The 67,731-nt window shown below is 48.8% G+C and overlaps 1 protein-coding gene and 1 pseudogene across 3 annotated transcripts; one reads left to right on the top strand and one right to left on the bottom strand.

Annotated features, from left to right (window-relative positions):
• ACP7 (acid phosphatase 7, tartrate resistant (putative)) lies at positions 23,673-39,774 on the bottom strand. 3 transcript variants are annotated; one of them, XM_018062379.1, is made up of 13 exons: positions 39,511-39,774; positions 38,518-38,794; positions 34,339-34,539; positions 33,864-34,046; positions 32,626-32,749; positions 32,333-32,395; positions 32,118-32,232; positions 31,914-32,021; positions 31,766-31,823; positions 31,605-31,672; positions 31,411-31,482; positions 26,769-26,909; positions 23,673-25,098 (listed from the first exon to the last, which is right to left on the bottom strand). In XM_018062379.1, exons 2-13 carry the CDS (start codon positions 38,636-38,638, stop codon positions 25,033-25,035), a joined length of 1,320 nt encoding a protein of 439 aa, XP_017917868.1. In that variant the 5' UTR covers positions 38,639-38,794; positions 39,511-39,774; the 3' UTR covers positions 23,673-25,032. The 3 variants fall into 3 exon arrangements, with proteins under 3 accessions (XP_017917868.1, XP_017917870.1, XP_017917869.1); XM_018062381.1 differs by having other exon boundaries at positions 26,769-26,906; positions 39,511-39,772; XM_018062380.1 differs by lacking the exon at positions 39,511-39,774 and adding an exon at positions 39,367-39,427.
• LOC102181420 lies at positions 46,681-47,347 on the top strand (annotated as a pseudogene).

Genomic DNA, 67,731 nt, shown 5'->3' with positions numbered 1-67,731 from the left:
AGGCTTGCTCTCCAAGCCATCAAGACTTATTATCAACTAGTGGGACTTCCCTGGTGGTCCAGTAGCTAGGACTCTGCTCTCCCAATGCAGGGAGCCCAGGTTCGATCCCTGGTCAGGGACCTGGATCCCACACGCTGCAGCTGAAGATCCTGCCGGCTGCTAAAGAGACTGAAGATCTCTTGCGCCACAACTAAGACCTGGCTTGGCCATTTAAATGGAAATATTAAGAAAAAAAGACAACTATATGAATTAGGATAGCGGGGTACTGATACAGGAATAGGCAAACTTGAGCACAAGAAAGCATGAGAGCACCCAGAAACAGACCCACTTACAGAGGCATGACTTTACGGCCCAGGCGGCAGAGGAGAAACCACGGCCTATTGCCATAATGGTGTACAAATGACTGGGGATCCAGGTGGAAAATGTGAAACTGAGTGAATACCTCACATCACACACATGCGTGCGCGCACGCACACAAATTCCAGAACAAAGAGCGACTAAATGTGAAAAGTAGAACTATAAAACTATAAAGGAAGTGGGTGATAAATCTGCCTACAGTAAAATCAAAAGCTTCACCAAAAGACACAATTTAAAGAAACTGAAAAGACAGGCCACCAAATGAGAGAAGATAAGGAGGACCAGCTTAGAAACACAGGTTCTGGTCCAGACTCTTAAGACTTAACTCACAGAAATTCAAAATGAAAATGCAGACAGCCTGGAGGAGAAAGAGGCAAGCGGCTGGAATGGGCCCTTCACAGGGGGCGCTCCAGACGTGCACAGAGCAGGGAAGGCTGCTCTGGCCCGGGAGGAGACGCCACCACGCCAGCTCAGCACCAGTGGGCAGGATGGGCCCAGCACTCACCACTGGCGCTGCCCTCACCTCCCTCATCTCTGAAATGGGTCGAATCCTTCCGGGAGGACTGAGCAGAAGCAGTGTGGGAGTTCTGTACAGGCACTGGGCCTGGCACGTGCAAACCCTCAGTTAGTTCTCCCTATTAATCAGCCTCAGGAATAAGGACTCCCCAGGCTCAAGGTCATTTGAGGCCTTCTCTCGCCTCCGAGATGGAGCTGGGATATGTCAGGGGTGTGGCAAGAAGGCTGAGAGTCCAAGAGACAGGCTCCAACTGGGCAGCAACTGGGTTTGTTTATCAGCACAGTGTTCCTGGAGGCCACAAAGGGCCAGGCACTCCTGAGTATTTGTTGGAAAAAAGATAATAAACCAGTCACATTCCTATTTCTCTGCCAGGCCCGAGGATAAGTGTGTTAGGAGCAGAACCTCCGATATGCCCTGGGACACCCAGAGGAGCCTTGGTTCTAGAGAGGAAGAAACTGGGACACAGAGAGGCCCAAGTGGCTGTCAAGATTCAATTCCAGAGCAGACAGAACCAAATGTCAGTCTTCTTTCAGTTCCTCAAAGGTGCCCTGCGCTCTCCCGCCTCGGACATCAGCTCCCTCAGCCTCGAACCCACGACCCTCCACCTCCCCGAGTTCATCCTTCAAGTGGCAGCTCCTCCTCAGGAAAGCCTGCTCTGGAATCCTCACCTGGGGGAACTACGCCCCTCCCCCCCATCCAACATACACCCTGGCAGAGATACACTCCACTTCTTACACGCTCTCATTCATTCATTCAGCCCACCAGTGCTTAGGGAGCAACTAGTGGAAGTCAAGCCCTGAGGATACAGCAAGGGACACAGTAAGTGGCCCACCTACCCCCGCCCCGAAGCTAAGTTATGGGGGTGGGTGGGCGAGGGGGACACCAAGCAACACACCCGGCCACCCTGGAGCAGTAGTGATGGTGAGTGGACCAGGGAAGCCAAGCAGGCGAAGGTGGGGAGCAAGTGACAAGGACCTGTAGACCTAGGAGGGGCCGCTGAACAAAGAGTCTGAGGCAGACTCGGCCCGGAACGCTCCAGCGACAGGGCTGCAGGAGGTGAGTGAAGGCGAGCAGGGAAACTGGGCCAGAATCTTCCGGGACCTGGAGGGCTGCTCCCCAAAAGAGATGAAGCCAGGGAAGGGGTCCCCCGCAGGACAGCGGCGGGATCTGACCCGGGCTCCCTCTAGCTGGGCGTGTGGACCGACTGTGGGGCAGTGGCTGGGGGGGGCGCGGGGGTGGGCTGCCCCCACGGTGGAGGCTGGAGTTGAGGGTGGCAACAAAGAGTGGGAGGTCCCAGGTTCTCATCTGAAGGTAGAAACGCAGGCTTTCTGGACATCCTGGATGTGGAGGAAGAGGCCAAGAGGAGCCAGGATGACATCAGATTCCCAGCCTGACCAGGAGGGTGGATGGGACGCCCATGAACGAGGCAGGGCCGCTGGGAGAAGATGGGGCCTGGAGTCTGGTCTATTTTCCGTGTCTCCGTGTCACTCTTGGTCCATACAGAGTCCCCTGCCAGACCGAGCCCAGTGAGGGAGCCTGTTGTGTTCACTGGGGTCTCAAGAGCCCAGAGGCAAGCATAAGGAGCGGGATGGGTAAGGAACCCCGGGGAGGAGAAAAGGACAAGAGGACTTATCTTGGCGATAAGCTTCTGCAGGAGATGAGAATATAAAATGCTCCAAGGTCAATTGCAGAATCTGACAGGCCCCGTGTTAGGGAGGGAGGCTGTGCAGCTGCCGACGGGCAAGGACAGCTGCGTGGCGGGGTCTGCTAAAGGTGACGAGACACACCCCCCACCCCACCCCACCCGAGCACTGCACCCTGGACGTGATCCCTGGGGAAGTGTGGGCACAGACATCCTGGCAGACATGTTCAAAGAGCACGTTCACACCCGGGCAGTGGGAGCAGAGAAGTAAGTTATGGTTAGAACACTGCACGGCGAACAGACCACTCGCACCCGCGACCCCAGGGATGCGCCTCCCAGACCAAGGATGAGGGAGACCAGACGGGGCCGTGCTGGAGGTGTCCGTTCGTGTGAAGGGCCCGAGCTGCCAAGGTGGCGGCTAGGACTCGGGATGCAGACCTGGTAAAACCGCCAGACAGGCAGGGAGCTGGTAAGCCCCAAAGTCAGGGAGGTGGCCGCTACTGGGGTTGCGGTCAACAGGGAGGCCCTGGGGTGGGGTGTTCTCAGTCCCCGCCTAGGTGTGGGGAAATGCTGCTCACCTTGGAATTACCGGTTAGACTGATATGCGCACTGATGCACTCTTCCGTAGGTATGTTAAGCTCACAGTTATTGAAGGTTGAAAAAGAGGTGGCATTATCAAGGTGCCTGAAACACACACACACACACAGCGACCTGGGGCCAGGCTTCTGCTGAAGACTAGGAGGAGGGAGAAGGGGGCTGTGGAGGCGCTGGAGGCAGCAGAGGAGGGGGTCCCTAGGGAAAAAGAAAGCACCAGAAAGAGGGAGCGCATGCGCTTAGGGCTTGATGGGGGAGGGGTCCTCACCTGGGGGACGGCGGGAGCCCGGCCCTCTCTCGCTGGCCTACTTCCTCCCCCTTCCCAGCACTGCATGAGGAGGGCCGGGGGAGGGGAGGCGGCCCAGGCCGCTTCCGTAGGGTGGGAGTGGCTGAAACCCGCTGGGGGAAGCCAGCCCGAAACTGCCACACAATGCTGCTTTATCAGGAGTTTCCAGGGCCGGGCTGGGGCTGGCGGAGGGGAGCAGAGGGCGGGGGAGGGAGGCTCTCTCTGTGGGGCCCCTGCCTGGCGCCCCCACCTGCCAAGGTGTGCCCTCTGAGCTCTGAGCTCCGCTGCAGCCGGCCCTGAGTGGGCGCGGGGCGAGAGGGACAGCCTTCTAATCCCTTGGCTCAGTGAGGGGGGTGGCTCAGGGAGTGCCCCCCAGTGGTTAGGAGCCCCGGGCCACACCCCAGCCCTGCTGACTCTGTGACACCAGGCTGGTCTCCTGGGATCTCAATTTCCTCCTCTTAAAAGGAAGAGAAGAACAAGCACGGGGTTTTCCTGATAGCTTAGTTGGTAAAGAATCTGTCTGCAACCTGGGTCGGTAAGATCCGCTGGAGAAGGGATAGGCTACCCACTCCAGTATTCTTGGGCTTCTCTTGTGGCTCATCCGCCTGTAATGCGGGAGACCTGGGTTGGATCCCCGGCTTGGGAAGATCCCCTGAAGGGAAAGGCTACCCACTCCAGTATTCTGGCCTGGAGAATCCCATAGGCTGTATAGTCTATGGGGTCATCAAGAGTCAGACACGACTGAGTGACTTTCACTCACTTCACTCAAGAACATGTACACCTAGGGTTTCCCTGGTGGTCAGCGGTCAAGACTCCGAGCTCTCACTGCAGGGGTGCAAGCTCGGATCCGATCAGGGAACTTAAGATTCCACATGCCACTCAGCGCAGCCGAAACAAACAACAACAACAACAAAAAGCCCTAAATACCTACATCTTGGGGTTGCTAGGAGGATGGGATAAGTTCATTTACTCAAAACACGCAGAACGGTACCTGCTAATACCAATAACACAGAGAACTCCTATGAGGGCTAATACTAGCAGCTAACAGTCTTTGAACATTGACTATGCATTCTGCCTGATGAGCAGGCATCTACATCCTCAGAACAACCCCATAAAGGAGGTATCGTTATCATCCTCATTTTACAGATGAGGACACGGAGGTACAGAGAGGAGAAGTGACTTGTCTGGGATCACACAGCCAAGAGTGGCGAGCTTGGTTCCAGAGTCCGTGCCCTCAATCTCCACTACCATCAGACAGGTTAAGAGCTCCGGATTGGAGAGGGCAGGGCTGCCTGGGTTTGAGTCCCACATTTGCCTCTCACACGCTGTAGGGTGTCTAGCCTCTGCCTCAGTTTCTTCTTTTTAGGGAAAGCAAAATATCACACATAGACAGGAAAGGAATTCCAAATGGCTTTCAACAAAGATGCTCCCCTTTGCTCATGTTAAAATTAGAACCACAGTGAGGACCACTCGGCACCTGTCTGACTGGCCGAGGTCAAAGCATCTGATGACACCCGTCCGCAGGGTGAGCATGGGAGGAGACAGACCCTGGCGCCCCTGGACACTGGGGGTGGGGGTGCGAACCGGCACGGACTCTTGGCAGACCAGGACACTACTGCAGGGCTCCTGGGCACACATCTCAGACCCCAAGCACCTCCAGAGGTGCGCACAGCTCACATGCATGTGCAGGAAGACATCACACCATGGGACCTGCCCCAGCCGTAGAAAGTGCAAGGGAGCCCCTGGCCTCCTGACACAGAACTTAAGAGTGAAAAGTGCAAGGAGCAGGACAGAATACAAACGTGAAAAGTCAGCTCCATGTGAGCAAAACAAAAGTGGGAGAGAACACGGGCAGGAACAAATGTCCAGGAAAGAAGAGAAGGCAGAACAAGGCTGTCTCTGGGAAGGGGCCGACCACCAGGGTGGGAAAGAGACCTACAGCTGCACAGCCTCTGTGCTCTGCATGGCTTCTCAACTGCAAACAGATCATACATGCCGCTGGGGCAAAAATGGGCCTTCTTAAAATTAAAATGCAGGAAAAGAGAAATGAGGTTAATAACACCCCTTCCTCAGGGCTCCGGGCTGAGCTGCTGAGAGATGCTTATAAAGCACACATCTAGCTCTTAGCACTTGGGAGCTGGGGGCTGGCGCAGTGTCCTGAGGGTATGGGAGCAGGTGAAGAGGAGGCTGCAGCCCAGAGGGGGGCACATCCGATGAGCTTACTCTGTGCCCGGCAACATGCCAGCACGTCGACATCAGTCTCCTCAGACCCTCGCAATAGCTCATTTAACAGCTGAGGAGGGCATCCCCGGTGGCTTAGCTGTAAAGAACCCACTTGCGATGCAGGCGATGCAAGAGATGCGGGTTCGATCCCTGGGTTGGGAAGATTCTCCTGGAGAAGGAAATGGCATCCCACTCCAGTGTTCTTGCCTGGAGAATCTCATGGACAGAAGAGCCTGGCGGGCTGCAATCCATGCGACCTCAAAGTGCCGGACACAGCTGAAGCAACAGCATGAGCACCATGTGAGGAAGGAGAGGCCGGGGCGGCCCTGCCTTCCGTCCCCCGCCCCGGGGTCCCCGCTAGGGGGTCGGGCTGCGGGGTGCAGGGAATGCATGGCCCTGGCAGGGAAGCTGCCACTGCTCCCAGGATGGCAGCAGAGCACCTGGCACCCTGGGGAAGGGCAGGGTGGGACCAGGGGCCCTGAGACACCGGCAGCGGTGAGTGGTGGCTTCTGATACATCTGCCGTAGCTGGCTCCCCTGGGACCTGGGAAAGCTCCCCTTCTGACCCTCCTTCCCTCCCCCTCAACCTTCCTGTGGGCCAGAGTAGCTGTGAGACAATAAGCCCCAGCCCCGGATGGGTGGCTGGGCTGGGAAGGGTCCCATTTCCCTGGCCGTGACTTGGAAGGAGACCGCTTCCTGCTGGCAGCATCTGTGGCCGCCTGGCTAGGGTGATGGGAGAAACAGCTGCTGGGGACACCCCAACCGCCGTCTGGCCAGGAAGTCTGGCTCACTGGGAGCCAGCAGGACAAGGAGGGGTGACGCAGTGGACCAGAAGGGGAAGGAGCTGTGGGAGGTCCTGAGGGAGTCGCGGGCCCAGGGCTCAGAAACTACCCAGGCTGCCCCTAAAGAATTTCTGTCCAAACAGGAACCTGGGTTAAGAACAGGAAGTAGCCTGCCCTTATCAAAACCACTTCCAAATCACTGGAGGGCCACTGTGAAAACAAGCAGTGACTCTGGAGCCCAGAGGCCTGGAGTTCAAGTCCTGCCTCTGCCACCTGCCTGCTGTGTGGCCCAGGCAGGTCACACACCTCTCTGGGGCTCATTCTGTCATCTCTAAATGGGTTAATAACCGTACCTATGGGCTTCCCAGGTGGCACAGTGGTAAAGAACCCGCCTGCCAATGCAGGAGATGAAGAGACATGGGTTTGATCCCTGGGTCGGGAAGATCCCCTGGAGGAGGAAATGGCAAACCGCTCCAGTATTCTTGCCTGGGGAATTCCATGGACAGGGGAGCCTGGCGGGCTAGAGTCCATGGGACTGCGAGGAGGCGGGCACGACTGAGCGAATACACCCCCGCAGAGCGGCGCCTGCCTGTAGGCTGCTATGAAGATCCAATGGGTTCATACGAGTGAAGGACTCGAAACCTTAGCCAGCACTCAGGACCCTTCTCCATCTCCACCAGTCTCATGCTGCCCACCCTCCCCGGCATGGACTATCCCTCTCCCGCCCCCGCCTTCCCTGATCTGTTCCCCACATGGAGCGATCTTTATAAAAGGGAAAGCAGATGCTGCTTAAAGCCCTGCGATGATTCCTATCACACACAGAAAGAAATCCACACTCCTTGTCTCAGCCCGTCAACCCCTGCTGTATCCTGTCTGCCAGACCTCCCCATGTCCTTGGCCTCGCTGCTGACTCTGCCACCCTGGCTTCTTTGGTGGGACCCAAACATCCCAAGCTCCTTCGGACCTTGAGGCTTTCACACTTTCTGTACCCACTACCTGCTCTGTTCTTCCCAGTCCTCCCTTCTCCAGAAAGCCCTCACTGGATCCCCAGGTGGAGTGAGGAGCCGCCTCCGGGTTCCTTTAGTCCCTACCTCGTCCCAGCCCTGACCATTCTGCTTGAGCATCCCTACCCAGCCTGACCACTCTGGGCCGTCACTCTGGGGCCAGGTCTGTCTCCTTCACGGTCCTGCGACCCCTGAGGACTGGGCTTTGACTGCGCTGGTCACCACAGGGACCGATGAGCAGTGTAACACACGCACACACAGAGTAACCAGGTTTTCCTCGTCCCCTTCCGAGCGGCACTTCCTTTCTCTTTGCCTCCTTCCTGAGGAGGTTTAAGTCAGTATGTTTCCCTTTCCAAAGGCCAGCCCTGGGAGATGATCCCCTAGGAGAGGTGGGTCAAAATTTCAGCCACTGTCCTGGATGTCCTGGAGGGCAAAGGTCAAAGCCTTTCCCAGCCTACCTTCTCCTCTGGGTGTGGGGGTTCAACAGGTGTCAGACCCCAGCTAAGCTCATTACATGAACCGTACCCCTGTCTGCAACCAGACCGGGGAAGGGGGCAGGTGGCATAAAACCCACCACCTCAGGGCTGAGGAAACTGTTTCGGCAAGGACTGCAAGCTTGCCCGAAGCAGCACGGAGCCCAGGAAACCCTCAGGCACTGCTGGGAAACACGCTGGTACAAATGCTGAACAGAGCAATTTGGGAAGGCCCAGCCTCTCCACTGCGCAGCATATGCCTGAGAGACTGGCTGCAGGACACAGGGAAACACACTCTGATGTTCGTGGCAGCGCTCTGTCCAGTCCCAGTGGAAACCACCTAAACAGCCACCAAGATGGACGACGGGTAACTCTGGTGCAGCACCATCACGAAAGGAAACACACAAGGGGGAAATGAACAACCTGCGCCAGGTCTACACTCGCCCACACGAGAAACAGCCACACTGACGCAGAGGAGCAGCAGCAGGCTGTTTCCCGTGGCGCCATTTGTAACGACCTGTGAAACCGTGGACAACCCTGGCCGGCCATTACCACCACGTGCTGAAGCTAGCCCCACCCCAGACCAAGGGCACCCAGGCCAGAGTCTAGGAGGGGGCAGGGGGCAGGGGGCTGGGGCAGCAGCGTTCTGGAAAGCTCTCCAAGTGACTGCAGCGTGGAGCCAGGGTTGAGAGCTATTACTCTGTCGTTTGCGAATCCCTCCGAGGGTAGTAACAGTAGGAAAACCTGTGAGGGAAGGCTGGAGGCCAAATCCAGCCCAGTGGCTACCATCAGGAAGGCGGGGCAGAGAACAGGGGCCTGTAACTGTATCCACAGTCCCAGGCTGGACGCTGGAAGCCTGGGTGTTTTGCTATATTGAAGCTCTACTCTTTCTACTAGTCTAAAATGTATCAATAAGAACAAAACTGGCACACAAGACATCACTTGCCCAAGGTCCCATGGCTGGTAAGTGACGGGGAGGGAACCTGAATGTCAGTGTCCAGCGCCAAATCCCTATCCAGCACCAAGGCCCACCTTTATCTGTGCGGAGCCCTGAGACGCCGCTGAGCGAGCTGCCACTGCGGGGATTGGTAGTGCTCCCTGGCCACGTGCCCACCCAGTGACCCTGCCAGAGCAAGCCAGGAGGCAGGTGGAGACGGACGGACTTCACCTCTGAGGCCCTCCCCAGGCAGCAGTAGCTGCAATAGCCTGAAGACTAGGGCTGACACAGCCGCTACCGTGTGCCAGGCCTTGGGCCAAGCTCTTTACGCTCCACATCCTCACAGCAGGTCTGAGGTAGCCACTATCATTATGCCCATTTTGCACAGGGGGAAACTGAGGCCCAGAAAAGTTAAGCAACTTGCCCACGATCACACAGCCTGTGAGTGATGGAGCTGGTGTGAGCCAGGCATCCTTGTCCCAGTGTCCCCTCTCTGAACCACTCCCAGGTACTGCCTCAGAGCTCCACACACACGGGGCGGCCACTCATCTGCCTCTGCTCCACTGCCCGCCCCACTCCAAGCCGGGAACCCCAGGGGTCTCACTCAGGCTCCATGCTGCCCACAGCCCCCAGTTCTGCGCCCCTGACCTCCACGTACGCCTTTCCTTCTGCTTGGCACACTCCTTCCCATTCCTCCTACCCATCCTTCAGAGACTGCCCAGGGGACTTTCCAAGTCTGGGGCCCCGGGTCGGGGCTTTTTCCTCGCCCCCGAGCATGTGTTCCCAGGTCACATCACCCTGGGCGAGACGTAGCCATGTCTCACTGGCTAGGGGTCTGCTCCCAGTCTGCTCCCACCAAGGGACACTGAGGGCCCCTGGGGGCCAGGGGCTCCCCGGGGTCCTGTCCACTGCTGCAGACCCAGCACCATGCCCAACATTCAATCGCCACCAACCCTGTGGGGATTCAGGGAAAGAACGCAGGAAAACTCCTGCCTGTGAGGGGCCCACCTTCTAGCGGGAGGCAGATCAACTGCGCTCTGATAAATAAGTTAAGCACAGAGTGAAGCGCTGGCAGGGAACAACAGTGAGATAAAAAGTGTGTGGGGACAGGGTGGTCCCGGTCAAGCTGTGAGCGACTGGTGACTGAGAGGGTACAGAGCAGAGACGGGATTCCAGGCAAGGGAACACGAAGGTCAAAGACCTGGAGACAGGCATGAGCCTGCAGAGCCGAAGAACAGCAAGCAGGCCAGGGTGGCTGGACCTCCCAGAGGGGTGGGGAGAGCAGCAGAACAAGAGGTGGGAGCAACTGACGGCCGTGATGAGAGGTTGCGGTTTTAAGTACAGAGAACACCCAACTTTGTACAGAGTACCACCCAAGGACACCCTCCCTAGCCAGTAGCCTGCCAGACTCACTTGGACTCTGGGCCACCCACAAACACCACATCCCATAGGCCCAGGGGAACCTCTCCTCCCAGATCACACCCTTCCACGGAGGCCAAAGAGACAATCTATTCCTGCCCAAGGAGTGGCCCAGCCTTGCCCAGCTCCCTGCTTCCAGGAACAGACCGCCAGCAGTTTACAGTGTGGTGACTGGAGGCTGGAGCTCTGGAATTATTCAGATCCAGCAGGGAATCTTCCTCCATTACTTAGCAGGAGCTCTCCGTGCCTCACTTCTCCTGGCTGTGAAGTGGGTCTATCCAGATTGTGCTATAGTAAGACTAGGCACACAGGGTGCTGAGAACAGCCTCAGCACTCATTAAGTATTAACCAACAGAATGAGTATTTGAGAGTCAGCAGAGCATAGAACTCTGAGCCCAGGACTCAGAGCTCAAATCTCAGCTGCAAAACTAACTCATTAGGCGGCCCTGCACAAAACACTAAGCCTCTTAGTAATGGCACCAAGCCCATAAGGTTGTGGCCAGGATTAAATACTCGGTAGGCGTTCAGAACAGGGCCTGACACACAGTAAGTGCTTTCTGAGTTTGTTATTCTTTTCATCATCTGGGGGAGGGGAGGTTCCTTCTCCCCCTTCAGAAAGCACCTTTGACCTCTTTCTTGAGTGTCCTCTCCCTCCCCTCCAGCAATATGTCCCATTTGGGTTTTAACTTTTGACCCTTGGGACCATCACCTGTGATCTTTCTACAATTTGGTCACGTTCCACCTTTGGTCCCCCCAAGCCAAATCTCATTCATTTGCTTCACTGGCTGCTGCCTTAAATCCCCAATCCGCCGCCCCCAAGGCTGTGACCTCTGACCCTCATGGGCACATCCTGCCATCAAATTATTAATTTTGACCCCCCCTTTTTGACATTCACCCCGTGCCCCTCCAACGAGCTCCCGCTTCAAACTTTGAATTTTGCGCCCCCTCGCCACGCCCCCTTCGTTAGTTTGACCTCTGACCTCCTCTACAACTCCCTCCCGCTCAGCGTAGACCCGCGACCCCCTGGAAGCGACCCTTCCCTCCACGAGTGAACTTTGACCCCAGCGGCCCCGCCCCCTACTCGCGTAAACGCTCTTCCACCGCATTGCCCAGCGCACACCAACCCCCGGGCCAGACAGCTTATCCTACCGGCTCGGCACCGCAGTCGCTCGCGGCCTGGCCGCTCGGCCTGGAACTCGGCGCCCTCCTGCTGCCCTCAACTCTCTGGCGCCGCCGCCGCCACCGCCACTGCCGCCGCCATGTTGAATCCCCAACGAACATCCGGGGCTTTCCCCCTTCGCCGCCCACCAGTCCCCATAGCAACGGGGCTGATCCGGCAGGGGGCAGGGCCGGCTCAGGGGCGGAGCTGGACGCCTGGCAGCGCCCTCTCCAGCCTCTGATTGGTGCATGTTGTCCAATCGGAGACCTTCGGGCGGAAAATGCCAAGCCGGGATTGGAAAATTTGGAAAGGGTGCGGGTAGGCTGGCTCCAAGCCCACTTGGATTTTTAAAGGGGAAAATGACTATTCTCTTGTAACTGCATCCCACCTTCCACCGAAAGGAATTAGGGAGTGGAAGCCAGTAGTGGGTAATAATGGCCAGAAACGGCTCTGAAGCATGAACTATGTGTCGGACACCCTGCCAAGTGAAATTTCTTGGTGAATACTCAGTGCAACCGTGTTGTATATTAATGCCCATTTACGGATAAATTGAGGTTCAGAGGGGACAAACTAGCTGCTTGGGGACCACAGAAAGTAAATAATGAGTTTTGAACGACGTCTGTCAGTCTGAGCCCGAGAACTTCACCCTGAACCAAGACACTGTTTTTGGTAAGTTTTATGTTTCTTGCAAAGAAATAGAGGAAAACAACAGAATGGGAAAGACCAGAGATCTCTTCAAGAAAATTAGAGATACCAAGGGAACATTTCATGCAAAGATGAGCTGAATAAAGGACAGAAATAGTATGGACCTAACAGAAGCAGAAGATATTAAGAGGTGGCAAGAATACACAGAAGAACTGTACAAAAAAGATCTTCACGACCAAGATAATCACGATGGTGTGATCACTCACCTAGAATGTGAAGTCCAGTGGGCCTTAGAAAGCATCACTACAAGCAAAGCTAGTGGAGGTGATGGAATTCCAGTTGAGTTATTTCAAATCCTGAAAGATGATTCTGTGAAAGTGCTGCACTCAATATGCCCGCAAATTTGGAAAACTCAGCAGTGGCCGCAGGACTGGAAAAGGTCAGTTTTCATTCCAACACCAAAGAAAGGCAATGCCGAAAAATGCTCAAACTACCACACAATTGCACTCATCTCACACACTAGTACAGTAATGCTCAAAATTCTCCAAGCCAGGCTTCGGCAATACGTGAACCGTGAACTTCCAGATGTTCAAGCTGGTTTTAGAAAAGGCAGAGGAACAGAGATCAAATTGCCAACATTCAGTGGATCATTGAAAAAGCAAGAGCATTCCAGAAAAACATCTAATTCTGCTTTATTGACTATGCCAAAGCCTTTGACTGTGTGGATCACAATTAACCGTGGAAAATTCTGAAAGAGATGGGAATACCAGACCACCTGACCTGCCTCTTGAAAAACCTATATGCAGGTCAGGGAGCAACAGTTAGAACTGGGCATGGAACAACAGACTGGTTCCAAATAGGAAAATGAGTACATCAAGGCTGTATATTGTCACCTGCTTATTTAACTTATATGCAGAGTACATCATGAAAAACACTGTACTGGAAGAAGCACAAGCTGGAATCAAGATTGCCAGGAGAAATATCAATCACCTCAGATATGCAGATGACACCACCCTTATGGCAGAAAGTGAAGAGGAACTAAAAAACCTCTTGATGAAAGTGAAAGAGGAGAGTGAAAAAGTTGGCTTACAGCTCAACATTCAGAAAACGAAGATCATGGCATCTGGTCCCATTACTTCATGGGAAATAGATGGGGAAACAGTGGAAACAGTGTCAGACTTTATTTTTGGGGGCTCCAAAATCACTGCAGATGGTGACTGCAGTCATGAAATTAAAAGACGCTTACTCCTTGGAAGGAAAGTTATGACCAACCTAGATAGCAATTGAAAAGCAGAGACATTACTTTGCCAACAAAGGTCCATCTAGTCAAGACTATGGTTTTTCTAGTAGTCATGTATGGATGTGAGAGTTGGACTGTGAAGAAAGCTGAGTGCCGAAGAATTGATGCTTTTGAACAGTGGTGTTGGAGAAGACTCTTAAGAGTCCCTTGGACTGCAAGGAGATCCAACCAGTCCATTCTAAAGGAGATCAGTCCTGAGTGTTCTTTGGAAGGACTGATGCTAAAGCTGAAACTCCAATACTTTGGCTACCTCATGTGAAGAGTTGACTCATTGGAAAAGACTCTGATGCTGGGAGGGACTGGGGGCAGGAGGAGAAGGGGACGACAGAGGATGAGATGGCCGGATGGCATCATTGACTGGATGGACATGAGTCTGAGTGAACTCTGGGAGTTGGTGATGAACAGGGAGGCCTGGTGTGCTGCGATTCATGGGGTCGCACACGACTGAGCGACTGAACTGAACTGATGTTTGTTTTTAGCAGGCATTTGTTAAAAAAAAAAAAAGGGTAAAAAAAAACCCCATAAACTAAACTCGGACATCTTTTTCTGTGATTTCACTCACTGGGTTCTAGCCAATGAGTGTGTGTGTGTGTGTGTGTGTTAGTCTCTCCGTCGTGTCCAACTCTGCAACTCCATTGACTGTAGCTTCTCTGTCGATGGAATTCTCCAGGCAAGGATAATGGAGTACATTGCCAGTCCCTTCTCCAGGGGATCTTCCCAAACCAGTGATCGAACCCAGGTCTCGGGCAGTGCAGGCAGTTTCTTTGTTGTCTGAGCCACCGGGAAAGCCCAGTCAATGGGTTTGCTCTTCCCCATCCCCACAAAAAACTCAGGTGCTCTCCCACTTCAAGAACATTACATTGATTATTCCTTTTTTCTGGAATAGACTTCCCCCAGGTACCCTCATTTCAAAATGGGGAAAATCAGTGTGATAATGCATGCAAAGTGCTTGCTGGTACCTGGAATTTAGTAAGCGGGGCTTCCCAGGTGGCATCAATGGTAAAGAACCTTCCTCCCTGTGCAGAAGACATGAAAAGACATGGGTTCAATCCCTGGGTTGGGAAGATCCCATGTTCATTTGGGATCGCCTGGTGGCTGAGACAGTAAAGAATCTGCCTGCAATGAAGAAGACCTGGGTTTGATACCTGGGTCAGGAAGATCCCCTGGAGGAGGAAATGGCAACCCACTGCAGTATTCTTTCCTGGAGAAGTCCATGGACTAAGGAGCCTGGCAGGCTACAGTTCATGCGGTTGCAAAGAGTTGGAGAGGACTGAGCGACTAACACATTAACACTTAACACAGGTACCCTCATGGCTTCTTCCTCCCTTCTCTCCTTCAAGGTTTACTCATATGTCACCTTAACAGGGCAACTGTTCCAGCCCTCCCTGACTAATGCAACAAACACCCCTCTCTCATGCTACTAAACTCCTTACCTTGTCTGGTTTTATTTTCTGTTGCTCAGGTCACCCTCTAATATACTATCTAATACACAGAATTAGCTAATCTTAGTTACCGGGTTTTGGCCATCTGCCTTGCTGGCATGTCTCTCCGTGAGAGCATGGAGTTTTGTTTTGGTCACTGTGCATGCCCACTAGTTGAACGGATGGTTGGATGAGTTGTGAATCCACCTCTGCAGAAGTACTCTTAAGTGTTTAGCGCATATCTCTTGCCCCAGCACAGTGTCTTACAGAGTAGGCATTTAATTAATATCTGCAAAAGCAGTGAACGGATGATGCATAATTTCTTTTTCTTCTCTGTACTGTCAGTGTGCATGCTCAGTCACGTCCGACTCTTTGCAACCCTACAGACTGTAGCCTGCCAGGCTCCTTTGTCCATGGGATTCTCTAGGCAACAATACTGGAGTGAGTGGGTTGCCATTTCCTTCTCCAGGGGATCTTCCAGACTCAGGGATCAAACCCTTGTCTCCCACATCTCCTGCATTGGCAGGTGGATTCTTTACCACCGAACCACCTGGGAAGCCCTGTACATTCACCTACTTTTTAAAACAGAATCAGAAAAAAAAAAAAAAAGATAAAATAAATAAAACAGAATCAGAAACATTTATAATTTTGTATCTTTTTAAAACAAGACTATAAATACCACTAGTATCTTTCCATGTCATTAAATATTCTTCAAGAGCATTTGTTTTAATGGCTGCATAAGATGCCATTCTGTCCATGAACTCTAATTCATTTGAACCACTCGTTGAACATCTAAACTGTGATAAATATTTTGCTATTATAAATAACCCCCCCCCCCAAATTCAAGTAGCTGAATATTTGTGCACATCTCTAATTATTTCCTTTGAATAGATCGGCACAAATGCAACTGTTGAGTCAAAGGAAATGTACATCTTCAAGATATAATAATAGCTGTTCCCATGCCTCAAACATTTCTATGCACTATGCACGGTGCTAAGCTGTGTAATTTAAACAGCAGGGACTGTGATTATCCCTGCTTTGCAGAGGAGGAAACTGAGGCTTAGAGAAGTAACTTCATTTGCTCAGTCACACATCGGGCTGTCTCCAGCTTTAACTCCCCGGCAGGGCTCTCGCTAACTGCCCTCTGCTGCCTCCGTATGGCCTGGGACTCACATTGCAAGTTGTGCTGTAGGTTGGTTCAGTGCAGTCTCTGAGCCGTGTCGGATTCTTTGTGACCCCATGGACTACAGCATGCCAGGCTTCCCTGTCCTTCGCCATCTCCCAGAGTTTGCTCAGCTTCATGTCCATTGCGTCAGTAATGCCATCCAACCATCTTATCCTCTGTCATCCCCTTCTCCTCCTGCCTTCAATCTTTCCCAGCATCAGGGTCTTTTTCAATGAGTTGGCTCTCCACATCAGGTGGCCAAAGCACTGAAGCTTCAGCTTCAACATCAGTCCTTCCAATGAATATTCAGGACTGATTTCCATTAGGGTTGACTGGTTTGATCTCCTTGCAGTCCAAGGGATTCTCAAGAGTCATCTCCAACACACAACTGGAAAGCATTAAATCTTTGGCCTCTTGATGAAAGTGAAAGAGGAGAGTGAAAAAGTTGGCTTAAAACAATATTCAAAAAACAGATCATGGCATCCAGTCCCATCACTTCATGGAAAATAGATAAGGAAACAATGGAAACAGTGAGAGACTTTATTTTTCTGGGCCCCAGAATCATTGCAGATGGTGATTGCAGCCATGAAATTAAAAAAACACCTGCTCCTTGGGAGAAAAGATATGACCAACCCAGACAGCATATTAAAAAGCAGAGACATTACTTTGCCAAAAAAAGTCCATGTAGTCAAAGCTATGGTTTTTCCAGTAGTCATGTATGGATGTGTTAGACTATAAAGAAAGCTGGGTGCCGAAGAACTGATGCTTCTGAACTGTGGTGTTGCAGAAGACTCTTGAGAATCCCTTGGACTGCAAGGAGATCCAACCAGTCAATCCTAAAGGAAATCAATCCTGAATATTCATTGGAAGGACTGATGCTGAAGCTGAAACTCCAATACTTTGGCCAACTGACTCATTGAAAAAGACCCTGATGCTGGGAAAGATTGAAGGCAGGAAGAGAAGGGACAACAGAAGATGAGATGGTTGGATGCCATCACCTACTCAGTGGACCTGAGTTTGAGAACCTCCTGGAGTTGGTGATGGACAGGGAGGCCTGGCGCACTGCAGTCCATGCGGTCGCAAAGAGTCAGACATGACTGAGTGACTGAGCTGAATTCTTTGGCACTCAGCCTTCTTTATGGTCCAACTCTCACATCTGTACATAACTACTGGAAAAATTATAGCTTTGGCTATGCGAATCTTTGTTAGCAAAGTGATATTTCTACTTTTTCATACACTGTCTAGCTTTGCCATAGCTTTTCTTCCAAGGAGCAAGTGTCTTTTAATTTATGGCTGCAGTCACCATCCACAGTGATTCTGGAGCACAAGAAAATAAAGTCTGTCACTGTTTCCATTGTTTCCTCATCTATTTTTCATGAACTGATGGGACCGGATGCCATGATCCTAGTTTTTTTGAAGGTTGAGTTTTCCATCCAATTCACACTTCCGCCAGCACTCAGAGGGAATACCCTCTTTAAAGTATCCTTGCCAGCATTAACCATTCTTGTTCTTCTGCCCTTTTGAAATCTTTCTGCCTTACTGGGTCTCCATGTTTAAAATACCAAGTATTGGAAATTCCCTAGTGGTTCAATGGTTGGGACTCTGCACTTCTAGTGCACGGGGCCCAAGTTCAATCTAATCCCTGGTTGAGGAACTAAGATCCTGCAAGCAAAACAAAAAAACCAAACACCAAGTCTAGAAACTGAGATGATGGCACTTTATTCAGGTCACAGTGATGGGAGGATGGCCAGGTGCAACCTTTGCCTTTTTAAAAAAATTTTATTTTGCAATGGACTATAGTTGGTTTGGGCTTCCCTGGTGGTTAGATGGTAAAGAATCCACCTGCCATCTGGGAAACCTGGGTTCGATCCCTGGGTTGGGAAGATCCTCTGGAGGAGGGCATAGCAACCCACTCTAGTATTCTTGCCTGGAGAATCCCCATGGACAGACGAGTCTGGCGGGCTATAGTCCATGGGGTTGCAGAGAGTCGGACACAGCTGAACAACTAAGAACAGAAGAGCACAGCACAGTTGGTTTATAATGTTTTGTTGGTTTCAGGTATACAGCAAACTGATTCAGTTACACATATATCTAGCCTTTGCCTCTTTGGGAGAAGGCGATGGCACCCCACTCCAGTACTCATGCCTGGAAAATCCCATGGGTGGAGGAGCCTGGTAAGCTGTAGTCCATGGGGTCGTGAAGAGTCGGACATGACTGAGCGACTTCCCTTTCACTTTTCACTTTCTTGCATTGGAGAAGGAAATGGCAACCCACTCCAGTGTTCTTGCCTGGAGAGTCCCCGGGATGGGGGAGCCTGGTGGGCTGCCATCTATGGGGTCACACAGAGTCGGACACGACTGAAGTGACTTAGCAGCAGCAGCAGCAGCCTTTGCCTCTTTAATATCCTGCTCACACTGAAGACGGTCAGATTCTAGAACCCATATGTGGGGAAGCCCTCTTACAACTTAGTTGGGGATCCCGTTAGCAATCAGAGCCCTGGAACAAGCCCAGTGGCTGATCTACTCCAAGGGTTTCCCCAGGATGGGCAATCAGGTTCCCCTATGGCAGTGCACTCAGAGGGGAAATCAGACCCCAAAGAGCTTCAAGTAGAGGACTTCCTGGAGGGGTTTGTGAGGAGATGACCCTCCAATGAATCAAAATAGATGAGAAGAGTGAAGCAGATTTGGCCTCATGAAAGTTATAAATTTCAGTACATCAAAGACAAAAAGATCAGTGAAAATATATAGATGGCAAACAAAGCGTTCTGCCCTTTATATGTAAAGAGCATTTACAAATCAATAAGAAAGATGAATATACAACAGAAAAGTAAGCAAAGAATGTGAACAAAAATTTGAAAGTACAGACAATAAGGAAAAACGGAACTGGTGAACAAGAAACTAATAAAATGGATATCAGACTCTTAAAAAGATCTTTTTTGGTCTCTCACAAAAATATTTATTTAATATTATAATCAATGCTGATGAGAAGATAACAACCACTCTCATACCCCACATGTGGGACTATGATCCTGGACAGGTTTTGACAATATTCATCCAGAGGCTTAACCAGTGGTAAAGAACCTGCCTGCCAATGCAGGAGACTCAGGTTCAGTCCCTGGGGCAGGAAGATCCCCTGGAGCAAGAAATGGCTACCCACTCCAGTGTTCTTGCCTGGAGAATCCAAGGAATGGCGGAGCCTAGTGGGCTGCCATCTATGGGGTCGCACAGAGTCGGACACGACTGAAGCGACTTAGCAGCAGCAGCAGCATGACCCTATGGACTGAGGCCCACCAGGCTCCTCTGTCCATGGGATTTCCCAGGCAAGAATACTGGAGTGGCTTGCCATTTCCTCCTCCGGGGCATCTTCCTGACCCAGGGATCGAAACTGTGTCTCCTGCATTGCTGGGGGATTCTTTACCACTGAGCCATCTGGGAAACTATATTTAGGCTGCGCTACATCTTAGCTGTGGCATGTGGGAGCTAGTCCCCCAACCAGGGTTTGAACCTGGGCCTCCTGCACTGGGAGACTGGAGTCTTAAGCACTGGACCCACTAGGGTAGTCCCCTGGAATGTATACTTTAAATCATCCCTGGATTACTTGTAGTACCTAATACAATGTAAATACTATGTAAATAGTTGTAAATGCTATGGAAATAGCTGCCAGGATCCAGCAAATTCAAGGTTTGCTTTTTGGAACTTTCTGGAATTTTTTTTCTGGGTATTTTCCATCCACGGTTGGTTGAATTGAAGGATGCAGGACTGTAGCCAACTGTGTACAGTTCCACTCAGAGCATTCCAGGAAAAGCAAATCTAATCTACAGTGACAAAGAGCAGATGAGTTGTTGCCTGAAGCTGAGAGAGAGAGGGGAGCACTAGCTGCAGGTATGGGGGATGCTTTGGGGTGCAGAAATGTTCTGATTCTTGATTTTGATGGTGGTTTCATGGGAATACACATCTGTCAAAACTCATCATGATGGGAGGAGACCTATGGCTGATTCATGTTGATGTTCGGCAGAAACTAACACAATATTGTAGGACAATTATCCTCCAATTAAAAATAAATAAATTTAATTATTAAAAAACTCGTGGCTGTTTCTCAAACACACAGGTTCAGTCCTGCCTCGGCCTTTGCACCTGTTGGTCCCTCTGCCTGGATCACTCTTCCAGGTCTTTACTTTGACCGACTCCCTGTCCTCTGGCTCAAATGTCACCTCTTCAGAGAGGCCTTCCCTGGACACCACATCGAAAGCACTCTTTCCATTCCCACACTTTAATTTCAGTGTATTTTCTTCACAGTGCTGATCACCATCTGGAGCTACCCTGTGATGGCATTTTGGTTTTCATGATTTCTTCGCTACACCCCTCCCCCCAGTAGAAGTCAGCCTTCACAGGGGCCACCACCGTGTCTCCAGCACGTGATCATAGTAGGTGCATAGTTGTTTTTTGTTTTTGTTCTTGTTTTTGTTTTTTTGGCTATGCCATGTGGCATGTGGAACTTCCCTGCCCAGGGACTGAACTCTGCCCTCTGCATTGGAAGTCTGGAGTCCTTGCTATTGGACCACCAGAGAAGTCTCGCGTGGTTCTTGCAATCCACAGAAACCATGTCTGGCTGATTTAAGCAATGCAGGACTTTATTAATTAAAATATTTGTCAATAATGAATCTAGAGACCTGCAGCTTCCTCCTTCTAATCTCTCCATAGTGCCCCCGCACCCCACAACCAGACATCCCAGGAGCTTTCCAGGCCCTGATGCCCTTTTTTGGGAGCACTCACAGCCCTCTTCCCATTCCACCTCCCTACACCTCCCTCCCTGCCCCCACCTGCCAGGCAGGCATCTGTGTAACTTGACCCTTGCTCATGCTTTGCCTCCTAGAAGCCTCAGGGTCTCCGGCTTGCAACCTGTCACTTCCTGTGACACACTTCCTGTGTGTGTCAAATGTCACAGGTGTTGCAATGAGCCATGCATGCCTTGTCTCCTACGTACCCAGCCATGGCAGCCCCTAGGGCTGAGCCACTTTATCTGATTCACCGAAATAACTTTTCTGTCATTCACCTGCTCCCCCAGCATCAGGTGCCCTGCCTGCCTTCCTTCCTTCAACCAATGTTTGTTGAGCAACTACTGTGAATCAGGTGCTGGGGCTGCAGGGGTAAACAGAACCAGCAGAAAACCCTGCACCCTGGAAGCTCACATTCTGAAGGAGGAGGTAAAGAATAAATGGTTACGGACTTCCTTGGTGATCTGGCTAAGACTGCTCCCCCAGTGCAGGAGGCCTGGGTTTGATTCCTGGTCAGGGAACTAGATACACACACCACAACTAAGACCCAGAACAGAAAAATAGGTTAACAGATATGTTAAAAAAAAAAAAAGAAGAAGAAATGGTTAAACATCTATCCATATAGTAGGTCACAGTGTCCAAGCGCGCTGAAGGGAAATAAAGCACGGAGAGTTCTCTGATGGCTTAGGACTAGTGCTTAGGACTCCAGGTTTTCACTGCTGTGGCCTGGGTTCAGTTCCTAGTTAGGGAACTGAGATCTCGAAGGTTGCATGGTGTGGCCAAAATAGAAAAGAGAGCAGGGAAAGGAGATGGGAGGAGGGGCTGAGGATGCTGGTTTTGACAAGGTGGTCTAAGAGGGACAAAAAGGGTGAGATTAGAGCAGAGCCCTGAAGGAGGGCAGGGATGGAGCCAAGCAGATCCCTGGGGGCAGCCTCCCAGGCAGAGGCACAAGCCGTGCAAATGTGAGAGGGTGACCTGATGTATTTGAGGCCAGCCTCCCAGGCGGCGCTAGTGGTAAAGAACTCGCCTGCCAGTTCAGGAGACAGAAGAGATACGGGTTTGATCCCTGGGTCAGGAAGATCCCCTGGAGGAGGGCATGGCAACCCACTCCAGTGTTCTTGCCAGAGAATCCCATGGACAGAGGAGCCTGGCGGGCTATGGCCCATAGGGTCGCAGAGCGTCAGACACGATGGAAGGGACTTAGCATGCGTGCACGCACGGGGCTGGAGCAGAGTGCCAAGGGGCGGGTGGTGGGAGATGAGCACAGGGAGGGGATGGCAGTAGGCTGATCGGGGTGGGCTATGGGGAGAGCTCTGGCTCCCCAACTCCAGTGACCACAGGAATGTCTCTAGGGAACAGACTATGGAATGGGGATGGTGCGGGTGGGGAAGCAGAGGAGACCAGGCGGGAGGTGGGGGCAAGGTGACAGGACAAGTGTGGGAGTCTTGTAGGTGGGAGGAAAAAACGAATTCTAGATAGATTTTAAAAGTCAAAGCCAGGGCATTTCCCTGGTGGTCCAATGGTGAAGACGCCATGCTTCCAACGTGGGGGTGCGTGGGTTCAATCCCTGGTGGGGGAACTAAGACCCCACATGTTGATCGGTCAGAAAAAAAAGCCAACAGCGTTTACTACATAATTAAACCTGGGATGAGAGAAAAAGAGGAGTCAGGGACAATACCAAGGCTTTCAACCTCATTTAATCCCAAGGACACCGCACAAAGTACGATCACCCTTCTGTAACAGGTGAAGAAATAGAGGTTCAGAGAGGGGTGGTGATTCCACACCCCACAGGACATGGCAGAATGGAGATTTGAACCCGGTTGCTGCCTGGTGGTCAGTGCCAGGCCAACAGAACGTGCCAGACCCACACGGACATCAGCTTAGTCTTCGGCCGCAGCGTGCAATGAATGACCACCCCCCCCCCCCCACTGGTCACTTGACGGGCTTGGTGCCTCCCTCTGTGGCGTTCTCTTGCTGCTTCTCATCCGTATTGTGTAACCATATTTCCCTGCCGGCCTTTGGGCTCCCGAAGGATTTTACCGGGCTGATTCATCTCTGTCCCTGGCATTGCCTGGCTGGAGCCTGACACATGGCAGCCTTCATTAAGGCACAAGTATTTATTACCCTCAAGAATTTATCTAGTGCTGGGCTGTGCTGGAGTGAGCCCTGAACATTGCCCTCGTGGGGTTGACAGTCCAGTGGGGGAGACAGACCCACCCCTAGACAGTGACAGTCCAGACTGGGCAGGGCCCCCACTCAGCCTGAGAAGGGGTCTGGGAGGAATTGGCGGAGGTGAGTGTGGAGGTAGGGACCCATGAATGAACAAGATGGCCTTGGTCTCCACCCTCACAGACGGCCCCCAGCTCAGTGAGGCAAACTGCCAGTGAACGAGGTAACCAATCAGTCAATGAGCGAATAGCAGAATGCCAAGAGCTGGACATGAAGTAAGACAGGATGAGACAGTGTGACCGCGACCCCTTTAGCTGGGGTTGTCGGGGAAGGCCGACCCCTGGGGCTGAGCAGATGCAGCCCCGAATGAGCGGAGGGAGGGCACTCACAGGGTGAAGAGCCAGTGCACAGGGCCGGGGGCCGACAGTGAGAGAGAGCTTGGTGCTCAAGAAAGTGCAAGGAGGGAATTCCCTGGCCATCCAGGGGTTGAGACTCCATACTTCTACTGCCCAGGGTGTGGGTTCTATCCCTGGTCAGGGAACTAAGGCCTTCCCTGGTGGCTCAACAGTAAATAATCCACCTGCCAATACAGGAGATAGGGGTTCGATCCCTGGGTGGGGAAGATCCCCTGGAAAGAAAATGGCAACCCACTCCAGTATTCTTGCCTGGGAAATCCCATGGAGAGAGGAGCCTGGTGGACTAGTCCATGGGGTTGCAAAAGAGTCAGACACGACTTAGCGATTAAACAACAGGGAACTAAGATACCACATGCTGTGCAGCCAACAAGTAAAAGCTAAAATAAAGATAAATAAATAAATAGAGCCAAGATAAAAAAAAAAAACACCACTGCAAACAGCCTTGGGCAGAGTGGGTGCTGGGTGGGGAAAAGATCTGAGGAGGCTGAAACCGCACAACACAATGGACGAAGCGATGTGTCGTCAGCCTGCAGAGCTAGGAACTCACCGGCTTCACTCAGGAGAGCCCTCATCCTTGAGGCCGGAACCCAGCATTTGCCTAGGACCTCTGGAGTCAGGTCCTGCCCATCAGCAGCTCAGAACCCTCCTGTGGCTCCATGTCACTCAGGATAAAGGACAGAGACCGCCTCGTGACCCACAGTGTCCCATGGGATCTGCCGTTCTCACTTCTCTATTTTCATCCCTACTCTTCCTCTTACTCTGGCTCCATCACACTGGCCTCCCCAACTGATGCTCTGCTGTGTTTCTGCCCCAGGGCCTTTGCACTGGCTCTTCCTCTGCCTGGACCGCTCTGCCCATGTGACTCCTCCGTCCCCTTCCTGCCTTTGCGTGTGCTTGATCACCATTTGCCCTGTCATGTGTTTTTCTTATCTATTGTGCTTGCTGTCTGACACCCTGGATAGAATTTCACCTCCATGAGGGCAGACATCTCTGTGCTGTTCACAGCATGGAGAACAGGTCCCGGCACATAATAGGCGCTCAATAAATAACGATTGATTACACAAAAGGAAGAGGCAAAACAGAGGGAGGGGGAAAATTTTTAAAGGGAGGAAAACCGCAGGTCTGTGAGCTCCTAAGCTTGTCAGCTGTCCCAGCTGGCAGTTTGGAGTGTTAACACTTGCCCGCTTCCAGGATAACTTGGTGGCAGACTGGGAGACTGCGGCCCGGACCACACTGGCTAGCTTCCCTTGGGCTGTTGGAGCCAGGCCCCTGATTGGAACGGAGGGCCGGCCTGGAGGAGAAGGTCGCTGGCGCCACCTGCTGGACAGTGGTGTCATGACAGCTGCCCACCCTGCTGACTTTAGTTAAGGGCCTTTGCTAGGCGGGCAGAAGAGACAGCCCAGAGGGGCCATCACCAGCAGAAGTTCAGAGTCCAGGGAGGCACAGCCATAAGCCTCTTTATTCCCGAGGCCCTGTGGACACTCCACCCAGTTAGTGCTATGCAGGAAGGCAGGGTGGTGCCACCCACAACCTGTCTTGCTTCACTCTGCCTGTACATACAACTGCTCTCCCAACCCAGCAGGCTGGGACCCCCAGCTCTCTGGGAGGTGAGAGCTGCTCCACCTCTCTCGGGGCTGCATCCACCCTACATGGTGCCAAGGATGGCAGAGGAGTCGAGCCCCCCACCCCCGACTCCCCTCTAGGGCCTGGCAGCAAGGCCCTGGGTTCCTGATGAGAGCTGTCTTCATTCCTACAGGTACATCGTCCGGCCAAGCAGGGGTCTCACCACCCAGACGTCGTCCACAATCTTCCCATCCTGCAAGGGACCAAAAAAAAAAAAAGGAGGAGGAAATCAGGGCTGAAAGCCCAGATTCTGGGGCCAAGTGGCCGGGGTTCAAATCCGAGCTCTGTCGCTGATAAGCTGTGTGACTTTGAGCAAGTGGCTAGACCTCTTTGAGCCTCAGTTTTCCTCATCTGGAAAGAGAGGATGATAGAACTAGTACGCACATCATAGATACCGTGAGAATTAAGTGAGCTATTTGGAAAAGGCTTAAAAGGGAGCCTGGCCTATGGCAAGGACTGGGTAAATGTAGGCTGTTACTATTAGAGTACAAACCCCAGAGTGAGACAAAACTCACTTTATATGCCAGGAAAGCCACCCTCTGTGGCTTCCAGCACATGGTCCAACTCAGCCTGACTTCCATATTCTTTTGGGTTTGGGTTGGCCGGAAAGTTTGTTTGTGGTTTTCATTAAGACGTTTAGAAAAAGCCCAAATGAACTTTTTGGCCAACCCAATACAAAGTGGGGAGAACTGAATAGATAATACACACAAGTGCCTGACCCTGTATGGGCCACACAATAAATGGTAGCTATTTATCGTAAAAAGAATATGGTCTTTGTGGTCGTATCTCAGCTCCGCAACCTCTGGCTGTGCAACCCTGGGAAAGTTACTTGCCCTCTCTGAGTCTCTGTTCGCTTAGCTGTAAAATGGAAAGAAAATGTGCCCCATAGTATTATTGTAGTGATTAAAGGGACTAAATATAAGGCATTGAGCTCAGGGTTTTGTGCACAATAGGTGTTCAATCAATCATAGTTATTAGTGCTATTTTAAAACTACAATGGCAAAAATACAGAAAGGTGAGCCATGATTATATGGGTCCATCTAAGCTTAAGCCACTGTTTCCCCATCTATTTCCCATGAAGTGATGGGACCGGATGCCATGATCTTTGTTTTCTGAATGTAACAGAGGATGAGATGGCTGGATGGCATCACTGACTCGATGGACGTGAGTCTGAGTGAACTCCGGGAGTTGGTGATGGACAGGGAGGCCTGGCGTGCTGCGACTCATGGGGTCACCAAGAGTCGGACACGACTGAGCGACTGAACTGAACTGAACTGAACTGAACTGAAGCTTAAGCCATGGGGCTTCCTAGATGGCACAAGTGGTAGAGTTTTCACTTGCTAATGCAGTTTTCACTTGCTAATGCAGAAGGCACAAGAAACTCGGGTTTGATCCCTGGGTCGGGAAGGTTCCCTGAGATAGGAAATGGCAACCCACTCCAGTATCCTTGCCTGGGAAACCCCATGGGAAGAGGAGCCTGGCGGGCTACAGTCCGTGGGGCTGCACACACATCATATTGGTTTCCCTCTGCCTGCCTCCCACCACCTACTTTTTCCTTCCCCTGCTTCATATTGATAAATCCCTTTAGAACTGACCATGTTTTAGAAACCATTCTGAGCACTTTCTATATAATAAGTCATTCAACCCTCATTCAATCCTCTGGGGCAGAAACGATTAACATCCCCATTTTGCAGATGGGAAAACTGTGGCTCAGAGTTGCTTGAGGTTATCCAGCTGGTAAGCAGCAGAGGCAAGATTTGAATGCAGGATCTCCAGCTCTCAAGCCCACTTTTTAAACCACTTGACTCCAGAACACACCGGGCCTGCTTTTACAGGCAGGTGATCGGGCCACTGCTCACTGACCTGGTCATCAGACACCTGCTGGATGTGGACATGGGTCCCATTGAGAATATGCAGCCGTGTGTACCCGTACTCTTTCACACGCAGGGCGCTCCAGGGCCGCGGGAAGAGGGTGAAGGGGGTGAGCAGCTCCTCACAGCCCTGCTGGAAAGAGTCTTTTAGCCCCAGGGCTGGGGCAGGTGAAGTACCCACCAGGGAGCAGAAAAGACCTGCCAGGTGGGATCCTGCCACCCCCAGGGAAGACAAAGCTGGTTAAGACTTGACCTTGGTAACACACACAACTGAGGGTTTTGACCCAGCCAGGCTTTCTGTGCCCCGAGTCTTGGACTTAGACAACAGTGTGTGGTTGAACAAGACTGTCCACTGAAGCATTTTCTGTAAAAGCTCTGAGCTGGAAGTCAGCCAAATGCCCATCAGTAAGGGTCAGTTAAATAAATTAGAGCGTAGCCATCACAGAGAGGGCCAGTATAGAAAGATGGCCAAGATGTATTGTTAAGGGGAAAATGCAATTCACAGAATAGAAGAAATCGGTGGCTTTCAACCCTCGCTGCAGAGTAGACCCTCCAAGAAAGCTTTTAAAATCATCATTGCCTGGGAGAGAGGAAGTGTTTATCCTTGCAGTAGAAAACTAGGTGATGTGAGCAGGAAGGATGAGGGAGCTTAAAAAAAGAAAAAAGAAAAATCCCCATGTTGCAGCCATCTCTGTAATAACTGCTGGAAGCAAGAACCATCAATGGACGGTCACAGTAGCGGGGAAAGTATGAGGAATAGCAGGATATCTGCATAGTCTCCAAGTAGGCACTCCAGGAGACACTTGTTAACTTTAAAGGGGAAAATCATAAGCATGGTGCAAGAGATGCATAAACTGAGCCTTAAAGAGATACCATGCACTTCCTCATAGGATACACTGAAAAGAACACAGTACTGGAGACTTCCCTGCTGGTCCAGTGGTTAAGAATTTGCCTGGCAACGCAGGGGATGCACGTTCAATCCCTGGTCAGGGAACTAAGACCACCCCCCCCCCATGCAGCAAAGCAACTGAGCCCACACATCACAACTAAAGACTCAATATGTAACAAAAGGTCCTGCAGGAGGCAATGAAGATCTGACTGTGGCAACTAAGATCTGACGAGGCCAAATAAGTAAATATTAAAACACACACACACACAGGCAAAACCAGTATCACTTTTGTGTGTTCTTATAAGAAATGCGTAACTTCAATCTAATCAAACCCACACTGAGAATCTACCAAACAACGTTGCTGTGCTCGTCAAAATTTTCAAAGTCTTGAAGAATGCCGAAAGAAGGGAAAATGTTTCTGATTAAAGGAGGGGAGAGAAACAAGACACAAAAATAGAATGTATGATCTTAAACTAGATCCTGGATCAGAAAAAAAAAAAATCCTTAAAGAACATGAATCAGACAATTGGATAAATTTGAATGAGACTGGATGATGGTATATTATCAATTGTTAACTACTTGACTCTTATATTGTACTGATGTAAGAGAATGTCCTCATTTTTTTAGGAAACACAGATGGAAGGTTAAAGGGGCATCATTTCTGCAACTGAACTCTTCATTGGATCTGCAAATGATAGTCAAACTGTGCACACAGATACACACACACGCACACACACACATATCAAGAGACAGACAGACAGAAATAGAGACTGAATCAAGAATGGTTAAATGTTCACAGGCCAAGGCCAAGCCCTCAGCTTCTGGTGTTTGTCCTGGGGTTAGGCCAGGGCATCAGAGATTTAAAACCTCCCTAGGTAATTCTAACATGCATCAAGGCTGAGAACTGCTAGGGTATGAAGGATGATCTGAAATGTGTTTTAAAAGTGGGTGATGGGACTTCCCTGGTGGTCCAATGGTTAAGAATTTGCCTCCGATTGGAGGGGATGTGGGTTCGATCCCTGGTCAGGGAACTAAGATCCCACGTACTGTGGGGCAACTAAGCCCACATGACACAACTCGGGAAGCCTGAAAGTGAAAGTGAAGTCGCTCAGTCGTGTCCGACTCTTTGCGACCCCATGGACTGTAGCCTACCAGGCTCCTCGGTCCATGGGATTTTCCAGGCAAGAGTATTGGAGTGGGTTGCCATTTCCTTCTCCAGGGGATCTTCCCCACCCAGGGATCAAACCCAGGTCTCCTGCATTATAGGCAGACACTTTACCATCTGAGCCACCAGGGAAGTTAGGCACTGCAACTAGAGAAAGCTTTCATGCTGCAATGTTGAGCAACACCGCCCCCGCCCCCCGCCACCCCACCATGCACTGCAAGAAAAATCCAGTGTAGCCAAAAAAAATGAAAAGAGGGTGATGCAGTAATACGTCTCTGTTGAGACACTGACTAATTTGCATACACAGAAAATATTCTCAAACGCCACCCAAGAGGCGTAACCATTGAGAGCGGGACTCAGTGGTAAAGAACTTGCCTGCCACTACAGGAGACATAAGAGACGTGACTTCAGTCCTTGGGTCTGGAAGATCCCCTGGAGGCGGGCATAGCAACCCACTCCAGTATTCTTGCCTGGAGAATCCCTGTGGACAGAGGAGCCTGGCAGGCTACAGTCCATGGGGTTGCAAAGAGTCAGACACGACTACAGTGACTTAGCAAGAGGGATGTGGATGGCTTCATCTCGTGTCCTCTGTACTGTCTGAATTTTTATCACAAGAAGTTCTTCCTTGGATCTCACTAATTTGTTGTTGCTTAGTCACCCAGTCGTGTCCGACTCTTTACAACCCCATGAACTGCAGCACACCAGGCCTCCCTGTCCTTCACCATCTCCTGAAGTTTGCCCAAGTTCATGTCCGTTGCATCGCTGATGCCATCCAGCCATCTCATCCTCTGATGCCCTCTTCACCTTCTGCCCTCAATCTTTCCCAGTATCAGAGACTTTTCCAATGAGTTGGCTGTTGGCACCAGATAACCAAAACATTGGAGCTTCAGCTTCAGCATCAGTCCTTCCAACGAGTATTCAGGGCTGATTTCCCTTAAGATTGACAGGTCTGATCTCCTTGCTGTCCAAGGGACTCCCAAGGGTCTTCTCCAGGACCACAGTTCAGAGGCATCAATTCTTTGGTGCTCCACCTTCTTTATGGTCCAACTCTCACAGCCATATGTGACCACTGGGAAGACCACTAGTTTGTAAAATCAGCTTAAAAAATAAGCTCTCACTTCTTGCGGAAGTGATTGATTCCAAGGCTGCTGGTGGTGGGAGTGGAGGGGACACAAGATGGTCCTGGAGCAACTTGTGGAGCCAAAAAGTAAGAAAGAGCCCACAAAACGACAGGGACACTTTGAAAGGATGCGGGACCTGATCTGAAGAGCTCCCAGTGGCCAGAGTGAGAGCTTGTACACAGCAGCATCAGTAGCAGGAAAATTGGATTATAACCCACAGGAGGAAATAATTCCCCATGAGGCCACACTGGTGCAAACCCATAACTAACCAACCAACTAAATGGAGCAGAAGGGACAACCCTTCCTCACAGGAGGTTGCTAATTAATAAATCAGGGAGAAATGAGGGAAATCGACGATTCCCAGCCGAATGCCCCAGTGATCACTGTTGCAGGCAAGACCCACTGATGGATTCAAATATTAGTAAGTGGAGACCTCCCTGGTGGCCCAGTGGCTAAGACTCTGAGCTCCTGATGCAGGGATCCTGAGTTTGATCCCTGGTCGGGGAACTAGATTCACATGCTGCAACCAAGAGCTCAAATGCCGCAACTAAAAATTCCAAGAGCTGCAACTGAAAAAAAAAGAAAAAGAAAAAGAAAAGAAAGAGTCTATGTGCCACGATTGAGACCTGGCACAGGCAAACAAATTTAAAAAAGAAAACAGTGGGTGAAAGTCGGAGGAGAAACAACTTTCGCAGGGTCTAAAAGCATCTCCCCCAAGATGTTTATCTGCCAAAAAGGGATACACAGCAAGTTGATGGTGGAAGAACATCCTTACACAGGTGATTCAGAGAAACTCCTCCAGGAATGAGACACTGTGAGGGCCTGGACCCCTCGGTCCTGAGGACACAACCATCACTTGTGATTGTCTGGCCCCAAATGCGTAACCTGCATCTTGGCATGAGAAAGTATCAGACAAACCCAGATCCAGGGGCATTCAGGAAAAAGACCAAAAACAAACAACTGGCCAGAATGATGGAGGAATCGTCACAGATGGGAGGAGACTAAGGAGACACATGGAGGAGGAGATGGCAACCCATTCCAGTATCCTTGCCTGGAAAATTCCATTGACAGAGGAGCCCGGTGGGCTACCGTCCACGGGGTCACAAAGAGTTGGCTGCAACTGAGCACAAGGAGACACAATAACCAAATACAGTGGAGAATGAGCTGGTGCAATGTGGATAGAGGCTGGAGTCCAGTTACAAGGATAATAATAAGTCCTCTGTCCTCAATCCGACCAGCAGACCTGGGCAAGCACTCCCTGCCCCTGCCACTTACTGAACCTGTGACTTCGAAGGAGTATTTTACCCTTAGCTTCTGTTTCTGGGCATACTACTAGGTACATCGAACCCTCTAAGAGATGCCAGCCGTATAAAGCAGGAGGCACCCAAGCTGGCACAGGTGCCACCCTCAATAGATCAGAGGTCAAAGGCAACATCCCACCCCACCCCGCCCTGCTCACAGCGGATCCTGTGATGATGTGGACAGGGCCTCGAGGGTGGGTGTAGGGCATCTCTTGGCTGCCATTAAGTACCTGGAGAAGTGACAAGGTGGAGAGGGTGTGTCACACCAGCCAGGCCCCCGGGGATCTGACTGAGGGGTCCACTGACACCACCAGCTCCATGGGTCTCAGCCCTTCTAGGGGGCCTCCCTCACCTGGTAGTTGTAAATCGGCCACAGGCGTTCATATGAGTGCTCATGGGCCCACAGCTCCAGGTCGACCCCTGAGACAGAGCAAGAGGGGTTCAGGACTCCGAATTCAGGAGAGAAGGGAGGCGGGGCCTGGCAAGTCCTGGGGTGGAGGGGGGGTTACTCACCATATTTGTAAAAAAGATCCTCCAACCCATAGAATTTGCCACGGAGGCCTTTGCGAACCTAAGCAAGATAAGCAAGGAGGGGAGGCGTGACTCGGGCTCACCCCCGACCTGGATTTCGGCACCTTGTTCCCAGGGAGGGGGTGCTCACCTTGCTTTCATGCCAGGTACAGTCATCCAGGTCAGCATTGGAGCAGTACATGGGCCGGTGGCCCATGGTGATGATCCACGGCCGGACTGCCCGGTTCTTATTGGCTTTCTGCAGAGAAGGGTTCAGAGTGAGGGGCAGGGGGTGGAGGGCGGTGATGGAGGAGGGGGTGGGGGGGCACATCCCGGGGGGACATCCACAGGTTACCTGGAGGTCGCTCTCCAGCCAGTGAAACTGTCTCTCTACCAGGTGGCGGCCATAATGGAGGAAGAAATATACCTCGGTGGAGAAGGAGATGATGTGTGCGGGTCCCAGATCCCAGCTGGAAGGGTCAAAGGGCAGGGGTCAGAGGTTAGGGTCTCCTCTGCATCCCCTATCCTTCAGGGGAGGGAGGCCGGTGTTCCTGCTCTCCCCCAGATTACCTGTACCACAGGCCTTCGGTGTTCCCCGGCATGCTGAAGCGCGCTTTGTAGTTGGAGAAGTTGCTGGATAAAAGGAAGTAAAAGGGTAGGAGGGAGGGTCTGGGTGCCCACCCCCACCCCCCACCCCCCACTTCCCACCGTCAGGCCAAGCCTGGCTCCCAGCCCAGCCCTCATCTCCTCTCCTCTCATGTCCGTCAACAAGCTGCTGCAGTGTGAGAAACTAAGGTGAGACACTAGGAAGGACTGGTTTTGTCGGCCAGGCCCTCGCCCACCCCAAAGCCCTCGAGCCTCACTAGCGTTCCTCGTGATTCCCAGGGCAGGTCATGTAGGGCAGGCTGGCAGCCACGGGTTCGATGAGTTTCATGAACCTGTCCCCGACACGCGCATTGTCCTGATCCATGTTATAGGCGAAGTCTCCTGGGTGGGGGTGGGGAGGTGGGGGGTGGAGGAGAGGATGAAGACCCAGACCCAGCTCTGCTGTTGCCAGAACTGAGACCTGGTTGGTCAAGTCCTGGCTCCCCCTTCCACTCAGGCATCTTCAATCCCTACCTCACATCCAAGTGCATGAGCACTTGGAACCGTCTCCTTAGCCTCTGGTCTCTGTCATGCCTGCAGGACCCAGGATCTCGCTGGTCTCCTGTGCCCCAGCACCCCAGCCCCATCTCATCCCTTCCCAGAGTAATGACAACATTGAGACGGACATGGTCTGCTTTGGCACTGGTCTTGTACCCGGCAGTGTTCCAGATGCTTTGCTTGATCACCCAGATCTTCAAAACACCCTCTGAGGTGGATGTTATTATCATCCCCATTTTAGATGGGGAAACCGAGGTCCAGGGAGGTGGAGAGCTGACTCAAGGTCACAGAGCTGAGCTTAAGGATCCAGAAATCAAACCTCAGGAGTCTGATTCCAGCGTCTACTACAGCTTTGAATCATATCAGCCCGTTTCTATCTCCCATTTGGTTCCTGGCTCTCAGATCACAGCAGAAATGATCATGACAACCAACACTTATGTAGCACCTACAGCGTGCCAGGCAATGTCGACTTATTTCATCATGGCGCCTGTGTGCTAAGTCGCTTCAGTCGTGTCCGACCCTTTGTGACCCCGTGGACTGTAGCCCGCCAGGCTCCTCTGTCCATGGGATTCTCCAGGCGAGAACACTGGAATGGATTGCCATGCCCTCCTCCAGGGGAATCTTCCTGACCCAGGGATCGACCCCGCGTCTCTTACATCTCCTGCATTGGCAGGCAGGTTCTTTACCAGTAGCGCCCCCTGGGAAGCCCGTATCGTCATTACAACAGTCGGACGACTCTAACCTAGTCCCAGCTCTTACAACACTAATACAGAGGAGAAAACCAATGTACGTAGCTCTAAGAGCCAGACTGATTTTAAGCCGGGAGCCCGGTTAACCGCGACAGCATCTCCATGGCCAGTCTCCTCCCCCGTCCCTTTGGAACCACGCTGGCCCCGGCTCCCAGCCCCTCGCAGTCCTGGCGTCACCCCCACCCCATACCTAGCCGATGCCTCCTCACCCACATGAAGAACAGCGTCGTACATGCCCTGCTGGGTGTCCCGGCGCAGTCGGGGGAGGGCCCTCGGGTTGTCGGCCCCCAGATCCCCAAACACAGCTAGGCGCGGGCTCCAGTGGGGTCCGTTCTTCAAGGCCCGGAAGCGGAAGCGACGGCTCCAGCCCTGAGCACTGCCACAGCGGTAAACTGAGGGGAGAGGAAAAGGTCACAGTCTGCCGGGGCTGGGGGGGGGGGCAGGAGCACCTCAGGGTGTCTCCTTCACCCCCATCCATCCTCAACTGTGGGGGGACTGAATGGGTCTAAACCACGCCCCTTCTGACCACCTCACCCCAAGTCTCCAGCCTTCTGTTTTCATCCCAGGGTCTCATACAATAGGCTTGCAGGAAAGCAGAGAGGGTACCAGCCCGCCTGAGCCACCCGCCAGTAGTAGCTGTTAGCCCACATTCCACTCCTCCCATTCGCCCTGGGCGCCTCTCACCATACTGGACCCCTGGCAGCAGCCCCTGCAGGGAGACTCGGTGTATGTAGAGCTTCCGCCGGAGAATGCCCCCATCCACAAAGGGGCTGAAGGTGCCCCGAGCCTGGAAGGGCAGGGGCTCAGAAGGCTGCAGCCCATACTGCACTTCAGAGGGCACTGGGACCCATGTGGTCCAGGTTACAGTCATGGAGCCTGGCTCACCTGGAGAGAGAGGCAAAGGAGGTTCGGCAGTGAGGCCTGGGCAGAGGTGGGGAGGGATGTGCAGAGAGTGAGAGGCTGTTGAACATTCAGGAGTTAAGGACACAGGTTCTGGAGCTTCCCAAGTTCAATCCCTACTTCACCATTTCCAAGCTGTGATTTCCTTGGGCAAGTCACTGCAGCTCTCTGAGCCTCAGTTTCCTTGTCGGTAAAATGGAATGATAATAGTATCTTGCCTATAGGGTTCTTTGAGGCTTAGATGAATAAACAAGAGGAAAGCACTTGAAGCAGTGCCTGGTACAGTCAGGGTTACATGAGTGGATAGATATTATTATAAATGGTGTTACTGTGTGCAGGCTTGTGCCACATACTTTACACATGACACTGTTTAGGGGTTGTAAACTCAGATGTCTGGAGGCCAGTTAGGTCATATATATGGGAACAAGGGCCAGCTGTAAGGAGGAAGGCAGCAGGGAGGGGTGGAGTCTGTGGCCGAGCGTAGAGCCTGCCCTGTCTCAGAGCGGAAGCCACTGTTCAGCTCTAGGGATGGCCGCCGTGCAGGAAGCAGGCTTGGTACCAGCCAGTCTGTCAACTTATAGAGCAGATCTTTATACTGCTAAGTGCTACTGCTGCTAAGTCACTTCAGTCATGTCTGACTGTGAAACCCCATTGACGGCAGCCCACCAGGCTCCTCCGTCCTGGGATTCACCGGGCAAGAACCCTGAAGTGGGTTGCCATTTCCTTCAATGCATGAAAGTGAAAAGTGAAAGTGAAATCGCTCAGTCGTGTCTAACTCTTAGCGACCCCATGGACTGCAACCTACCAGGCTCCTCCATCCATGGGATTTTCCAGGCAAGAGTACTGGAGTGGGTTGCCATTGCCTTCTCCAAAATCTTTATACAGTGGTTTACGTATCCCAAGAGCACATACAAACTTTTAAGTAATAGCTTCTAATTCTTGAATGTCAGCAACCAGGGACTTCCCTCAAGGTCCAGTGGTTAAAACTCCCGCTTCCAATGCAGGGGGCCTGGGTTCGAGGGTTCAATCTCTGGTGAGGGAACTAAGATTTCTCATGCCACAAGGCATGACCAGAAAAGTCAATTTGCACACAAACAAACCCCATTAGCAACAAAATCAAGGTTTTAAAAATACCATGTGGTGTGTGTGCACGTGTGCTAAGTCGCTTCAGTCGTGTCTGACTCATTAAAACCCTACAGACTGTAGCCCACTGGGCTCCTCTGCCCATGGGGTTCTCCAGGCAAGAATGCTGGAGTGGGTTGCCATGCCCTCCTCCAGGGGATTTTCCCGACCCGGGGATTGAAATGGAGTCTCTCATGTCTCCTGCGATGGCAGGCGGGTTCTTTACCATTAGGGCCACCTGGGAAGCCCACCAGGTGATTCTTTTTCCTGCAACTTGTGTACAAAAGGCACGAGCACAGGTTATTCATGGCAGCACTGTTTGTAACTGCAAAATATCAGAAACCACAGACATGCCCCTACATAGGAGCGTGACCTAAGGAACTAGGTAACATCCGTACCAGGGAGCACTTCACAGCTGTCGGAAAGGAAGATGATGAACTCTAGGAACCAGTACAGAATGACGTCCAGGACACAACGTTAAAAGAAGCAATGTACGCGAGAGTGTCTGTAGTCAGCTACTCTTCATGGAAGAGGGTGTAAGAGAATACACAGGTGTCTGCTCATTTATTTGTACAAGAAAGGTACACCAGAAACTGAACAGCTGGATTACTTACATGGGCTGGAATGGGGAAGGGGTAGAAAAAAGAGGGAAGGGAATGGAGTAGTTAGTCGAGATGCAGGGGGTAGGATGCTTCTCGAATCTGTCTTTTTCTTAAAACCCTGAGTCCTAGAGCTATAGTCCTGTTTCATCTTTCCTTCACACACCCCAAGAAATGAACAATTAAAGCCTTCCTAGGTTGTAGGGGGGCTAGTGTTCCCTGCCAGTGCAGGAAACATAAGAGGTAAGGGTTCGATCCCTGGGTCAGGAAGATCCCCCTGGAGGAGGGCATGGCAACCCACCCCAGTATTCTTGTCTGAAAACTCCCATGGACAGAGGAGCCTGGCTGGCTACAGTCCATAGGGTTGCAGTGAGTCAGACACAATTGGAGTGACTTAGAACACACGTAGGTTGTAGGGGGAAGTCAATACGGAATAGAAACACTAACAAAGGGCTGTAAGTATATAAAAAAACAGGGACCTCCCTGGCGGTCCAGTGGTTGAGAATCTGCCTTGCAATGCAGGGAACTCAGGTTTCATCTCTGGTCAGGGGACTAAGACCCCACAGGCCACAGAGCAACCCCTTTATCCTGACTTTAGCACTGAACAAATAAGTAAGTCTACTGTAGATAGAGGGAGCTTGGTTTCTCAATGTTGGAAAAAGAAGTTGCAAATGAGGAAAGAAAGCTAAAGTACACCCTTGTTGGTGGACTGAAATACTGTTGGTATTAGTAAGATCTCATGGTATCTAAAATTAATACAAAATTTACAGTTTGAAGACCAAATATGGCAGACTCTTAAGCCAGCCTGCCTGGGTTCAAATCCCAGAGTGTGTGACCTGAGGTGAGACTCTTCATTGCTTTGGGCCTCAGTTTATCCTTTTGTAAAATGGAACTAACAATAGTACCTACAGCTTAAGGTCAATAAGAGGTTAAATGAGTTTTCCATCTGAATCACTTCTAAGAGTATATTTGTTATTATTATCATTCTTGTGTAGGCCAAACAAAGGACAGCTATGATCTCACTGGGTTTTCACAGCAGCCCTGTGAGATGAGTTTTATTTTTGTTCCCTTTAACAGAGGCCTCCAGGCAAAGTGCCTTGTCCGAGGTTACTTATCCAGCAAATGCCAAAGCCATTTCATTCACGAGGTTTCAGATTCTCAATGCAACTAATCTTTAAGAAACTACCTTAGGACTTCCTGGTGATCCAGGAGTTAAGAATCATCTGCCAACCAATGCAAGGGATGCAGGTTCGATCCCTGGTCCAGGAAGATTCCACATGCCACGGGGCAACTGACTGAGAGCCACAGCTTCTGAGCCCACGCCTGCCCTACAGCCCATGTTCTGAAATAAGAGAGTAGCCTCCTTGCTGCAACTGGAGAAAAGCCTGAGCAGCGGGGGAGACCTAGCACAGCCAAATAAATAAATAATGAAATAAATGAAACTACCCCAAAAGTGTCAAGGATCCAAAAACAGAAGAAAAGTCTGAGAAACTGTCACAGGCAGGAGAGGACATTAAAGAGACCACTGATTTCATAAGTCAATGCCAATTTCCTCACAATATTGCTTTTCTTTTTTAAAGTGTAGTTACTTTTCATGAAAAATGTCATTTACCTTACTACTGAATAGGTTTACTATTGTTCATTTTTAATGATTGAATCAATATTTTTAAATACCTCCATTTTAGTTTCTGATATGGCAACTATTATGGATATAACTCACATAAGCTAAAGCTCTCTGAGGTTCTCATACTGTTTTCAGCTGTGCCAAAGCGTCCTGAGACAGAAACACGTGAGAACCACTGCCACATTCCAAGTTCCCGTTTGCCACTTCACAGGTTAATATTTCACTTACTCTTCACTGAGAGGTCTCACTAATATTACCCCGCTGTCCAGATGAGGAGGCTGAGGCCAGAGAGGTTAAGTCACTCGCCCAAGGTCACACAGCAGATAAGCAACAAAGCTGGGGTTAGAACCCGGAAGTCTGGGTGCAGAGGGTCCAGAGTCCAGGGTTTTATTACCCCCTTGCACCTCCACCCCAAGATCAAGGACCAGGAGGTAGTTTTGTGACAACACGATGAGCAGTTACACAATGAATAAGGACAACTCCAATCCTCCAAGGAGAATGCTCACTATAGGCTGAGAACCAGAATCATTTCCCACACAGCCACATGCCCTACTGCTTACAATCCCCATTTAACAGTCCTCACTGGGAAATGCCCAGGGAGAGGCCACAGACACTTACCTGAGTAGGACAAGTGCACTTGCTCGGGGGCAGCGCTGGGAGGCTTTGGGGACCCCTGGACTTCCAGGGAGAAGAGGAGGAGCAGACAGCAGCAGGCCCAGCAGCGAGGAAAGGAACACATGGTAGAGGGGAGGTGGGGAGCAGGGGAAGGGGAAGGGTCCTGCAGGCATCAGCAGGAGGGGCTGAGAGGATGGGGGAAGGAGGAGGATCCCGGCAGAGAGGGAGCGAGGCAGCGGGGATGGCAGGGAGGGCTTCGCAGGGAGTGCTTATCCAGACGCTGGGGAGAAAACAAAAGCAAGCGTCGTCACTCACGACTGAGAGACAAATACCCTCTGAGCCTCACTGAGTGCTAAGCACTTTGCATAGATGAACTCGTGGGAGCCCGACAACATTCCTGCGTGTGGTGGCCTCTGTGATCATCAGCCCCGTATCACGGGTGAGGAAGTTGAGCAATGGAGTGATTCAGTGGCATGGCTCAAGTGTGAGGGAGCAGAGACTGGAACCCAGGGGTCCTGGCTGCAGAACCCTTGCTCTTATCCACCGTTCACTCCCAGTGCAAGAGGTTTGGGAATGGGATTGGGGGTGGGGCTCTCAGTGTAGGAGGTTGCCTTTGGCAACCCCAACGCCAGCATTCCACCCCCCCTCAGAGACCTCATGGTCCTCTCCTCCATCCTGCAACCTTCCATTTCCATCTTTGTGACCCCAATACCTCCACTCCATCCCCAGACCACCCAAGCATTTCATCCCACCTGGAGCAGCCCCATCCTCCCTGCCCCCATCTCAGCATCCGATCCTGCTGTTAGTGACCCCAGTTTCTCCCTATTTCCTGGCCTGCACTTGCAAACCCACCATCCTTCTCCCCAGCCCTTCCCCTCCCGCTTCACTTCGGATCTCCTGCTCCTGGAGGACCTGCCTGCCAGGGCAGAGGCAGGTGGGGACTGTCAATCCGGAACCGGGAGCTGGGGCTGGGGACTCCCTCCGGTCCCGGCTCACCCTCTGGGATGCCAGCTCCCAGCATGCGCGCGTCTCGGGCACCAATGCGACGGTGGTATTTATGGGCCATCCCACCGCCCACAGCTGTCCCAGTCCCGGAAGAGCCTGCCTTCTCCAGGTGGCAGCCTCCCCAGACAGCTGGGGCCCTGCGTCCCACTGGTCTGGCCGGTCCCAGGCGCCCCACGCCCACACGCCCCCCGCCAAGGGCGGAGCGAAGGAAGGGGGACCCAGGAAGGTTTGGTAAACCACCGCCGCCACCTCCAAGCTGACCACCATGTGAGCGCCCGGACCCGGAAGTCTGTGCTTGTCTCCAGGAGCCTCACCCTGCAGCTGCGGAGCCCCCAGGGCACTGACACTGGTCCCTATCTCTGGCCTTTCGGGATCCCGAGGTGCTCAGGTGTGCAGGCACCTTCCTCCGCGACCTGGGTTGGCGTGGGGAGTTTCCCCATCCCTTTCCCTCCTCGCAGGCTTTGTATTCTTGGCAGTTCCTTCCTCCTCTCCAAGCCTAGTTCACGTCCTTCGCAGCTGCCGCCCCGCCCCCCCGCATGCTGGAAACAAAATCGAGGTCCACCGAATGACAGTGCTGCTTCTGAGCTGTGCGAGCTCGGCTGGTTATTCAGCCTCACTGGGACTCGGTTTCTTCGCCTGTGAAATGAGGGTGATAACAGTTTGAACGCTGTGGGCTATCCTGAGGTTTAAACCAGTTGACACATGAAATTGCATGCTGAGAACAGGGCTTGGCCCAGAGTAAGGGCTGGATAAGAATCAGCTGTTATTTTTATCATTATTAACGTGTGAGTTCCAGAAACTGCCTTGGGATGTAGGTGGGACCCTGCTTCCCTAGTGGCTCAGACGTTAAAGAATCTACCTGCAGTGCAGGAGACCTGGGTTTGATCCCTGGGTGGAGAAGATCCCCTGGAGCAGGGCATGGCAACCCACTCCAGTATTCTTACCTGGCGAATCCCATGGGCAGAGGAGCCTGGTGGGCTACAGTCCAGGGGGGCGGACTAAGCACTAACTAACTAGGTGAGAGCCAGTGAGACTTCTGTCTGTAAAAGGTTTGTGACCTGTTTGAAGGTTGTAAGTGGTTTGCCATGATAGCCTTGGGTATTTTCCCAGAGCCTGGCTCGGACGGTAAAGAAGACCTGAGTACAATCCCAGGAGAAGGGCATGGCTACCCACTCCAGTATTCCTGCCTGGAGAATTCCATGGACAGAGGAGCTTGGCAGGCTACGGTCCATGCGGTCGCAAAGAGTCAGACACGACTGAGCGACTTTCATTCACTCATTTTGGCAGAGCAGCAGGAAAAGTCAGAGGGTCCAGGTTTTCTTTGCTTCTTCTTGTCTGACAAAATGACTCCACAATTTGGCTTTGTAAATTCAAGCAGAGCTGTGTCTGCTGACTGTGGACACCAGCTTCCGAGAACACTGGGGGCGTGGTTCAAGGTGGGCTTTTGCACTTCTTGGATTTTTCTCCATCTCCTGGAGTCTCCATTGCAGCTTAAAATGTTAAAAAAAAAAAAAAAAGCAGCCCTTTTAGTCAAACTCAAATAACCTCAAGACCCTGCTCACCCTCAGCAATTGTTTTTGCTTTTAATTTTTTGGCCGCTCAGCAGGGCCTGTGGGCCAACAGTTCCCCTATCCGGGGATTGAACCCTCTGCCTCTTCATTCGACGTGTGGAGTCCCACCCAGTAGACCACCAGGGAAATCCTACCCTCAGCAAGTTTAGCTTCCTCTTGTGTGTGTGCTGAGTCTTGTCTGACTGTTTGTGACTCCATGGACTGTAGCCCATCAGGCTTCTCAGTCTGTGGGATTTCCCAGGTGGAGAATACGGAAGCAGGTTGCAATTTCCTCCTCCACCAGATCTTCCCAACCCAGGGATCAAACCTGCGTCTCTTTCGTCTCCTGCATTGGTGGTTGGGTTCTTTGCTACCGGTGTTACCTGAGGTTTTTTTGCTAAAGTCACCTGCGGTAGGTTGGGGAAGGCCTTCCTCGAATCATGTTTTTACATGCATTAAGAAAAAAAAAAATAGCTTGCCTTTCACTTTCCTGAAAGTAAGCTTCTAAGAGAGGAGAAGAGAGAGAGAGAAGAAAAAACAGATCAACATTCACACACACAATAAAACCTGAAAACAGAAAAAAAGAAATACACAGGATACAAAGGAAATGGATGCTATTACACAGATGCAGGAAATTTTTTGTATATGTGATACCGTAATATATGTACTTCTTTATTAGTGCATTAAAAATAATAGTAATTTAGAAGCTTTGTTGAGTGTATTGATGGTGTTTGAGTCTTGTGATGACTACAATAGGGACGACTATAATAGGGTGTAAAAACATCTGTAATTTCTTCTCATGACAAAGCCAGAAATCTGCTGTGTCCTGGGGTTGGTCCTTCCAATCCCCCACCATGTTAGAAGCACCTGGTAAATTTCAATTACAGCAGCAGTTCGTAAACTACCCTCTTAAAAATTATTGAGGACCCCAAAGAGTTTTGTTGTATGTGGGGTTATTTCTATCAATATTTACCATGGAAGAAACCCTGAATATTTATTGGAAGGACTGATGCTGAAGCTCCAATACTTTGGCCACCTGATGGGAAGAGCTGACTCACGAGAAAAGACCCTGATGCTGGGAAAGATTGAAGGCAGGAGAAGAAGGGGACAACAGAGGATGAGATGGTTGGATGGCATCACTGACTCAGTGGACAGGAACATGATCAAACTCTGGGAGATGGTAAAGAAAAGGGAAGCCTGGCGTGCCGCAGTCCATGAAGTTGAAAAGAGTTGGAAATGACTGAGGGACTGAAGAAGAACAATGTAAGAAAATAAAATTGAGAATTTTTTTTTCTTTTCTTTCCTTTTTCTTTCTTTGGGCCATGTCTCAAGGATGGTGAGATCTTAGTTTCCCAAGCTGGGCTCTCTGTAGTGAAAGCACCGACTCCTAACCATTGGACCTCCAGGGATTCCCAGAACGAGGAAGTTTTTGAAACTCAAGAACACACATGCATACGTTTCATTAGCCATCACAGTGACGACGTCATCGCAGGTCAGGTAGCTTCTAAAGAGTGAAAATGACAAACACATCTTATGAAAATCGCTTTCTTCCCAAACCACATGCTGAGGATCATTGAGTTGAAGGGCTGTCAAAGCAAAGTTGTTTTTCCAGTCCAAGTGCACACGGCCCCTGAATTCTATCGCTGAGTCAGGTTAAAAAGCCCCGCTGGGGGTCTCTCTGGTGGCTCAGTGGTGAAGAGTCTGCTCAACCCATGCTCTGGGAAGATCCCACAGGCCACGGAGCCACTAAGCCCGTGAGCCCGTGCTCTGGAGCCCATGAACCACGACTCCTGAGCCTACTCGCTGCAACTGCTAAAGCCTGCGTACCCTCAGAGCCTGCGCTGCACAACAAGAGAAGCCACAATGAGAAACCCGCACACCACAACCAAGAGTAGCCCCTGCTCATCACAACCAAGACCCCAGCCAAAAAAGAAAGGAAAAAAAAGGAAAACCCACGGGGGACTTCCTTGGTAGTCCAAAGGTTAGGACTCTGCACTTTGACCACTGGGGGCCTCAGGTTCCATCCCTGGTCGGGGAAATGAGATCCCACAAGCTGAGCAGCCAGAAAAGAAAAAAGCCCTACTGGAATTGTACTTTTTGGTCCCTGATGTGGCTGATAAAGGGGTCATAGCTCACTTATGAACCCCTCTCCTCTGTCCTGATCATACGCAGGCCTCTTGCCCACTCAGGACAGCCATAGAATTATTTCTAGTTTCTCTTTTTAGATACTTTTGTGCTTTTGAGCAATAGACTCCAGTTTCCCTATTTCTTATTCTCTCCTTAGAATAATCTTGTGGTGGCGAACAGAACATCTACTCTGGTGTGAGTTGGCCTGTGTTTAGGTCTAGCATTGACCAGCTTAGGGAGATGATTGAACCGCACTGTGCCTCAATTTCTCCATCTGTTAAACAATGATACTAATTAGTGGCCATCTTAGAGGGTTATGTGACAATTAAATCAGGTAATAGATATAAACTACTTAGAACAATGCCCAGCACAGAGCCAGCGCCACACACAGTGCCTCCCAGTTATTTACCCTAGACTTCCAGTCCGCCCAGTTGGTAAGGTAAGGCTATGATGAACCTATTTTTCAAAGTCATTTTAAATTATTTATCCTTCACCCCCACCACCCAGGCTGCTGGGTGTGCCTGTGCTTGCTCAGTAGGAATGATGGACTTGGCTCTCGAGAGAATAGTCTGGATCTTTTCAGAGCAATCTGCAGGCTGGTACCCTCGGTGCCTGTTATAGGATGACTGTGGTGCTCCTCCCCGGGCCAGAGATCAGGGGAACAGCGAAACCCTCCACCTGTAGAGTCCTGCCATCCTAGATGTCAGTTCAGTGGCCCTGACCACAGGGTAGCCCGTCTCTGTCACTCACAGCCCCGCAGAAGTAGGTGAAGGGAAATGTTTACCTCCATCTCCTCCCCCGGCAGACAGCAGAAGTCGCTCAGTTAAAAAACCGCGTAAGTCTTCCGCACTGCAGCAGTGTGATCCGCAATCAAGTGAACAAATTTTAAAAATATATTTTGCAATCTTTTATTGCAAAATATGACATACATATAGAAAAGTACATGAAATATAAATGTTCTACTGAATGAATTATGACAAACACGCTTGTGTAACCACCGCCCAGGTGAGGAAACAGATCTTCCCAGGTTTCTACAAATTCCCTCCAGCCTCCTCCCAGGCACGGCTTCCTCCCTCCCCATGAAGGTAGCCACTTCACTGACCTCTACCCAATTTAGGTTACCGCACCTAAGTATGTCTCTTCATGCCTCCTTCATTTTGCCTGCACCCCACATGGCATAAACAGAACTATACACTGTGAGCTCCTGTGTCTCTCTTCTTTCTCTCAACGTTCAATTCAGTCGCTCAGTCGTGTCCGACTCTTTGTGACCCCATGACTGCAGTGCATCAAGCTTCCCTGTCCACCACCAACTCCCAAAGCTTGCTCAAATTCATGTCCATCGAGTCAGTGATGTCATCCAACCATCTCATCCTCTGTCGTCCCCTTCTCCTCCTGCCTTCAGTCTTTCCCAACATCCAGGTCTTTTACACTGAGTCAATTCTTCACATCAGGTGACCAAAGTATGGGAGTTTCAGCTTCACCATCAGTCCTTCCAACGAATATTCAGGACTGATCTCCTTTAGGATGGACTGGTTGGATCTCCTTGCAGGCCAAGGGACTCTAAAGAGTCTCCTCCAACACCACAGTTCAAAAGCATCAATTCTTCAGTGCTCAGTTTTCTTTATGGTCCAACACTCACATCCACACATGACTATTAGAAAAATCATTGCTTTGACTAGATGGACCTTTGTTGGCCAAAGTAATGTCTCTGCTTTTTAATATGCTCTCTAGGTTGGTCATAGCTTTTCTTCCAAGGAGCAAGTGTCTTTTAATCTCATGGCTGCAGTCACCATCTGCAGTGATTTTGGAGCTTAAGAAAATAAAGTCTCTCACTGTTTCCATTGTTTCCCTGTCTATTTGCCATGAAGTGATGGGACTGGATGCCACGATCTTAGTTTTCTGAATGTTGAGTTTTAAGCCAGCTCTCAACATTACAACTGCAGAATTTAGCCAGGTTGGGTCTATACATACAGTCCATTCCTTCTTGTGGTCAAGTAGCATTCCATCCTGTGAATACTCTACAGTTTATTTATTTACTGACTATAGATGGAAATTTGAGTTCTGTCCATTTTTTGTCTCTTACAAATGGTATTTGTTCTTAACATTCTAGTACATATTTTCTCTAGTACATTTACAGTATATTGTGAACATATGTACACATTTCTCTTGCGTATGAATCCAGGAGTAGACTAGCTGGCTCATGGGAGATAGAGATAGACAGACAGACAGACAGATACATAGATAATAGATAGATACTACCAAAGAGTTTTCCAAAGTGATTGTAATAATTTATTCTCCTCCCTCCAGCCATGTTGGAGCATTTCCATTGTTCCACATCCTCACCAACACTTGGCCATGTCAGGTGTTCTATTTTTAGCCATTCTGGTTGATCTGTAGTGGTAGCTCATAATAGTTTTAATTTGCATTTCCCTGATGAGCAATTAAAATTAACCATCTCTTCATTTGCATACTGGTCTTGTGGATATCCTTTATCTTGATGTGTTTGTTCATGTGTCTTGCACAATTTTCTATGGGTTGTTTATTTTTAAAATGAATTCGCTCTTTATATATTCTGAACACCAGCCATTTGTTAGTTATATGAACTATGAACATTCTCTACTTTGGCTTGTCTTTTTACACACAATCTCTCTCTCTCTTTTTTTTAATACATTTTCTTAATTAGGTTTTTTCTTTGCTGTTCTGGGTCTTAGTTGCGGCATGTGGGATCTAGCTCCTTGACCAGGGACTAAACCTGAGCCCACTGCATTTGGAACATGAAGTCTTAACCACTGGACCACCTGGGAAATCACATCTTTTTACTCTCTTAATGACATTTTTTAGATGCTTTTGAACTGTGGTGTTGGAGAAGACTCTTGAGAGTCCCTTGGACTGCAAGGAGATCCAACCAGTCCATCCTAAAGGAGATCAGTCCTGGGTATTCTTTGGAAGGAATGATGCTAAAGCTGAAACTCCAGTACTTTGGCCACCTCATGTGAAGAGTTGACTCATTGGAAAAGACTTTGATGCTGGGAGGGATTGGGGACAGGAGGAGAAGGGGATGACAGAGGATGAGATGGCTGGATGGCATCACTGACTCAACAGATGGCATCACTCAATTCAATGGGATTTGGTGATGGACAGGGAGGCCTGGCATGCTGCAATTCATGGGGTCGCAAAGAGTCACACACGACTGAGGGACTGAACTGAACTGAACTGAATGGACAGAAAGTCTTAACTTTAGCACCACTCAATTTCTCAACTTTTTCTTTATGGATTTTTTTTTTTATCCTATTAAAGCTATATCCCTGAAGTGTGCTCAGCAGCCCCGCGGATCTGTCTCTTGCTTCAACAGTGCTTGGATGGAACAGACCCAGGGAAGCCCCTTGCTCCAGCCTCCGACCACCCTCCAACCTTTTTTCCAGTTGCAACCTCCGAAGTCAGCCACTCAGCTGTCTGCCATCACCGGGACCAGCCACCATTTTTTAACTCATTATTACTTACCAATCATGAGCTCCCAGATTCGTCAGAATTATTCTACCGAGGTGGAGGCCACCGTCAACTGCCTGGTTAACATGTAACTGCTGGCCTCCTACACCTACCTCTCTCTGGGCTTCTATTTCGACCGCGACGATGTGGCCTTGGAGGGTGTGGGTCACTTTTTTCGCGAATTGGCCAAAGAGAAGCGCAAGGGCGTGGAGCGTCTCTTGAAACTGCAAAACCAGCGTGGCGGCCGCGCCCTCTTCCTGGACGTGCAGAAGCCATCTCAAGATGAGTGGGGTAAAACCCAGGACGCTATGGAAGCCGCCCTTCTCGTAGAGAAGAACCTGAATCAAGCCCTGTTGGATCTGCATGGCCTGGCTTCTGCCCGCGGAGACCCCCACATCTGTGACTTCCTGGAGAACCACTTCCTAGATGAGGAAGTGAAATTCATCAAGAAGATGGGTGACCACCTGACCAACCTCCTCAGGCTGGCTGGTCCCCAGGCTGGGTTGGGCGAGTATTTCTTCGAAAGGCTCACCCTTCAGACGACTAGGAACTTCTGGAGACCAGTGGCCATTGAAGAACCCACCTAACATCAGGGCTGCCTGAAGCCCCTCTCTGCAGCCACTAGGCAGCTTGTTAACACCCTGAAGCCCTCTCTCAAGCCTTGGACCAAATGGAAACAATAAAGCTTTTTGCAACATAAAAATAAATAAATAAATAAAGCTATATCCCCATGTCTCTGAATCATATTGATATTCTCTTGTTATTTTCCAAAAGTTTTATCATTTGCATTACATTTAGGTTGGCAATCTATCTGGAACTGATTTCTGTGTATGGTGTGAGGTGGGGTTGTTAATATTTTAAAACTAATACACATGGCTAATAAAATAAAGATAAATGAGTCTGCTTTCTTAAGGGGACTTCTTTCTAAAATATTCTTTCCTTTCGAAAGTAAATCATCTTATTACTGAAAAATAAGAAAGTAGAAAGAGCCAGAAAAGGATAACCAGCTCAAATTCAGCTGACAAACCTGGATTTGAATGCTGGTTTTGCCATTTCTTGGCTGGGTTAACCTTGGACTAGTTCCACTCTTCTCTTAGTCTCAGCATCCTAATCTCTAAAATGGGTTCAGCAATGGCTACTTCCTTTTTTTAAAAATTTTTTTTAATGCGGACCAGTTTTTAAATTTTTAATTTATTTTTAGTTGGAAGATAATTGCTTTACAATATTGTGTTGGTTTCTGCCATACATCAACATGAACCAGCCATAGGTATATACATGTCCTCTCCCCCTTGAGTTTCCTTCCCACCTTCCACCCCACCCGGCCCCCTATGTTGTCACAGAGCACCGGGTTTGAGCTCCCTGTGTCATACAGCAAATCCCCTCTGGCTGTCTATTTTACCTATGGCAATGGTTATGCTTCAGCACTGCTCTCCCAGTTCGTCCCATCTTCTCCTTCTCCCACTGTGTCCAAAGCCTGTTCACTGTGTCTGCGTTTCCATTGCTGCCCTGCGTATAGGCTCATTAGTACCATTTTTCTGGACTGCATGTTGTTGTTGTTCATTCCCTGAGTTCATTCCCTGAGTGACCAATTCTTTGCACCCCCATAGACTGCAGTATGCCAGGCCTCCCTGTCCCTTACCATCTCCCAAAGTTTGCCCAAGTTCGTGTCCATTGCATCGGTGATGCCATTCAGCCATCTCATCCTCTGACACCCTCTTCTCCTTCTGCCCTCAATCTTTCCCAGCATCAGTGACTTTTCCAATGAGCTGGCCGTTTGCATCAGACGGCCAAAATACTGGAGATTCAGCTTTAGCATCAGTCCTTCCAATGGGTATTCAGGACTGATTTCCCTAAAAATTGACTGGTTTGATCTTCTTGCTGTCCACGGGACTGTCAGCAGTCTAGATTCCATATATATGTATTAATATATGATAGTTGGTTTTCTCTTTCTGACTTACTTCACTTTGTGTAATAGACTCCAGGTGCATGATGTGGACCATTTTTAAAGTCTTTATTGAATGTGTTAGAACATTGCTTCTGTTTCATGGTGGTTGGGTTTTTTTTTTTTTTTTTTGGCCTTGAGCCACGTGGGGTCTTAGCTCCCCAAACAGGGATGGAACCACACCCCCGACATTGGAAGGCAAACTTTTAAGCACTGGACCATGAGAGAAGTGGTGCTTGGTGGTGCTTCATAAGTGCTTGGAAAGATACAGCATCTAAAGCCTATAATGAGCCTGAGTGAGGCACAAAGAAAAAACTCAATTAATAGTAGCTGTGATGATTAAAAAAGCATTTCATTTAATCACACAGTGTTCATTTACCCTTAAGCTACTGCTGGTAACAGCGGGTGTCCCTCGTTGGAGCCTTTTTTCTTAGACACTGGATCTGAGTTGAATCACGATCATCTGACATACCAATGTTATTTTACTGGACTCTTCTAAACATTCTTTTATAATGACTGTGTGATATTTCATTGTGTGGTGAAATTCACCTGTTCTTCAGAGAAAAGAAATGGCATTAATGGATGAAAAACCGGGTGTTTGGAGCCAGGTGGCCAGGGTTCAAATCCAACTTCCACATCCAGTAGCTCTAAGCCCTTTGGCTCTCTGTGCCTCAGTGTCCTCATCTGCAAAATGGGGATAACATACTGCATACTTGACATGCTTTTAGAGAATTGCTGAGAATTAGACCAGTGAGTGGCTGTAGTGAACTAAGTACAGTATCAAAAGTAGTGTTTGGTGTAAGCAGAGTCCTCAGAAATCCTAATAGAAATATTTTAGGATTTTGCAACTCATTATAAAAGATAAAGTAGACTGATGGAGATAGTTTGATGAATCAATAGATGTGCAATAAAGCAAGAGTAGTAAAATGTTAATGGTAGAATCTAGGTGATGAATATGTGGGTTTCTTATAAAATTCTTTTACATTTTTTGTATGTTTGAAATTTTTCATAATAAATTTTGGGAAAGTACTTGAGGGAGATCCATGTAGCTATTGCTATTGATGATCTTGGTGAAAACAGAGCAGCAATTGCTAGGAACACTGCTATGTGCCAGGTGCCCTGCTTAGGAAATAGCTCATGTGATGATCTGTAATGATTTGATCCTCTGTAATGCAGACTCTAGGAGGCCCATTTTATAGATAGGAAAACTGAGGTTTGGCAAAGCTCGGCAACTCACTGCGTGGCCTTCAGGTCACTGACTTGGTGGGAAGCAGAGGAGGCCTATGGGATCCAGAGGAGGTGATTGATGGAGGGACAGCTCCCTTCTAGGAGGGTGGCATACTCTTCAGGGACAGGGACCTGAGAAGACAGGTCTTGGGGTCCCACCTGGGGAAGGATCCTTATTATCACAGCTGCCATATATAAACGGAGCACTCCCCATGTGCAGGCATCACACTGAGTGCTTTGCATAAACAATCTCATTGATACTGAACCCTGGCTATTAACCTCATTTTAAAATTTTTAATTTTCACTTTGGCTGTGCTGGGTCTTCGGCTTAGTTGCTCTATGGCGTGTGGGATCTTAGTTCCCCAACCAAGGATCAAACCCGTATCCTCTGCATTGGAGGTGGATTCTTAACCATTGGACCACCAGGGAAGTCCTCTAGCCCCATTTTATAGGTGGAGAAACTGAGGCTAAGAGAGATTGAACAATTTACCCCACATCATACAGCCTGTATATAGTCAAGCTCGGACTAAAACCCTGATGCGTCTAATGTGAAAGCCTGGGATGTGAACGCTTTTAGGAGAGACTCTTCCCCAGTTAGGATATCCTCTATGGAGAAATACTGTCAATGCCACCCTCAGTTTTATCCAGGGTCTGCCCACTTCCCTCCCTTCCCCAGCAGCTCAGCTACCCATCAGCTCCTTCCTGGGCTGTCCTAGCAGCCCCATCTCTTGTCTCCATGCTTCCGTCCTGTCTCCACTGTCTTCCCCACATGCAACCACAGGGACCTTGTTAACCCCTGAGCCAGGCCACTGTCCTCCCCTGCCCAGAGTCCTCCCCGTGGCCGATCCCACACCATCTGCCCCAGTCACCATTCTGTCCTCATCTCCTGCTACTCAGCCCTGGCTCAGTCTCCTCCAGATACAGAGGCTTCTGTCCTGTTCCTTGAGCACAACAGACACATTCTTAGCTCAGGGCCTTTGCACCAGCTATTCTCTCTGCCTTGAACATTTTTTCCTGATGCCCACCTGCTGGAAAAGACTGTTGCGAGTCCCTTGGACAGCAAGGAGATCAAACCAGTCAATCCTAAAGGAAATCAACCCTGAATATTCATTGGAAGGACTGATGCTGAGGCTGAAGCTCCAATACTTTGGCCACCTGATGTGAAGAACTGACTCATTTGAAAAGACCCTGATGCTAGGAAAGATTGAAGGCAGCAGAAAAAGGGGATGACAGAGGATGAGATGGTTGGATGGCATCATTGACTCTATGGGCATGAGTCTGAGCCAACTCTGGGAGACAGTGAAGGACAGGCAAGCCTGGCGTGTTGCAGTCCCCGGGTCGCAAAGAGTCGGACAGGACTGAGAGACTGAACAACAACGTAACTCCCTCCCTCCCACCTCCAGACTTGACCCAAATGTCACCTTATCAGTGAGGTTCTCCTTGAGTTTCTGATGGAAAAAAACAGTCCACCTCCACACATCGTTCTGGATCCCCTAAGTCAGGAGTCTGAAGAATTTCGGTAAAGGTGGTTGTGGTTGTTGTTTAGTCGCTCACTCGTGTCCAACTCTATGGTGACCCCGTGCACTGTGACCCACCAGGCTCCTCTCTCCAGGGGGTTTCCCAGACAAGAATCCTGGAGTGGGCTGCCATTCCCTTCTCCAGGGGGTCTTCCTGACCCGGGGACAGAACCCGTGCCTCCTGCTTGGCAGGCAGATTCTTCACCAGTGGGCCACCTGGGAAGATGCTAGTTCAGGCTTCAGTAGAAATATGCTCTGCATCATAGCTTCTCAACTCTGGTTATAACACAAAAGCAATCACAGACGATATGTAACTGAATGATCATGGCCATGTTGCAATAGAATTTTATTCATGGACATTGAAATGTGAATTTCATGCAAATATTATATATCACAGGGACTTCCCTGGCGGGCCTGTGGTTAAGATTCCAGGCTTCCAATGCAGGGGGCGCAAGTTCAAACTCTGATTGGGGAACTAAGATTAAGATCCCACAAGCCGTGAGACACAACCAAAAAGAAAAACATTCTCTTTAAAAAAAAAAAAGGAGTGGATTATATTTGATTTAAGTGTTGTGACAAAATATTCTCTTGATTTCATTTTCCCAAACATTAGTAGTTGTATCGTTAGTCGTTCAGTCATTGCCATTTCCTTCTCCAGGGGATCTTCCCGACACAGGGATCAAACCCAGGTGTCCTGCATTGCAGGCAGATTCTTTACCTTTTGAGCCACATTAAAAAATATAAAAACCACCCTTAGCTTGGGAACTGTACAAAAGCAAATGACAGGCTAGATTGTACTTGGGTGCTACAGTTTGCTGACCCCTGTCCTAAGCCCACCCTGCCCAATGTTTTCACACGGCTTTCATCACCTTCTAACAGTCTGTAATATTTACTTATGTGTTATGTTTATTATCTAACTTCCTTGCTAGTCTGTCAGCTTCAAAAAGGCAGGGACTGGGGACTTTCCTGGTGTTCCAGTGGTTAAGAATCTGCCTTGCAATGCCGGGAATGCAATTTCCATCCAAGGTTGAGGAATTAAGGTCCCATGTGCCGCAGGCGCACTGCAACAAAGATTCAACACAGCTGAATAAATAAATATATCTATTTTTAAAAGACAGGAACTTTGTCTGGCTGGCACACGGTAGGTGCACAATAAAGATTGTTAAATGATTGACTCCTTGAATGAATCCTATTGATTACCAAAAGCATGAACTGAAGCTTTATTTCCACCACCTTCCTCACCTGGGGTCACCATGGCCAGTGACCGTCCAGGAGGAACCTGGCAAATGATGAGTCCGAGAATTAGAGACTGGAAGCAAGAGATGAGCAGGGAACCACTCCTCTCTCCCTGACCTTTGGCCGTCATGGTTTCATCCTGCCTGTGATGTCATGGGTCAGGCGACCTGAGAGCCATCAGAGGTGAAGGGCATGCCGAGGGCACAGCTCAGCTACTCGGAGATGCCACCCTGCCTCAGATTATCACAGGAAGGAAGAGTGACTCACCTCCTCAGATGTGGAAGCTTCTTGGGACAGAGCCAGGGCAACTCCCTGCCCTTCCCCGCCCGTCTTCTCTGTTAACCTTCCGTCTCCCGCCCACCTGGGGCTTCATCCTGGTAATTATGGCGACAGCCAGCTAGGAGCTCACTATGTGTCAGTTACCATGAGTGTGATTATGTGAATTTCACAGATCTCCTCATATCCCCATTTTCTTTTTTTTAATTAACTTTTAAATTTTATTTAGTGTTGACTGCCCTGAGTCTTCGTTTCTTTGGTGGGCTTTCTCTAGTTGCAGCGATTGGGGGGCTACCCTTCTCTGCAGTATGTGAGTGTCTCATTGCGGTGGCCTCTGCTGTTGCAGAGCGTGGGCTCTCGGCAAATGAGTTTCAGTACAGTTGTGGCTCTCGGGTTTAGTTGCCCCGTGGCATGTGAGATCTTCCCAGACCAGGGATCAAACCTGTGTCCCCTGCATTGGCAGGTGGGTTCCTATCATCAGGGAAGTAAGTCCCTATCCTCATTTTCTAGAAAAGTAAACTGAGGCTCAGAGAAGTAAGCTAACAACTTACTTAGAAAGGAGAAGAGCTGGGATTCATTCCCAGGGCCTTCTGCCTCCAGGGCCTTGACCACTGAACTCCACGGTCTCAAATTCATCCCTCTGCCTAAGACATGAGCTGTCATATCCTGGATTTCAGGTTTCAACTCTAGGCCAGTGGCACCTCCTCATACTGTCCCATCATGGGATGGGATCAATGGTGCCACAAGATCCAGAATTGAGGCCTGGGACGGAGAAAACTCTCCACAAATGTGAGCTCTCGCTAGTATTTGCCCAACAATTTATCCTCCTGTTGTTTGGCTATATTTTCCATTAGAGTCATTTTGAGGGAAAGGGAGGATTTTAAAGTCACTATATAAGAGCTGAAAGCATATGTTATTTAAAACTGGCTTTAAAAAAAACTCTCATATGTCTTATAAAAAACAAAACATTTCTGGAGCACTCGGCGGGTGTCAGGACAACATTCTAAGCACTTTACACATCCTTATAAAAAAGGGCTGTGAAATTTAGGACCTTGGGATTAACATGCACACATTACTATATATAAAATAGATAACCAACAAGGACCTACTGTATAGCACAGGAAACTCTACTTGATATTTTGTAATAACCTACATGGGAAAAGAATCTGAAAAAGAATGAATATATGTATATTATAACTGAATCACTTTGCTATCCACCTGAAACTAACACAACATTTTAAATCAGCTATGCTTCAGTAAATTTTTTTTTAAAGGCTGTTGAGGTAGGGATTTTATTATACCCATTTCAGCAATGGGGAGAGCCAAGCATAAATTTCCTGTCTCTGGGTAAGCCACCATAAAGACATTTTGTTTTTTTTGCAAACTTTGGAGTTGATCACTGAACAGTGATTTGAATAAAGCTCACCTTGAGGTTAAAACCTCTGACTAATGGGCTTCCCTGGTGGTCTAGTGGTTAAGAATCTGCCTTGCAATGCGAGGGACACCGGTTCGATCCCTGGCCCGGGAAGATTCCACGTGCCACAGAGCGACTAAGCTCGTGTTCCACATCTACTGAGTCCACACACTAGAGCCTGTGCTCCGCAACAAGAGAAGCCACTGCAATGAGAAGCCTGTGCACCGCAATGAAGAACAGCCTCCACTTGCCCCAACTAGAGAAAGCCTGGGTGTAGCAAAGACCCAGTGTAGCTAAAAATAAAATAAATACATCTTGAAAAAAAAAAAAGAAAAAAGAAAAAAACTCTGAATAATGACCGAAGGCCATCGAACAGAGTTAGCTTGAATTGAGGATTCACAGTATCTTACAAATCCTTATTATTATATATGAGGGTCATACTATGAGAAAGATGGTCATACTATGAGAAGGAGCAACAAACTTGTGAAACTCATGCTTATTGAGTGGAATAGCCTTTCGGGATTTGGCTCTGTTTTGGAAGGAAGGGTTTCTCCTGAGAACACAGAATTGAATGCCTGTGATGTGTGGGTTCCCCCTGACTAGGAGCGTTACGGGTGATAGTAGATTGCAGTCAGGTATTGTATTCTGTTGTGTTTCATAAAACATGCTGTGCTGTGCTCAGCTGCTTCAGTCGTGTCCGACACTCTGCGACCCCATGGACTGTAGCCCACCAGGCTCTTCTGTCCATGAGATTCTCCAGGCAAGAATACTGGAGTGGGTTGCCATTTCCTACTCCGTGGGATCTTCCCAACCCAGGGATCGAACCCTCATCTCCATCATCTCCTGCATTGGCAGGCAGATTCTCTACCACTAAGCCACCAAGGAAGCCCTTTATCACTTTCGATTTACAGAAAAGCTGCAAATAGGGTACAACAGTTCCCATATTCCGCTTTCCCAGTTTCCCCTCAATTAAATAAGGTTAGCATCTTATAAAACCATGGTACATTTGTCAAAAGTAAGACATTTCTTTTGGTGTAATATTATTAACGAGACTACAGACTTTAGTTGGATTTTACGCAATTTTCCCCACTGTATGTCTAATCTAAATTTTACACTGTATAGTTGAGTTTTTTAAAAAAACATTGAGAGAGCAAGGACCATTTGTCTATGTAAGGAAAGGGCAGACCGGCCCTTATAAGTGAAGAAGATGAGCGGAACTGTGTCCAGGTTGTAATCTGGTGTCAGCTTTCTGAGAGTCTATGAAAACCCATTCTGGAGAATTCAGTGGGTGAGGACATGGGTAAATCTTAGAAGGCACACAACTAACCATCAGTATGTGTAGCTGTTAGGGCTGACATGTGGTCAGCTCTGTGTCTTTGCCTTCCGAGAATGCCCCAGCCCTTCCACAAGCTCTCAGGTGTGGGAGCCTTGCAGTACATTTATCGGGGGAGGAATGAGAATTCTCAGTGGACCCAACATCCCATCACGGAGCGAGAGTAAGATAGCCATCATGATGGAACCAAGTCAAGTACAGACGAGCATGTGGTTTGCCTTCACCCAGCCATTCTCTCTTCAGGTTAAAAATCAGAGCAAACTACAGTGGCAATTGGCATACTGGTGGTGACAGTTCATCAGCACAAGTGTCCCTTGAGTCACATGGTTCTGTTCGGACTGGTAGATGTCTAACCGCGATACTCAGCTGCCATGTGGGGATTTCTGTCATCCTGGGAATTCTCCTCCCTGTGCCCTATATCAGGCTCCTTGTGTCTTGGATCCTGATTCTTCCTCCTTCCTGGTGATGTTCTCATTTTGGTGGAGCTCATCCTGAAGCTTCATGAGGAGTGTAAATTTTTGAGAGCTTGCACATGAGAAAATGTCTTCAACTTCCCATTTTAATTGACTGATATCGCCATCATCTCCATCACCATTTTCTGTCACCTTCCCACCCTTCCAAATCTTATTAAATCTTTCTGTCCTGAGTTCTGAAGTTTTGCTGTGACATATCCTGTCTTTCCCTAGTGCCTCGGTGGTAAAGAATCAGCCTGCTAATGCAGGAGATGCAGGTTCCTTCCCTGCTTCAGGAAGATCCCCTGGAGAAGGAAATGGCAATCTACTCCAGTATTCTTGCCTGGAGGATCCCATGGACAGAGGAGCCTGGTAAGCTACACAGCCCACGGGGTCATAAAGAGTGGGACATGATTGAAGTGACTTAGCATGCATGCATCCTGGGAAGGGCCTATTTATATTAACTCTGGTGGACACAAGGAGGGAGCAAGTAGAAGCAAGAAGACCCAGTGGGGAGGCTGTTGAGATGGTCCAGACAGAAGACAGGGGTGAATAAGACCAGGTTTCGGGGGCAGTGAAGGTGGAGAGATGTGCTCATATTTTGGATAGATTTTGAGAATAGAGCTGAGAGAATTTGATGTCAGATTGGATAGAGGATGAGACAGAAACCGAAGAATCAAGGACAACTCACTCCGAGGCTTTGGGGCTTGAGCAACTGCAAAGACAAGTTGCCTTTCACTGAGATAAGGAAGAGACAAAAGAACTGGGCAAGAAAATCAGGAAATGGTTTTTTAATGCGTTAATCTGGAGATGCCTCTTATTCCATTGGAGATGTTAAACAGGCAATTGGATAGAGACTTTGGAGTTCATGGGGAGAAAAATTTGGGAGCCAACAGCTCATCAATGATGCTTAAGGCCGTGAGACTGGCTGTGAACATCAACGGGAAGAGGTGAGAACCAGGACTGAGACTCGAGAGCCTGAGAGCCCACAGACACAGTGTCCTGGAAGCCAGAGGTAAAAGGAAGGATGAAGTGCTCAACCATGTCAAATGCTGCTGGCGGACCAAGGACTGAACTTTGGGTTTAGCAACATGAACATCATTGGTGGCCACGGCGAGCTACTGATAGATCCCTTTTTCATGCTTGCATGTCAATGCTGTTAGGAGTACGGTGACTTATTTAACCAATCCCCTACTGAGGGATATTTAGACTGTTCCTTACTCTTGCCTGGAAAATCCCATGGACGGAGGAGCCTGATAGGCTACAGTCCATGGGGTCGCAAAGAATCGGACACGACGGAGCGACTTCACTTTCACTTTATCTTTTGCCAGTCTTCCCTGGTGCCTCAGTGGTAAAGAATCCACCTGCCAATGCAGGAATGCGAGTTCGATCCCTGGGTCAAGAAGATTCCCTGGAGAAGGAAATGGCAATCCACTCCAGTATTCTTGCCAGGGAAATCGAATGAACAGAGGAGCCTGGCAGGCTATAGTCCATGGGGTCACAAAAAGGCAAGAGAGTTGGAACACGATTTAGCGACTAAACAACAGCTGCTTTTCTATTTCAAATGCATTGCAGTGGAGAAGCTAGTTATACATCTTTTTGTACCCTATACATGTGCCATTCTCCTGCACATGAATTTCTAGGGGAAAAATAGATGAGTTTCTAATTCTGACAGATGTTGAAAACTGTCCATCAAGAGATTATACCAATCAGCACTCCCACCGACAGCACATGCCCTTTCCCCTAGGGTCTCGTCAGTATTAGGTTTTGCCAATCTTTTTGTCCTTTACCAAGTTGCTTTATTTAAAAAGGATCTCAGTGTTGGGTTTTTTTTTTTTTAATTTTAAAAATTGAAGTATAGTTGATTTACAATGTTGCGCCAATCTCTGTTGTATAGCAAAGTGACAGTTACACACGTATAGACATTCTTTTTAAAAAATACTCTTTTCCATTACGGTTTATCACAGGATGTTGAACATAGTTCCCTGTGCTATGCAGTAGAACCTTGCTGTTTGCACATGCTACATATAATAGTTTACATCTGTTAATGCCACGCGCCCTGTCCTTCCCTCCCCTACCCCCTCCCCCTTGGCAACTACAAGTCTGTTCTCTGTGTCTGGGGGTCTGTTTCTGTTTTATGGATAAGCCCATTTGTGTTACATATTAGGCTCCGCATATAAGTGACGTCGTGAGGCATTGTCTCTCGGTCTTCACTTAGTGTGATGATCTGTAATCGCACTGTCTGTCGTTTCAGTCGGCATTAATTTTACTTCAAGTCATGTCTCATATGTCTACATATATTTTCTATTTTTTCTTCATCTTTTTAAAAATTGAAGTATAGTTGGTTTACAGTGCTGTGCCGATCTCTGCTGTACAGCAAAGTGGCTCAGTTATACATATATAAACATTTTTTAATATTCTTTTCCATTATGGTTTATCCTAGGAGATTGGATATAGTTCCCTGTGCTATACCATGGGATCTTGTTTATCCATTCTAAATGCAATATTGATAATTCGCATCTACCAACCCCAAACTACCAGCCCATCTCCTTTCCTCCCCCTCTCTCCTGGCAACCCCAAGTCTGATCTCTATGTCTGTGATTCTGTTTCTGTTTTGTGGACAGGTTTATTTGTGCCTTATTTTAGATTTCACATCGAAGTGATATCATACGGATTTGTCTTTCTGTGTCTGACTTAGTTTGATCGTCTCTAGTTGCGTCCAATTTGCTGTAATTGTCTCATATTTTTAAGAGCCATTTTTATTTCCTTTCCTAGATGCTATTTGTTCATATTCTCTGTGCATTTTCCCCACTATGGGACTACTCCTTTCCTGATTCATTTATGAGAAATCTAGATCTTCTGTGACTTATGATGGGGTTACATCCCAATAAACCCATCATAAACTGAAAATATCGTAAGTCAAAATTGCATTTAATATACCTAACCTAATAAACATCATAGCTTAAACTAGCCTACCTTAAAAGTGCTCAGAATACTTGCATTCGCCTATAGTTGAGCAGAATTATCTAACACAAAGCCTTTTTTTTTGGTTGCACTGCACAGCCTGCAGGATCTTAGTTCCCTGACCAAGGATCAAACCCGTGCCTCCTGCGGGGAAAGCTTAGAGTCCTAACCGCTGGAACACCAGGGAATTCCCACAAAGCCTATTTCATAATAAAGTGTTGAGTTTGTTGTTGTAGTTGTCTAGTCGCTAAGTCATGTCCGACTCTTTTGTGACCGCATGGACTGCAGCCTGTCAGGCTCTTCTTTTCCTAAGATTTCCCAGGCAAGAATACTGGAGTGGTTGCTGTTTCCTTCTCCAGGGCATCTTCCTGACTCAGAGACTGGACCTGCATTTCCTGCGTTGGCAGGCAGATTCTTAACTGCGGGGCCACCAGGGAAGCCCTAAGCGTTGAATATCTCATGTAATTTGTTGAATACTGTACGGAGAGTAGAAAACAGACTGGTTGTCTGGGGGCAGAATGGTTGTACCAGTCGTTTACCTTCAAGATCATGGGGACTGTGGCCACTGCCCCACCCAGCATCACCAGAAAGGGTCAAACTCCATATTACTAGCCTGGGAAACAAGCAAAATTCAAAATACAATTTCTACTTAATGAATGCACATCGCTTTCACATCATCTTAAAGCCAAGAAAATTGTAAGTTGGACCATGGTAAGTCAGGAATATTTGCACAATATTAGGAAAGTTTAGCCCTTCGTGTGTCATACAATATGTATTTTTCCTATTTTATTGGTGTGAATTCTGGATTGGTCAAATTTAGACATTAACTATTAACTCCTAGTTATGAAAGATAAAATTTTATATTTCTAACCTCATTGCCCGTTTCCCAACTTCCTTGTAATTTCCATGGTTAGAACTCACACTGCCACATTTAAGACTCTTGCAAACACCAGCTCCTGACCAGCGAGTTTCTTGGGTAACACCAGAATGATCTAATCACATGTGGTAAGGCTGCTGAAAACGAATCAGAAATGATCAAGAAAACGATGTGAAATGCAGATTTTCCTCCACCACCATCAGTGAAACCTTTGCCCTGAGTAGGTACTGTGCTGAAAGAAAGGCCATCCTTTTGAAAGTCCAGCTCCTGTTTTAGGGTGTGTTTTTCACACTTTTGTAATTACAATTCAGAATAAGCAATGTATTCACGTTTCATTGCAGGGCGTCCAGGTTTTAAATGCCTTTTTAAATGTCTTTTTAAAATGCCTGTCCAAATCCACTTGATGAATTTTGAGGCTTTAGCAGATCCAATGCCTCCCTTCTACAACAAATATATATTTATAATGTTTTCTGTACAAGGACTTCCCTGGTGGTTCAGTGGCTAAGACTTCATGCTCCTCATTGCAGGGGGTCCAGGTTCGATCCCTGATCAGGGAACTAGCTCCCACAAGCTGCAACTGAAAAAAGATCCCACATGCTGAGAGGAAGATCAAAGATCTTGCATACCAAAACTAAGACTTGGTGCAGCCAAATAAATAAATAAATATTTTTTTTAATGGAGAAAAAATTCTGTACAATGTCTAAATTTATGTTTTATCCAACTTGAGTGAGGTATAATTTACATAGCAATTGCAATGAAATGCGCCCACTTGAAGTGCATGGTTTGATGAGTTTTGACAATTGCATACCAGCCCAATTAAGGCAGAGAACATTTCCTTCACTCTAGAAAGTTCTTTCTTTCTCTTTACAGTTCTTTCTCTCACCATCCACCACCTACCTGCCCCACCCACTTTGGGTAAATGCTTTTCTGATCTTTTTATTATCATAGATTTGTGTTCTATTTTGGGATATTTTTTGGGTGGGGAGAAGCCGTGTGGATTTTAATTCCCCAACCAGAGATTGAATCCAGGTCCTCAGCAGTGAAAGCCAGGGAATTCCCTAAATTAGTGTTAAAAGAAATATTTTTATATGCTCCCTTTACTATCCTGAAGTGAAATTTTTGGATAATATAACCTACCCACGCAAAAAACTTTTTTAGAATAAAGATATCCTTATTGTAACATAAAGGCAGATTAAGAGGAAAGTGATCTGTAGTGCGATGCTGAAAGAGTCAGGCCTGATTAAGCTTCTAAAGATAACTATGCGGTTGTGTGTGTGCTTAGTTGCTCGGGCATGTCCAACTCTTTGCGACCCCATGGACTGTAGCCCACGAGGCTCCTTGGCCCATGGGGATTCTCCAGGTAAGAACACTGGAGTGACTTGCCATGCCCTCCTCCAGGGGATCTTCGTAACCCAGGGATTGAACTGGGGTCTCCCACACTGGAGGTGGATTCTTTACCATCTGAGCCACTAAGGAAGCCCAAGAATACTGGAGTGGGTAACCTATCCCTTCTCCAGGGGATCTTCTTGACCCAGGAATTGAGCTGGGATCTCCTGCATTGCAGGCAGATTCTTTACCAGCTGAGCTACCAGGGAAGCCCAATGATGCAGTTAGGGATCAGCATTAGGGGCAGAATTCTCAGGAATGCTGTCGGAATGAAGACAGACACAGGTGCACTCTATTTGCCATTTAAAGAACTCAACAGTACATCCACATTGCTGCAAATGGCATTATTTCACTCTGTTTTTTATGACTAAGTTGTAATCCATTGTATAAAACCATAATGGAAAAGAATATGAAAAAGACTGAAAAAAAATATGTGTAGGTGTAACTGAATCACTTTGCTATATAGCAGCAATTAACACAACATAGTAAATCAACTATACTTCAGTTTTAAAAGAGAGGGGAAAATGAAATTAAAACAAACAAGCAAACAAAAGCAACAACAATAAACAAGACAGTGAAGCAAGAACAAACTTCTGCTGTTTCGCTCGATCGTTGCATTCTTGGGAAATTTTTACCTTTGTTTATGAGTGAAACGGCGCTCAGAGCTGGACTTGGGTGTTTGTAACAGGTTCTTTACCTCCATGAATATCTCATGGAATGTAGCATGGGACACCTCCTGGGACACTTGGCATCCTGATCCCCTCCCAGGAAGTGCTTGTGGCACCCCCTAATCCCTATAACACAAACCTGCCTCCAGTTTCCTAAATACCTTTGGGAGAGCAATGGCCACTTGAGGGATGAGTTTCTATTGCCATTCCAAAAGCATTGCTTTAGAGAATGATCTGTCCCTCTCTCATACTTGGGGGCGGGGTGGCGGTGTCCTGGGTTCAAGTGTTGGGCTGCCTGTGCCTTATGGTTGGGGGAGGAGCAGGTGGAGGGTGTAAGCAGCTGGCTAACGTACCTGACACCCCTGATGTCTCTCCTTCCCATCCACCATCTGGCCCTGCCTTGCTTCTCCATTAGGCTCTGCCTGCAGGTTTGGGGCCAGGGACCCCCTCACCGTCCCTGGGTCAACAGCTTCCCATACAAATTCTGTCTTTGGGAAATTTTTGATATTTCTATCCATTTGTACGATTTTCTTTTCCGTTCCTTTGCTTTCCCGCTGCAGGGGGATTTCTCACCATTTTATTCCTTTACAGGCACTTCCAGAAGGAGAATCTTTAGATGTCCCAAGGATGCGGGATGCAGAGCCTTTGAGCCGAATCCAGCCCACCACTGTGTTTTCTCTGATCCAGAGAGTGGGCCCCTGTGGTGTGGCCAACTTGAAAGGGGACATTTGAAACAGTCGCACCAAGGACTTAAGAGCGCCATTCGTTATTAGCTGGGCTGCTTTAGGTACCTTTTTTTATTAGTAACCCCTCTGGACCTCCATTTACTCAAAGGAAAGACTGAGGATGGTGATCATACTTGCTCAGAAAAGAGTTTACTCAGCAGGCCCGAGTTGCTTAAATCCTGCACATTCCTGAAAAGGATCTGTTGTTGCGAATGAGCCTTGGTTGACACCAGGGAACTGAGCTCCTCGAAGGTTCTAGTAAGTGTTTTGTACTCTTTAGAGTCTTTTCTTTTTTTTTAAGAATCTTGAACGACACTGTACAGTTTATCTAGTTTGTTCAAATGATGGAATTTGTGGTTTAACAGCTGCTTTCCTTCTAGGGCTTCAATAACTATGGCCAGTCATTAAAGCATGTGTGTCTACATGCCTCCCACTCCCCCAGTAAAAACCCTGGAGTCCCAGGCTCAAGTGAGCATCCCAGGTACACAGCACTGCACACGCGTTGCCACATATCACAGGTGGGATTCCATGCATCCTGTGTGACCTCACTGGGAGAGGACGCTTGGAATCTTGCACCCAGGTTCCTCTGGATTTCTTCTCATGCACCTTGGCTTCACATCCTTTCACTGTAATGAACTATAACCCTGAGTACTACACGGCATAAGGACTATGGTCAATAATGTGGAAAAACTTTGTAGGGGGACAGATGGTTCTAGACTTACTGTGATCATTATTTCAGAATGTATTCAAATGTCAAAGCACCATAGAGTATATGCCTGCTGCTGTTGCTAAGTTGCTTCAGTCGTGTCCGCTCTGTGCAACCCCATAGACGGCAGCCCACCAGGCTCCCCCGTCCCTGGGATTCTCCAGGCAAGAACACTGGAGTGGGTTGCCATTTCCTTCTCCAATGCATGAAAGTGAAAAGTGAAAGTGAAGTTGCTAAGTTGTGTCTGACTCTTCATGACCCCATGGACTGCAGCCTACCAGGCTCCTCTGTCCGTGGGATTTTCCAGGCAAGAGTACTGGAGTGGGGTGCCATTGCCTTCTCCAAGAGTATTCCTGAAACTAATGTAATATTGTATGTCTACTGCATTTCAAGAAAAATAAAGAAATTAAAATAGGATGAAAAACTCTAAATATTATCACTTCTGAGTCCTATGAGTCCTTCCAGTGAATCACCAAACTCAAGGATGGTCTGAGCGACCCCCAACACAATACCTGAGATGCTTTGGGATATAGAAAAGAAAATGATTCCAAGAGACATTTTTGGTAGTCATTTGTTCTAGAATTCAAAAAAAAATTATTGCAGTATAATTGATTCACAATGTTGTGTTGGTTTCAGGTACACAGCAGAGTGAACCAGCCGTATACACACACACATACACTCTTTCTCAGATTCCCCTCTCATAGAGACCATCACTGAGTACCAAGCAGAGTTCCCTGTGCTATAACAGCAGGTCCCCATTGGCTATCTACTCTACGTACAGTAGTGTGTACACGTCAATCCCAGTCTTCCAATGTGTTCTTCCAGCCCCTACTCCCTGATTTCAAGAGACTTTGAAGATAAGGACATTTACTCTCCCTTATAACCACAGGGGTGGAGGCAGGGCCACACCTGAGTTAGTGCAGTTTCAGCAATGGCATCAGGAAGCCTCTCAGACCCTTTATCTCTTCTCTTCTTCAGTATGTTGGCATCCACCTCTGAGCCAGATGTCTTGTTGTCTTAAGACAGCCTCCAGGGCTTCCTGTAGGTTTGTGCCTTCATTCAAGCTCTACAGCAAAAGGAAAAGAAACATGTATATCAACACAAATACACACACACAACCACAGCATGCATACAATTAAATACAAAAATATACAACATAAATGAATTATTATAATGCAAATATCAACCATGTCAAGAAACAGAATATTGCCTCACCCTCAAGACCTCCTCTTCATGACCCTCCCAATCACAGCTCTCCCCAGTCCTACTGGAGTGGGTTCCCATTTCTTTCTCCAGGGGATCCTCCTAACCCAGGGATCAAACCCAGGTCTCCTGCATTGCAGGCAGACGCTTTACCCTCTGAGCCACCAGGGAATACTATACCTCCCCAATCCTAAGGGGTATGTAAAGAAAAGTGGAGAGAATAGTACAATAAACTAATATCTATTACCTCTGTCCAGATTTAACGATTGCTAATACTTTTCCATATTTGCTTTGCCAGGATTTTCTTTTCTGAACCATTTAAGAGTGAGTTGCAGACATAATGACTATTCATCCTAGTTTTAAATAGGAAGTAACAGGCCTCAAATGGAGTCACTTGTGCTAAGCCCCACGTCAACAAACCAAGACTTAATCACTAACTTAATTGCAGTTTTCATCTCCTCCAGAAATGCAGTCGTAACTGGTCAATCTGGAATCTCCTGGTCAGCACTGGTGAGGTAATCCACCTGATAGCCCCTTCCATACCTCAAAGAATGACAAGGTAATCTCTCTTTCCTGTCCCTGCCCACTTCTGCCTTTAAAAGCCTCCCATTTTGTTCAGCTCTTTAGAGCTCCTTTCTATTTGCTAGATAGGATGCTGCGCGATTCACAAATTGATGAATAAAACCAATTTGATTTTTAAATTTGCTCAGCTGAATTTTGTTTTGTTTTTTAACAATCTTAAATACTTAAGCCCATATGCTAAGATGCTTCAGTCATGTCCGACTCTGTGCGACCCTAGGGACCATAGCCCACCAGTCTCCTCTGTCCGTGGGATTCTCCAGCCATAAAAACTAGGTTGCCATGCCCTCCTCCAGAGGATCTTTCCAACCCAGGAACTGAACCCACGTCTCTTATGTCTCCTGCATTGGCAGGTGGGTTTTTTTTTTTTTTACCACTAGTGCCACTTGGGCCCGTATTGTTTAGCAATTGTTTAAAAAAATTATTTATTTTTGGCTGTACTGGGTCTTCGTTGCTATGTGAGGGCTTCCTCTAGTTGCAGCGAGCGGGGTCTATCTCTGTTGGCAGTGCTCGGACTCCTCATTCGGTGGCTTCTCTCGCTGTGGAGCACGGGCTCTAGGGCTCACAGTCTCAGCAGTCGTGGCTCACGGGCTTAGTTGCTCCATGGCATGTGGAATCTTCCCGGACCAGGGATCGAACCCATGTCCCCTGCACTGGCAGGGAGATTCTTAACCACTGGACCACTAGGGAAGTCCATCTTTTAACAATTTTAACAATCATGTCCTTCTGCTCAACCTCACTACCATTACCCCACCTAAATCCACAGTACTTTCTATTTGGCCCATCTCAGATTTCCCTACTAATCTCAAAATTATGTTTTCTCTCTTCCCTACCCTTTCTCCCTCCCTCCTTCCCTCCCTCCCTCCTTTCCTTCCTTCCCTTCTTCTCCTTTCTTTTTCCTTTCTTCAAATCTGGGGTAAATCAAGACCACACATAGGTGACTTCCCGGTGGTCCAATGGTTAAGAACCCTCCTTTCCAACATGGGTTTGCTCTGTGGTCCTGGAACTAAGATCCCACATGTGGAGGGGCACCTAAGCCATGTGCAAGACGAGAGAGAAGCCACGCACAGAAAGGAAAGATCCTGCATGCTGCAACTACGACCTGATGCAGACTAACAAACAAAAAGACTCACACCTGGCGTCTGATTGGCCCTTTCAGTTTCCCAGGTATATGTACTCTTCTCTTCTATGATATTGACTTTTTAAAAGAAGCATATATTTGGCTGTGCCAGATCTTAGTTGTAGCACTGAAATCTTCCATCTTCATTGTGGCATTCAGGATCTTTAGCTGTGGCATGTGGAATCTAGTCACCTGACCAGGGACAGAACCAGGGCCCTCTGCATTGGGAGTGCAGAGTCCTAGGTATTGGACCACCAGGCAAGTCGCTATGATACTGTCATTTTGAAGCAAGCCAGTGGTTGTTCTTTACAATGTCCCACATTCTGGACTTGTCTGATGACATCTTCATGGGATCATTGCATTTGTCTTCCTTGTTTTGAATACTTGAAGCATTTTGTATTCCTTATCTCATTTAGTTCTCGTAGTACAGGAAATAGTTTTCATTATTAATCATTTTACAGATGAGGAAACAAAAGTCAGAGAGATTAGGTAGCTTGTCCACATCCCGTGGCTAGTATGTGGTGAAGCCTGGACTTGAACCCAGGTCTTTCTCTTTCAAAAGCTTAGTCCAACAGTCCACAGCCCTGTCCCCACCCAAGCAGGGGCATTAAGAAACAGGAGTGTGACCATTATCTGTGCCACTTAAGTAGAGCTTTCCTACAGGTCTCAGCTGACTTTGAATCACTGTCAATATGATCTCCTTGTAACAGAGATATGGCTGTTTAGTGATAACCATCAACCTTCACCTTGGTGCTGGACATCCATGCATATGAAGGGAAGACCCAAGAAAGAAGGGTGAATCTCAAGCAAAAACCACACAAACGAGGGCCATCACCTGGCAGGGGGAAGCAGTGCTGGGTTTCTCTAAGGTCAAATTTCCCAAACCTCAGTGGCTCAAGTACCACTTGAGATTTTTAGCCATATTCAAGGACTACTTGAACTATTATTTACTTAGCAGGCATACATGCTCAGTCCCTCAGTCGTGTCTGACTCTGAAACCACATGGACTGTAGCCCGCCAGGCTCCACTGTCCATGGGATTTTTCTGGCAAGCATACTCGAGTGGGTTGCCATTCCCTCCTCCAGGGAATCTTTCTGACTCAGGGATCGAACCTGGTGCATCTCCAGCATTGGCAGGCAGATTCTTCACCATTGCGCCCTCTGGGAAAGGTAACTTTATATCACTATAAAGTGAAGGGAAAGTCAGTATCAGTGAATATTTTGTCAAAGACAGTATGGATCTAGTTAGATCACAAAGGTTCGTTTTGTGTCCACCTAAGATCTCACCAGCACGTCCCACTCAGATGCTGGTCTGAGATTAAATAAGTGACATTTTCCGGGGGATTGCTTTGTCAAGGGTGGGAAACTGGCCCAGTGATGTAGAAACGAAGTCAGGGATGATTGGCTGGGTGTCTGAGGGGAGGT

Source organism: Capra hircus, chromosome 18, assembly GCF_001704415.2.
Source record: "Capra hircus breed San Clemente chromosome 18, ASM170441v1, whole genome shotgun sequence".
Classification (NCBI taxonomy): Eukaryota; Metazoa; Chordata; class Mammalia; order Artiodactyla; family Bovidae; genus Capra; species Capra hircus.
This window is presented reverse-complemented; position numbering and strand designations above follow the sequence as displayed.

Excerpts from the sequence above, each read along its gene's own strand:
- ACP7 (XM_018062379.1), bottom strand. The coding sequence starts at position 38,638 with ATGTGTTCCTTTCCTCGCTGCTGGGCCTGCTGCTGTCTGCTCCTCCTC. Across the intron at positions 32,396-32,625 it reads GGGAATCACGAGGAACGCTA|CAACTTCTCCAACTACAAAG; the intron begins GTGAGGCTCGAG and ends CCTTTTATCCAG. Across the intron at positions 32,233-32,332 it reads ACCGAAGGCCTGTGGTACAG|CTGGGATCTGGGACCCGCAC; the intron begins GTAATCTGGGGG and ends TGACCCTTCCAG.